The sequence below is a fragment of the Carex rostrata genome, chromosome 26, assembly GCF_964058835.1.
Source record: "Carex rostrata chromosome 26, lpCarRost1.2, whole genome shotgun sequence".
Taxonomy (NCBI): Eukaryota; Viridiplantae; Streptophyta; class Magnoliopsida; order Poales; family Cyperaceae; genus Carex; species Carex rostrata.
Genome location: NC_135943.1, coordinates 3929270 through 4001358, shown reverse-complemented (window position 1 = coordinate 4001358; position 72089 = coordinate 3929270). Strand labels below are relative to the sequence as shown.

The 72089-nt window shown below is 31.5% G+C and overlaps 4 protein-coding genes and 1 pseudogene across 4 annotated transcripts; 1 reads left to right on the top strand and 4 right to left on the bottom strand.

The window, feature by feature from the left end:
• Positions 1-3181: 3181 nt before the first annotated feature.
• LOC144544445 (hydroxyproline O-arabinosyltransferase RDN2-like) lies at positions 3182-7847 on the bottom strand. Its single transcript, XM_078292955.1, has 8 exons — positions 7302-7847; positions 6389-6456; positions 5546-5747; positions 4618-4715; positions 4266-4335; positions 4088-4159; positions 3728-3841; positions 3182-3538 (listed from the first exon to the last, which is right to left on the bottom strand). Exons 1-8 carry the CDS (start codon positions 7728-7730, stop codon positions 3473-3475), a joined length of 1119 nt encoding a protein of 372 aa, XP_078149081.1. The 5' UTR covers positions 7731-7847; the 3' UTR covers positions 3182-3472.
• A 10180-nt stretch (positions 7848-18027) lies between these two features.
• Positions 18028-20384, bottom strand: LOC144544103 (hydroxyproline O-arabinosyltransferase 3 pseudogene; annotated as a pseudogene).
• Positions 20385-22105: 1721 nt separating this feature from the next.
• LOC144544503 (HAD-superfamily hydrolase, subfamily IG, 5'-nucleotidase) lies at positions 22106-30757 on the top strand. Its single transcript, XM_078293023.1, has 17 exons — positions 22106-22495; positions 23532-23617; positions 24667-24786; positions 25905-25994; positions 26125-26240; positions 26317-26413; positions 26635-26706; positions 26790-26837; positions 26930-27007; positions 27102-27221; positions 28249-28354; positions 28599-28762; positions 29181-29315; positions 29410-29543; positions 29643-29702; positions 30009-30087; positions 30499-30757. The coding sequence occupies exons 1-17, from the start codon at positions 22180-22182 to the stop codon at positions 30541-30543; spliced, it is 1866 nt and encodes a 621-aa protein (XP_078149149.1). The 5' UTR covers positions 22106-22179; the 3' UTR covers positions 30544-30757.
• Positions 30758-30997: 240 nt separating this feature from the next.
• On the bottom strand, positions 30998-36750 carry LOC144544502 (acyl transferase 5-like). Its single transcript, XM_078293021.1, has 2 exons — positions 36258-36750; positions 30998-31969 (listed from the first exon to the last, which is right to left on the bottom strand). The coding sequence occupies exons 1-2, from the start codon at positions 36666-36668 to the stop codon at positions 31139-31141; spliced, it is 1242 nt and encodes a 413-aa protein (XP_078149147.1). The 5' UTR covers positions 36669-36750; the 3' UTR covers positions 30998-31138.
• Positions 36751-45282: 8532 nt separating this feature from the next.
• On the bottom strand, positions 45283-48713 carry LOC144544102 (protein FAR1-RELATED SEQUENCE 6-like). The gene is made up of 7 exons (XM_078292518.1): positions 47767-48713; positions 46600-47625; positions 46355-46479; positions 46100-46240; positions 45722-45757; positions 45554-45625; positions 45283-45467 (listed from the first exon to the last, which is right to left on the bottom strand). Exons 1-7 carry the CDS (start codon positions 48711-48713, stop codon positions 45283-45285), a joined length of 2532 nt encoding a protein of 843 aa, XP_078148644.1.
• Positions 48714-72089: the final 23376 nt, after the last annotated feature.

Below are 72089 nucleotides of genomic sequence, written 5' to 3'. Positions count from 1 at the left end.
AGGAAAACACCAAGCAAAAGGTGTTTTGTTTTTCCAGAACTTAATCATTTTTTTTTTTTTTAGATCTTTGAAATGACAAAGGAAGGAAAATAAAAAAAATAAGGTTATCTACATAGCATGTGGCCGAAAGCTTAGGAATTGGATTCCTTGCCAACTAGTACAGGTCTACAGGAATTCATTTATTTCTAATTTTCTTCTTTTAACTATCTATGCAAGTCAACTATTTGTCTGCATATTCCTATTTATGTCAAATTTTTCAATATTTTTTCAAGAGAGGGATGATCAAGGTGTTTGAAAAGAACTCAAAATTATATGTCAAATTGTCAATATTCTGTAAGTCAAATCATCATTTCTTTATATTCTATTTCAATTGAGTGGAGAATGTTGAATTAATGGTTAAGGGGTAATTTGTAGGGATCCGTATCCTCTCAGGTACCTGACTCGACACAATTGAAACGAACAGCCCAGATTATTATTTGTGCTTTGAGATTCGTGTCAAGTTAAAAAGAATAATTTTAGACCGTCCAATTCAATTGTACTCAGTCCGGTAACCTGAGGGGATGTGAATTCAATTTGTAGTGTGTCCTCCTATAATTCAAAAAAGCTTATAAAATTTATGTGTAAGTTTTGCTAATTTAGTAAAATTTTATAGTTTGTCCCTCTATTTATGAAGCATTTGTTTAATTTTGATGAATATTACATTATCAAATTTAGATCTGCTATAATAAATTTTTCATTTTGCCTTTGTTTTTTTTTACATTATCTCTAGTTCCTTTTATTGGTGATCAATCAAATAAATACTTGATAAATTCTAGAAATTCTAGGGCCGAAATTTTTAAATAACATAATAAAAAAATAAACCAAAACACCTCCGTTTTGGGGGAATTCCAACTTTACCCAAGCCGCAGATTAGCTCTGCAGTCCCATTTTGGAGGAACCGCATAGCTAATTTGTGGCCCCACTTCGCATGTTACAACAATAAAAAACACCCCCTGCGACCCGTTAAGTGGAGCTGCAAATTGACTCTGTGGTCCTCCCCAAAATGGAGTCGTAGATTGGCTCTGCACCTTAGATATCTAAGTTGGAATTATCTCAAAACGTAGGTGTTTTGATTTTTTATTTTTTTATTATGATATATAAAAAAAAAAAAATTCAGATTCTAGGAACTACAAGAATTTTTTGAAGGACCATCTTTTTATTTTACGAATTTTGGTAGAAGATAAAGTATCTTTTCCTGAACAACGGCGCATGAGCATTTTAAGGGTTTCCATTTTACTTTCTTGAATGAGAGATTATTCGATCATCAAAATCATACAAAGTTTGTACTTTATGGCCACCATAGACACTAGACGATAATTTAGGGACAATTTGGTCATTACCAAAACCTCACAAAGTTTGTTATCAAAATTGAATATAAATCTCCCTAACATTTTCTTTTTGTAATTCAGAAATGAGGATGAGGAGTGAAGTAATGTCCTTGTTTTTATTTTATTTTTATAATCACAGTTATGTTAACTTTGGTTCCAGAGGTCTAAAGAATTACATAAATCAAATAATTTACCGTACAATTCCACATAAATGTTAAATGAGACGGATTCAAATACCTACATATTTGTGTCCATTATATCTTCATATTTAAAACTTTTAATGAAATATATTTTAAAGCTCAAATGTTAAAATAAAGGAGTCTGATAATTGTACCCCAAACAAAATCTCTGAGCTCATCCCTCAAGTAGTTTAATAGAAAAAACTTCCAATGTTATCTAATTTTCATTTTTAGCGCTAATATTCAAACATTTAAAGCTTTGTTTATAACATTTTACAATGCTACTCGCAAGTATTTAAACATCTATCTGGAAGCATTAAAATTCTAAATCTGTATAGTTTAAACTACTAACTACTTTTGTTTTCAATCAAAAAACATAAAGATTCATTTCACCCACTTTTTTTTATTTTTTCTCTGATCATTCTCATTCATTTTTAAACAATCCGTGATAAATTTTGCAAATCTAAAAATATGAATGTTTTTTTATCTAATTTTCTCTTTCAAATGAGATCCATAAAGAATAACTTTCGAGTTATATTTGTGTCATAATTTTTTTTTACCACTTTAAATCTATGTGACTTTCATTATTTTATTTTTTTGCTTCAAAATAATTTAAACCTTTGTTTACAAGCATATAAGCATCATGTACAAGCATATAAACCTCATTAATAACACTTTAAATCTCTAGAATAAAACATATAAACCTCATTTACAAAGAATTTAAACCTCAACAATAACACTCCAAAGCATATAAACCTCAACAATAACACTGCATTTACAAAGCTCATGTACAAAGCATATAAATCTCATGTACAAAACCTTAAAAATTTTAATGGTGACAGACTGAGATTTAAAAACTTGAAAATTTAAAGTGCTAATGAGTTTTACTTTAAAAAAACAAATAATTTTAAAATTACTCAAAAATATTTCTTCATGGATCTTATTTGAAAGATAAAATTGAATAGAAAACGTTCATATTTTTAGATTCGTAAAATTCATCACGGATCGTTGGAAAAATAAATTATAATTATTAGAGAAAAAAAAAAGTGGGTGAAAATAATATTTCCTTTTTTGGCTTGAAGACAAAAATAGTTGAGAGTTAAAACTATCTATAAATATTTTCAGACAGAGGTTTATATGCTTGCAAGTAATATTTTAAAATGTTATAAACATAGTTTTAAATGTTTGGATATTAGTGTTAGAAATAAAAGTTAAACAATATTGGAAAGTTTTTTTCTATTAAACTACTTGGGGAATGCGCTCGAGTATGATGACTCGAGGGACCAGAACATTTCTCTAAAATAAAACCATTAGATATTACTTATATTATTTTTTTCTATCCATTTTAAAAGATTACAATATTGTCTTATATTATTTTTTCTATCCATTTTAAAAGATTACAATATTGTAACTTTGTTTTAATTGGTATCAAGATCTTACAAAAATACATTGATGTGGATAATTTTTAGACATTATTTTTTCAAATTACTCATTTAAACAAAACCGAAAAATGATAACTTGTTATGTGCATGGAAAATAACATAAATCAAATCTAACGATTTTATTTTTACATATGAGTTTCTGAAATTTTGTTATCAGAAAAATAAAGTTGAATCATGACGGAAACACCAAAAATTGAAGACAATTGAACCCTCTCCTAAATGAGAAATACAAATATTCTAAACTTTCACTCTAAAAATAAATTGAAATATAAATTAAGAAAATAAAATAAGATGATTTTACTACCTAATTATACAACACCGGCACCACATACACAACTCCTCTCAACCAATTCACCAAGAAAGCAAATCAAGATGCTTTCTGTATTGTTAGCAAAAAAGTAATATAACCTATCTTTTTTCTCTGCAAGTGATTCCTTCTCTCTTGCTCTGTATGTAAAAGAAGCTTATCGATGTTGTTTAATTTTCATCTGCCATCATCCCACCCTGGTATATTTCCTGTAGCCTCATTTACCATTTTCACCAACGTCACCTAGTATAATATATAGTAAACTACAGTTAGTAAAAAGGTTAGACTACCTAAGTACAACATAGATGTTAAAGATCTTTCATCCTTTCATCTTTGCTTCTTTTTTTTTTCTTTTTGAACTTTGGTTTTAACTTGGTCAAAACAGACATAAAAAATGAAGCCAACAAAATGTGAAGTTGCACAGGTACACACCACACTTTCTGGTACACCAGGAGGCGGCAACGTAAGATTTTTTGGCGGAGGCCCACTTAAGTATGATCTCTTGTCAAAGCGCCACTCCCCAATTTTACCATATGTTAGTTCACCCTGAAAAACAGTATATACTTTTGTCAGAAAGATTACATAGGTAATAATTTCAGGATAAATAGCACCCTATAGACAGTACATATATTTTTGTACTGCAATGGTCTGATCTAGTATTATCATACCAGATCATTTTTTTTTTTTTTGAGAACCGCGTCAGGAGCTGCACGTATCATACCAGATATTAGGTAGACTATACTAGCTTGTTCCTAGTAAGATTCAAAATTAAACATACTGGTGAATTCATACCTTCATACTGTAGTCGCATCCATAAGTATAGTGAATCAAATATGAATTACCAAGCTTCAAGTCCCAGGGAGGCTGCATTTCCCATGATCATCAAGTTAATAATATAAAATATGCTGACATCATCATAACTTAAATACTATTAATAAGAACATTACTAAATTTTCTTTCATGTATGCACCTGAATCATAAAATCTTTACGAAGAATATGGTGCACACCATGCAATGCACTAGCAATAGCATAAGCATACCTGAAACAAAAGGTGCCATTAGCAAATGTAACGGTTAGAATACTGGTACATACCAGTCTGCTGCAGACCATTGCTAGTTTTTCACTTTTACTATTTGTTTTCTTTTCCGGTCCATCTCATCTAAGACAATAATTTGAGGCCTCATCAAGGCAGATGAGGCTCAAAAAACAGTAATGATCAGTCTATTACTGGTGTAGACTTGTATAATTAAGGAAATCCTTAGCACACAATTCAAAAAACTGTAAAATCATAATATCTAAAAATAGGGATGTCGTTCATTACATCTCTAAGACCCAACCAAAGGCCTTGTCAGTTTCATTGTCTTCTTTCATTTTTATTGATATATTCATCCATGTTGGAGCTATCTTCTCCAGTATTGACTGTAAAAGAGAGAATGAGAAAGAGAGAGCAATAAATTCCTAATTAATGCACATAATTACCCAAAGCAGTTAATGCACATTGATTTGAAATATTGATTTTAATGCCCGCCAACTTTGCTTTTTTCTGGTCCAACCCCACTTATAATAACAAACTGTCAAATATAAACAACTCATGCCAGAACAATTAGTGTATTGACCATTGTGGTTTCAACATATGAGAGATACAGGCGTACTTTTGCAATTTATATTGGGCAAAGCGCATTTGAAATTATTTTGCAGTAGGGATAAACAGAAAAACATTTTGATTTTGACACCACAAGATCAGTTGAGTAAAACCTATACAAAACTCAATCTTTTTTGCTTTGAGGTTTTAGAGATGCTTGCATGAAAACTATCCAATATTTCTAACCAAGAAAAAGACTTGAGGACCAATATATTATTTTACAAGCATAAGTACACAGAACTTGCCTAGGTGAATGATTTTTCTCCTCTGATAGAGAGGCAACCCAAAAAAAAGGGAAAAAAAAATTGCATCAGGTAGAATTTGTGTGTAACCCTGTACTACCTAAAAGTAAAACATATATACCCCCGCAAGACGTGAATTTTGAAGGATTCCCCTAACAATCAACAAAAATATCACATATTTACCAATACTCTTATCATTACTTTCCCATGGTTATAGCGTATGCAACCAAGGTACTTGTGGTACTTCTGTGACTTTGCAGGGCTATATGTGACATAGTGGTTTTACAAGGGTACATATCCCCCAAATGAAAAAAAAAAATCAAACTGATATAAAAATAAAAAAAAATAAAAAAAAGTGAGACAACCTTTTTTATAATGACCGGAGAGTTGCCAATGGGGTCAATGTTTGACACCGGGCCTTTCTCCTCAGGATAAAATTTGCGAATTATCTTCTCATGCTGAGCTGGCGTGATGTAAAAAAAGGGAAAAGCTGCAGGATTGTCCCCTCGTGACAAATTCGGAAGAGGTTTAATATATACATGATCAGGTTCTGCCATTAGTATATAGCTGCATGTCATGGCATCATCGTAAATAACAATTTTGAATATATTATGAACCTCAAAAATCTGGTTCCCCAAATTGTTGTACCGTATATATCATCAATCCATTTTTCACTAGTCAGAGAGAGAGAGAGACAGAGGGGATTGCGCAATTTTCTGAAATAAATTAGGCAGGATGGGTACAAAGCACATTTGCTGTCTTTAGGCATATGGGGCCCATGTTCATATAGCAGTAGGGGTTTAAAATTAAATTTAATATATACATAATTGTTTTGTTTTAGAATGCACAACTAGATTCTTAGAGGCAAGGCACTGAATACATTAAATTGGAGAAGTTTTCTTTAAGGTAAAGCATCAGATTACCCTAACACCTACTTATTAGTTGCTTTAAAAAGAGAACAGAAAGGGAAAAAGATATCCCAACTAATGCATATCAGGGCTGTACTTACATCAGTCATTGGTATATGTCATTTATAGACTGGGTATCAGTGGGGTACCAGTAGTACCAGTTACTGTACCCTCAATAATAAACTTGGTAATTGTACTGTATCAATACTGATTTAAATCAGTATTGTTATTCTTGGAAATGCCCATGTTAACTCTCCAAAAAAACCATAACAAAAACAACATAAAAATGGAAGCACATACTCTTCTTCTATCTTTGCTTTTTGAAGCCACTGCACAAACGCCCAAGGTCTGTTCAGTACTATATATCCCTACAACCAAAATCAAATAGATAAATGAAATCAAGTAAGAACGGATAGCAGATAAACAACAAAAAGCAATAATGACATTAATATTTAACCTAAGACCAGAATTCAATTCAATCTACTACAGTAACTCCTTCATATTATTCTTTTTACTATGTAACAACTAGTGTTGTAATTAATGGTATGCGGTCGTCCGACGAGCAGGGTACTTCCAAACGATTAATCGTGAATAATCGGTCATAATCAGAAATAATCAGCTGATTAGTCGGGAAAATCTGTGACGGTTTGGTCACCGCCAACGACTAATCGACCAATTAATTGACCTAAACAGACATTTTTTACAACACTAGTAACAACAACAAAAAAAAATTGTGTGTTCTGTTTTGTTTACTACTTGATGATGTAAAATGTGATTTACTCCATGCAATTAAAATGTTTTCTCTTCTACAGAAACCAACAGGTCAATTTAAATTGTAAATAGACCCACAAAGCAAGTTTGATGCACTCAGAAATATCCAAAATAGAAGAGCTAAATTGTACTGAATGTAATTTTAGAATATTATAGCATTTCCAATGAGAGTAAGCAAGAAATAAGTCGTAAAACCCTGGTAAAGAAGTCTCAGAAATCAAACTTTGACCCTCTCTCAGACAGTAATATTGTGAGCATTTCTTATAACGGAGTTTCTAACTCAGTATTGAAAACCAAGGGGGACAAATTGCAGAATGTAATTCCCAGCCCTATGAAGTATCAAATTCAATAGGATCAAGGCATAGTGCTTTCTTGAACATTGGAAGAACTGAGTTTCTAACACAATTTAACCAATCAAACTTCAAAACGGAGAAATTCTTACCCGATCCTTCCCATCTGGTAGTGGGTCCACTACAAAAGTGGGGATCTCATCCATTAAGTTGTCAGGTTTACCCGAATGCAAGACCCGAGTAAACCCACCCATCTCGGATCCCTCCCTGTCTCTCATCTGCTTGTACCAATAGTGCATGATCCGACACTGCCATTTGCTGTACGGAGCGTCAGTGGCCGTGAGCGCCACGTGGAAGAGTCGCTTTTGACCTGACACATCGGATCCCTTCAATTCTCCCGGCATGGAGACTATAGGGTCCGCTGTGGATGGATCGCTGGAAACTATATCGGTGTCAGATTGCATGAAAGGGGAGAGTAGATTGTATGTGGCGACGCACGATATAATGGTAATGATGAGGAGGAGGAAAGGGGATAGCTTGCCCCCGCCTGTTCCTCCTACGCTCTTACGAGCAGGATTCATGGCGAAAGGCACGACTTTCAGGTCAGAAGGAGAGAAACAGAGAAGAGAGAGGAGGAGAGACGGAGAGATGGGATTCGAGAAATGACGGAGTTTGAAAGGAAAGAAATCAGTACGACAAGAATCTCTCCATTTCGTTCCAACCGCAGAGGACAATGAACAGACTTCCGTTCAGAACTTTAGATCAATTGTCGTTGACTTTCTAGCGGGAGAATTTATCTCTCTTGAAAACAATGACTGGACAACACCATTTATGTAACCACTGCTGCAGTGGAGTGCTAATATTCAAATTGATAATGGCAGACAAAATAAAAAATGGAGATAATATACAAATACACGCAAAGGTGTACATCAGTACATGTTATTGAATGATTGAGAAGCTTATGTCATAGAATTTATACATGTTCATAAATTTATGATTTTTGGTGGTTCTTTTTCAAAACAGACAGAGACCAACTAAGGAAATAACATTAATGGATCCAAGCTCATCTCCAAATACCTAGTAACTGGACCCGACAAAGGATAGCTTCAGTTGCGTCTAAAAGTTGTTTTGGTCGTTGAAGCAGTTGGTAAATGGAGGTTTGAATAATTGACTGGTTTGATCAATCCATTGGTGGATTATGATGGAGGTTTGAATAATTAATTGACTGGTTTGATCAATCCATTGGTGGATTGTGATGTACATCATGTAATCCACCCATGTTAATTTGGTCAGAAAGTAGTCAAAAGAACATAGGCGGTTGTAAATTTTGTATTATTTGTGGGATTATCTAATTAAATATGAATTTGAGAGAACTGGGTATGAGGTCATAAGTGAAAATGTTACGAGATAATTTGGGTTTAAATTGAACTAACTATTAAAAATATTATTAAAAAAAATAGAAAACACTACAGATAAAATGTTTACAATTTTGTAAAGTACGGTTGTCAAACTATTTTATCCAGATAAGAATAAATAATTACTGTACAATATTCAATATTACATTTAAAGTAGAGATAGAATTTCAGAACAAATTTGATATATTCTTATATTCAAAACATAGCTTATATACATTTAAAGTATATAGAACCCCTTTGCTAAGATGTATGTGTGATTAATAATATTTATAGGGGTTTAGGAAATTAGATTTGATAATACCGGTTCTTGATTGCCTATTTGCCTCCAAGATCAGACTCATACTAAGAAACTCGTAACCGCAGGATTCAGATCACGCGGATAAAACACGGCAAAAAAAAAAAAAGTACATATTGGGTGGAGTTTTTTTTATCCAAAGGGCGAGTCTGACTATTATAACATCATTGATATTTCATCCATATCAATACTGACTCCAAAATTCATTAAATGAACTTCAAACAACAATAAAAAAAACTCGTTCAGACTGATCTTATTTTAGTGCATTTATTATTTATTTACTGTTAATTTCATACAAAATAAATTTTAAAATTTTGCATTGTAAATGTATCACTCGTAAAGTGAACTGGTTGTAACGATTTGGATTCGTTATTTAAAGTTTATTTGATATATTTTTAAATCAATATCACTACAACTAAAATAACAATAATATTATAACATTCATGCTCTCAAAAAACTTTGAATTCGTTATTTAAAACTTATTTGATGAATTTTATAATTAACATCACTACAGGGGCGGATCTACATTTACTCGTACGGATGCTAAGGCACTCAATAATTTGAAAATTTTAGTTATGTATTTTGATATTTAATTAAATTATATTTTTTCCGAATGTTTTATATAGCCTAATCTCTCTTATAAAATATCACATCTCTACATGTAGCATAGTGGTCAAAGTTTATTTTCTTATTGTAAAGAACTTGAATTCAATTTCTACCAGAGGAGGATTCAAATGCACCCAAATGCACTCTATCTTTCAAATCATTTTTCTCTGTTTTCAAAGTCCTAATAGTCAATCCGAACCGTTAGATGCGATCTATATATTAAGATGTGCTTGGAGACCAAATTTTACATTTTTTGGAATTTTTTTTACTATTTATTAAACCACTTTGAAAATCGCTGATCCAATGGTCCAGAAAATGTAAAATCAGCGATTTTCAAAGTGACTTAATAAATAGTAAAAAAATTCAAAAAATGTAAAATTTGGTCTCCAAGCACATCTTAATATATAGATCGCATCTAACGGTTCGGATTGACTATTCGGACTTTGAAAACAGAGAAAAAGAATTTGAAAAATAGAATACATTTGAATACACAAAAATTTGGGTGCATTTGAACCCTCCTCTTTCTACCAACAATATCGTTTCATTAATTTTAACTTTATCACTCTTTATTATGAATTTCTAGTTCCGTCCCTGTATTACGACTAAAGAAACACTTATGTTATAATAGCCTTGACTCTAAAAAATTATTGGACAAAGACTTATCCAAATACGAATCTCAATCATCAAATCTGTCAAAATCCCGAGGGATGGTTTTTATTCGCACGAATTCTAATGCATATCGATTGTCTTGGATATGATCGTTCAATTCATAACCTTCGGACAAAACTCGGTCAATGAAGGTTACGAATTTTACGATCCTGATTGGTCGATCTTTGTAGACAGGAGTACGCTGTACGCTGCATGTATTCCCCAGGCGCACATGGGTGCGGGCCCCACTAGTGTTATGTTTGTAGCGTCTAGATCGTGCAAACTTTAATGTAGCAAGAAATTAATGCGCTCAACAAGCCTTTTGCACAACGAAAAGGAGAAAGAGCGACACAGAAAATCAGTAAATCGGACATGGCTTATAGACGTGTGATCATTCGAGTCCGGATTTTTAGGCTATGTTCAAGTATTTTAGGAAAAATTCTTAAAGAAAAGGGAACTGGACGACGGAGGTAACAATCTTTCAAACAGTAAAATTTAGAGTAGAACTAGGGTGCTCTAAGCTCACCAAAGTTTTGATAAGCTTAACTCTAAAACTCATCAAATCGATTTCAAATGACGAATCTGAATCGTTGAAATCCGTCTACCTTACGTGTGATGCATGTACATGTGAAATTTTTAAACATTCGAATTAATTTAGTATTAAGTCAAGCGGTCAAAATTAGAAGGTTAATAAATTAATTTTAGTGCATTCATTTTTGAACGTTTTTTGACCGCTTGACTTTATACTAAATTAATTCGAATGTTTAAAAATTTCACATGTACATGCATCACACGTAAGGTAGGCGGGCTTCAACGGTTCAGATTCGTCATTTGAAATCGATTTGATGAGTTTTAGAGTTAAGCTCACCAAAACTTTGGTGAGCTTAAGAGCACCCTAGTTCTACTCTAAATTTTACATTTTAAATCAGGAGCGGTAGATTTTGTTAAAATTTTCTTGTTGCTCTCCTAATGCAATTTCGGTCCCGGATCTCAACTCCGTTAGTGACGGATCTCGAACTCGGTTTAGTGAAATAGTAACAAAGATATGCTAAATAGCAAAATGCGAGTATAAAACTCTCTCAAAAAAAAAATATATTGATCAAAAGTTGTCTTTTTCTTACAAAATAGTTTCCTTTTATAGCCATAAGGAGGGATTGATTTGTAAGTTGTAACTTAAGAATTAAGAAAACATAAATGACAACTTAGGAAATATAAATTTAGGAAATGTAAATAAATATTAAGAGATATCTAGGAAATGTAAACAACCATTAATATTTCTAGAAAATATGGTTGGTAAATCCTCAAAATATGATCTCTTAAATAACTGCTGCACGCTTCTCAAAATGAGTCTGAACCCGAATCCAAGTCTAACTCGGGTTGGTCCTCGTCATCTCCTCTGAAGAGTGTGTGTTCTCTTTTGTTTCTCTTCGTTCTCTTTCTGATTCTCCTCTTCTATAGCAAGTGAGTTCATCTGGTTAGTTCAAATTTTGCGAGTTCTCATCTCTGCACATAGAATTTGTCGTTCTCTCCTTCCGCATACCCCTGTCTGGAGCTGAGCCTTAGGTAACTCAAATTTAGAGTTTGGATCCGAATTGTTTGATCAGAATCCGGACCAATCCGGTTCGACATGAAATACACGAAATTCATTAAAATTCGTGCCAAAGCAGATCGTATGGTCGTATATTTAATATGTACATTTATAGTATAAAATAATTAGATTTGCTCATGTACGGATGTATTTTGTTATTTTAGACAACTAAAATAATCGAATATGATCTGAATCTTATTTGAAATCCACTGCAATAAATGATAAGAATATGAATCTTGTTTAAATTATACTAGAAGTAGGTCTGAATTTGATCTATTGATACTTGATAGTTCCACATCCACAGTGTCAAGTTTTTTTTTAGGAAAGAAAAATAAAAGGACAGATAGTCCCATTGGGAGGAAGTGAGCAACTGATGTAAGGGTGTGCTCCAATCGGGGAAGAAATCACTCATTAAAGGGAAGGGAGGGGACACGTTTTCAGACCGGAGCTGTCCGCCTCGTTTACTCACTTCAAAAATGAGAAAATCGGAGAGGAGAGGAAGGGAAACGGCACTGTGGCAGGGGGAAATCAGCGTACAAAGCGGTGAAATTCGTCCCCTCTAATTCGAGGTGTAGAGGGAGTAACACGCGCTCCAACTTCTTTCCTTCGCCTCCCGTCCCCTTCCTTTGCGCGACCGGTTTCTGGAGCACGCCCTTAAGTCAAGTCCAGTCAGGAGCAGATTGAAGATGAAAGAATAAAGATCAATTGAGTCCTTTTTTTGTATTTATATATGATTTTTAGAGTAAAATGTCATAATATTTTTTTTTAGAAAAAAATAGAGATTAAACCTTCAAGTTTCATTAATAAACATCATTGGTGTTATGATTTTACAAAAATGTCATAGTATTATTAAATGAGGAGGGATCGGATGACACCGTTTTTTGGTGACATCGGATGACACCGTCCATTTTCAAAGTCCAAACAGTCGATCCAAATCATTCAACTTGATGGATATGTTAAAATGTGCTTGCAGATCAAATTTTACATTTTTCTGAATTTTTTTTGGGTTTATTCAGATGGGTACAAAAATTCAATGGTTTGAATATAGCGATTTTGTTAAATACTTAATAAATAGTAAAAAAATTCAAAAAAATTTAAAATTTGATCTGCAAGTAGATTTTAATATATCCATCATATTGAATGGTTTGGATCGACTATTTGGACTTTAAAACTTCGAAAATGGACATTGTCATCCGATGTCACCAACAAACAGTGTTATCCGATCCCTCCTCTTATTAAATTAATCTATATTTTTTCGCTGATTTTTTTTTATATAATTAGTTTCATATATATTTGATCCTCATAATTCGAGAATCTAACTCCGTTCCGATCCCAGCCACATATCTATTTTTTTTAATATAGCCACATATCCATTTTGTTTTTTGGGTTATTTGCGTCGAAATTTGTCTATAAGAAAATATAGCAACTCACTATACATCAATGGTTTAAATAGCGTTTATCGCGAAATAGCGTACGGGTTAAAAAAATCGCGCTATGCTCAAATAGCGGCGCTATAGCGCGGAATAGCGCGCTATAGCGGCGCTATTTGGGCATAGCGCCATAGCTTTTTTGGTCGGAAAACGCTATAGCGGCGCTATAGCGCGCTATTTAAAACACTGCTATACATAGACCCAATCTAAAGGAAACAGTAACCCATCACGCAGATTTCAGAATAAGGTGGAAAAACGAATTCGTAACCATTGCATTAACTCAAAAAATAATCTTTTGAATTAATACATCTGAATCGTCTAATTCATTTTAAAATCTGTACATATTAGATTCATACTAGTAATAAAGAACTTCATGCATTATAGACCAAGAACGAATTGACATTGTTTAAAATCAGACAATTAAGATGCATTAACTCAAAAATATTATTTTAAGTTACTACAAACGATGCAGACTCGTGAAAGAACCGAATAAGATATCTTACCAACAAGCTTCCACTCTATTCTAATTTTTGTAATGTTTTTTTGGTACAACTTTGAACGATGAAAGTATTGATTCTATACGGAAACTTATTTTAATTTTTTACAATATCTAATAAATATTATAATATACTTAAATTAAGTATTATTATTATTTGAGTGAGTCTATGGTTCTATGTATAGTACGGACTAGTCTGTAATATATATCAATGTTTTTATTTTGAAAATTTTAACAGTTGATTCAAACCGTTCAACATGATTCTCTTATGAATATGTACTTACAAACCGAATTTTATATTTTTTTATAATTTGTTTACTATTTTTTAAGATAGATAACACTGTTTTTGAATGGTTCATAATTTTTCAGATCAAGTGAATTTCTACCTATCTTAAAATAGAGTAAAAAAATTCTAAAAATATAAAATTCGATAAGCAAGTACATATTTATATGGGAATCATGTTGAACGGTTCAAATCGACTGTTAGAATTTTGAAACTAAAAATATTAATCCGTATTACAGACCAATCCGTACTATGCATAGTACCATAGACTCACTCTTATAATTTTCTATAAGTATGCGAAAAAAATAAAAATTTAGAAGCAATATAATGATAATGATGATATTAATGAGTAGAACTAAGGTGTTTTTAAGTTCACCAAGTCTCTTGATAAACTCAAGTTTAAAATCCATCAAATCGGCTTTAAATGACGAATCCGAACCGTTACATGTGAAAATTTTAAACATTCCAATTAATTTAGTATAAAGTCAAGCGGTTAAAAAATGTTCAAAAAATGAATGCATTAAAATTAATTTATTAACCTTTTTTAACTTTATACTAAATTAATTCGAATGTTTAAAATTTTCATATTTAGACACATTACTCGTAATGTAGACAGTTTTCAATGATTCAGATTCGTCATTTGAAACCGATTATACGAGTTTTAGTCTTGAGTTCATCAAGAGACTTAGTGAACTTAAGAACACCCTAGTTCTACTCGATATTAATAATATAATAGTAATGTCATAATGATAAAGATAAGTATAAGGACAATGATATTGATAGTATAAAAACTAAAAAGTAATAATATATCATAACATATTAGTGTTACTGAGAATGCTAAAGATAATAAGAAGTAATAATGCGTTGGTGAGCCATGGCTCACTAACTTTTATAAAAAAAAAGTAATAATGATGATGATGATGTTCATACCAATGATGATGCAAATAATAATAATAAAAGAAATATTTCAATATTATATTGTTAATATTAAAAATGTATTAATGACAGTGACAATAAAAAACAACAACAATAATAATAATGATGATTATGTTATGAATGGGAGTATTGTACTTTGCAAAGTGCAGAATGGTCCGTGCTATTGATCTATATCTCAGTTTACAAAGCTCAAACAATCGATCAAAATTGTTTAACATGATCTTCATATAAAAATATATTAGGTTACATTTTTTTTTTCAAATTTCTTTTACTAATATTTTAGATAGGTAGAAAATCACCTTATCTAAAAATTTTGAACTATTTGAAAGTAGTGAATTTTTTGTCTATTTAAACAAAATAGTAAAATAAATTCTTAAATATATAAAATTTGGTCTCCAAGTGCATTTTCACATGAAATTTATGTTAAGCGATTCAAATCAACTATTTAAACTTTGAAAACATAAATATAGTTTCATATAGCACAGACCAATTTGCACTTTACAAAATATTGTACCCTCACGATAATGTTATTATTATCATTGATCTCTAGTCATAAAATAATAATCAAAGACTAATAAAAAAATGCATAGTACTGTAATGTAAGGCGGAAGAAAAAAAATTCTTCTATATAATCTATTCTTCCACCTAAGAGATTGAATAAAATTTTCCATCTTTTATTCCCCATCTGCTTCTCTATTCCACTAAATTTTGACTTTTTTATTTATATTTTTTAGAAAGATCCCTTTTTCCATCTAATTCCAAAAGAAAATTGGAATGCCAAACACCTCTATATATAAAGTGAGGGTGCTAGAGTGCTTAGAATAAATTAGAAACAAACAAAATAAATTATCAAAAGGCCAGACCAACAATCAGGAAAAGGAAGGTGATCACCTCACTATTTTTTGCATGTCTAATTATCTAATCCTCTCTTGGACTAAAGTGGAGTACGCATGGAAAACTTCTATCTTGATTGACCCGGATAATTAATCTTGTTAATGGTTGTCACTATGAGATTCCACTTTTAGGGTCTTTTCAGCAAAATACTGTGTGCGTGCGAAAAAAGAAATTCATTTTGAGTTCATTTTTTTTTCTCCACGCACACAACATTTTAACAGCTCAATTTTTTTCAATCTCATTTCCGTTCTTATTCCCTTTTTGACACCGAACATACCCTTAATTAAATTTTACTTTCAACGAGTGGCAGGTAATCGTTGAGTGCGATTATCACTGCAGGGGCGAAGAATAATGAGGAAAAAGAGGGCTAAGCTCTCTATAAATTGAAATTTTATAATTTTATTTATTACATTTTATAATTTTTACATGCATTAATATTTTGCCGTCTTCTTTATAAAACAAAATTACACTACATTATAATTATATTATTCAGCTTTCCAATCTTTTTTTTTATTCTGTTCTCCCAAATTTTATTTTTACCATCTTAAAAAAAAAATAAACCCATTAAACCCTTTTTCGTCAGAATTCAAAAACAAATGATGACTCGATAAATGGTTCGCCATTTGAAATGGCGACCTTTTTTCCTTTTTCTCAGCACGATTTCAAATTTTCTTGTGGACTCCATTACTTTTTATATTTCAAACGACATCAAGTCAATTGATCAATTATGTACAATAAGTAATTAGTGGGCTTCACTACTTGTAAATGTTTTATTGGTTGCGTGAAGGGAAAGTGATTGTTTATTGGTTTACTAAACATAATTGATCAAATGGGTCCCACTAATTTGAGTCATTCAAGTTTTTTTATTGAATATATTGGGCCCTACTACTAATTTAATAGACTGAGTCCTAAAAAAAGTATATAAAGGGTATGGTTAAAAATAAGACAAAGACCCAATAACGACCCACCAGTTATATGGGTCGTTTTTTTTAGTTACCACCCAATAAATTAGAATTAAATGAATACCACCCGAATTACTAAATTTAAGATTTCGCCACGTTCGCACTATGAATCTGCGGACGGATCGCCACCCGTTTGCGTAATGGATTTGCGGACTAACCCGTTCCCGACCTGACCCACTCCCCACCTAACCCGCTCCCGATGACCCGTTCGCACCATGGATCTGCGCACGTGGTCGCGTAATGGATTTGCGGACTAACACATTCCTGACCTGCTCAACTGACCCGCTCCCAACCTGACCCGCTCCCGATGACCTGTTCGGATATCCATGGTGCGAACGGGTCGGTGCGCATATCCATGGTGCGAACGGGTCAGTCCGCAGATCCATTTCGCGAACGGGTTAGCGATCTGTCCGCAGATCCATGGTGCGAACGTGGCGGAATCTGAAATCTGATTATTCGGGTGGTATTCATTTAATTCTAAATTATTTGGCTGGTAACTAAAAAAAACGGCCAATTATGGGTCGCTGTTTCAAACAACGACTATGGTATTTCTGAAATTCTCACAAAAAAAGGGTTAATGGGTTTATTTTTTTTCTTTAAGATGGTAGAAATATAAATTTCGGCTATTTCTATATATATATATATATATATATTAGTAAAGTTGGAGGTGAATCCAACTATTTTAATATCAACAAAAAATTCTACATCTGAATTTCAAATCTACAATATCTCACACGGAAAGCATTGTCTTTATCACTATATTAGTTCTTCTATATTAAAACACCAACGAGTAGGGGGTGTTTAAATGGTTCGGTTTATTCGGTTTTCAATTGAACCAAAAAAATTCAGTTTAAATGGTCAGTTTTTTGGTTTAAATTTAGACTTTTTAAAATCGACTAAACCGAACCGACCAAATTTCAAGTATGATCTGATTTGGATCAGAGATGTTTAAAAATCTGGCATTCGAATTAAGGCTTTTTAAAATTTAGACTTTTTAAAATCTACATGTGAAATTTTTAAAAATCTGATTTTACTAAACTAAATTTTTAAAAAGTCTAAATTTCACATGTAGATTTTAAAAAGTCTAAATTTTTAAACCGAACCGACCAATCTTACGTGAACAATTGGCACACTTACACCTTCAGCCAGGGATCAGAGATGATCTGATTTGGAGATGGAACACAACAGGGCACTTCACAGTAAAATCTGCATATCTGCAACTCAAGGGGGGCCCAAAGATACTCAAAAGAATTTCAGAAATTTGGAAGATCAAGGCTCCACCGAGGATGATAATTTTTGGTTGGTTAGCAGCACAGAACAAAATTTTAACACATGACAATCTCCAAAAGAGAGGCTGGGTAATGGCAAGTAGGTGTGTTTTCTGCAAAAGGAAGAGAGAAACGGTCAAACATATCTTCCAGGATTGCCCCTATATCATAAAATTGTATGGGGATCTCAAACTGAAGAAGCCATGTCAGAGATGGCCACCGCTGCAAGCGAAGTTCATTACTGCTGATACAATTCAGACAATGACCTCAACACATAAATCAGCAACAGTGATCATGCAATTCGTAGTTTGGCGAGAAAGATGCAACAGATGTTTCACAGACTCACAGAAGCCTACGGAAGAATTAATGGAAGAAATTGTCACTAACCTTAACTTTTATGAGAAACCGGTACGACTGGTACAGAGAGAGCAGCAAGGCGAGGAATAAGCGAGAAATGAAGTCACAGGAACAAAAAGAAAGAGAACCAGCAAAGCGGGCTCAGTAGGCTAAACTGGTACCGAACTGGTACAGTCAGTCTGGAACTTACAAAAAGTTGAACTGGAGGAACTAGTTACGCAATTCATTAGCAATTTACATTTATGTTTTCTACTTTATTTTCTTTATCTTTATTTTCTGCATCTTCATTTTCTGTCATTTCGCGCTCAACTGTATTGAGCATTTTTTGTGTTTTATCATGGGATACAATCTCTGTAACCGTTTTTTACAATCAATCAAATATGGGCATATGACCCCTATTTCTCCTAAAAAAAAAAAAAAAAGTTCAAAAATTGAATGCACTAAAATAAATTTATTAACCTTTTAATTTTGACCAATTGACTTTATACTAAACTAATTCGAATGTTTAAAAATTTTACATGTAGACACATCACACGTAAGATAGATGAATTCCAACGGTTCAAATTCATCATTTGAAACTGATTTGATGAATTTTGGAGTTAAGCTCGCCAAACACCGTGATGAGCTTAACAACATTATAGTTCTACTCTATGTTGGAATTTGAAATTAAGGAGATAGAAATTGTCACCGAATCACCATAACAAAGCCCATTTACGACCCAACCAACCTTCACAAATCACAATACCCAATACACAATCAATTGTGCTATTGGAACTTAAAAAATTTCATAACACAGCCCGTTTGAGGCCTATGCTTGACAGTACCAACCGGAGTTTTAATATTCGGTTTACACGGAAAACCACTGCATACCGTATATGCGGTATGCAATTGCATATGCAGATTTTTATGCAGACTTATATGTGCAGATTTTAAATGAGAATTTATATATATATAAATAAGTATATGATAATATATGGTATAAACTACTGTTAATATACTCTAAACCGGTAATATGTAGTATAAACCACTATTAATATATTCTAAACCGGTAATATGTAGTATAAACCACTATTAATATATTCTAAACCAGTACTTTATCACTGTTAATATGTTCTAAACCGCATATTCGGACCGAATATGAATTTTCTATTTTAATTGCAACCGAATATGAATATTCGACCGAATTGACCGAATATTACTACACTGGTACTAACTGTGCTTTTAAATGAAACTTGAAAATTATTTCCTGGTACTGGTGTGCAGATATAAATACTAAATAGTTGCATCAATTTTCTTTAGATTCTGCGAATTAATTAGTGGCAACAAACTTTAACAATTAGCACACATTCAATATTTCATTTTGTGAACCTTCTCTTTTGCTCTGGTACAGAAGACTAATTAGATTATACGCTTAACTGTATTGCTCAAGTAAATCTGAAGAGAGACAAAGGGGCCTGAGAAATTTTTGAATTTTAGATTGTATACCAGATTATCATGAATAACAAAAAGAGTTGTACTAGTTAACTGTTATGAGGCAAAATTTCATGTTTATCTTATTCCATTAATTATGTATTTTGATCAAAGTGGAAGTAAGGTGGAAGAAATACATATCAAATAAATAAAAATGTAGCTAATTATTCCAAGTAGAGAGAGAGAATGCTTACCCGGTCCACGCCGGGCGGTAGCGGGTCCACAACAAAAGTGGGTATTTCATCCATCAACCTGTCGGGTTTTCCTGTGTGAAGAACACGCGTAAACCCGCCCATTTCAGCCGACCCATCGGGCTGCGCCTTTATCGCTTTGTACCAGTAATACATTATACGGGACTGCCACCTACTGTACGGGTCGGCTGTTGCTGTCAAGGCCACGTGGAATGGTCTCAGTGGGGCCATTGCCAAGCTCTTGACCTCGTCCGGCATCGAGACTACCGGATCAATATAGTTGATGTAGGAGGATTCGGGTGCGATTGTGGGTCCGGGTAAAGTTGTTAGGAGAATGTAGGTTGCAATGCATGAGCCTATGGTCACAAGGAATACAATGAAGAAACCTGTCTTCATTTTTAATAATCCAAGGACTAGTTTTGAAACAATTTTTAGTTGTGTTGGTATTTCATGGAAATAGGGGGGGAAGATGATTTGGGACAAGGGAGAGAGAGGGAGAGGAAATTTGCTGGAAATCAAGATGTTGACCGCATTAAAAATATAAAAAATCAATAAGTTGACCTCGAATAGGATGTCACTGGATCAGGTTGGGGTTCATTTTGGGGTTACGAGATGCAATTATGGTGTAAAATTTAAGATTTTCTATGCATAATTTATACTATTTGGGAAACTTTCATAAGGGATCCTTTCTATTGAATTTTTTTTTTATAATCATAATTAGAAAAAAGTGTTTTATGAAACTAACATGATTATTTTTTTTTTTTTATAAAAACTATAAGAATCGAAATGTCATTTTAGTCTCTCTCTTTTTTTTTTTTTGGACCGAAATGACATTTCGGTCCCAACCGTTTTCACAAATTTCGAGAAAAAAATATGTTGAAAAATTGTAAAAGTATCTGGGACCGAATTATCATTTCGGTCCTAAAAAAAAGATTTTTCGGAACCGAAATGACATTTTAGTTCTTATGGTTTTTGTAAAAAAACAAATCACGTTGGTTTCATAAAAATCTTTTTTTCTAATTATGGTTTATAAAAAAAAATTCCAATTATGGTGTAAATTTACGATTTTCTATGCATAATTTATTCTATTTGGGAAACTTTTTGAATAAGGGTTCCTTTCTATTGGGATAATAAATGTGAGAATCAAGTAAAAAGATTGTGTCATTCAGTGTATCTGGCCGAATTTTACTTTTTAATTGCTATTATGTCAAGATTTGCTGCTTTTGTGGTAAGTTTTGGGTTATTTACTAATATAATGTTGCTACTTTTAGTATCGATTTTGTTAAAATTGAGGATTACTTGGACAACAAATTTTCTTCATAATTTTGATAATTAATGATCATATGTAACATTTTAAATTTGAAATCTAACATTATAATTAACGTATATGATGAGTTTTAATGTATATTTTATTGCCCGTCAAATAATTTTAATTATTTAAATACTATCAAATTAAGAAAATATATCATGTTGTATAAAAAATATATACTAAGATTGTTAAAAAAATATCGTCAAAATCACGTTTAAATTGCTACTTAAACTTGCAAAAAATGTATTTATAACTTTACTTTTTTAAATTTTATTTAAGTCTTTTGATTTTTTTTATTAATTATTATGATTGTGAAAATAAATTTGTTGGTCTCAACTTGATTCTGGCTAAACAAATTGTCAGGGGTAAAAATTGTAACAGAGCAATTTTGGCTTTATGCAGCATACGGACTATAACATTAAAGCAGCGCTGCATATGGTTCATACGCTGCATGAAGTTAAACTGCTCCCTTAAACTATTACCCATTGTCCAGTACGGGTGGAGGTTTTGTCCAAACTGCTTTGGACAAAATCTCATCCAAAGCCGGACCTAAACCGTCCAATCTGCATCAAAAATCGTTTGCACAAATCTCAATGCAAATCTCAATATAAATCAGACTTAATTTAAATTTATTAATTTTAAAATCTCATTCAAGAATTAATTTAAATTTATTAATTTTAAAATATGTTTGCACAAATCTCAATGCAAATCAGACTTTTAAGCTTAGCTTTGGACAATACCCAATCTCGTCCAGTACGACAAAACTGGAGAGAACTCAAAACTAAACCCTTATTACGCACCGAATAATTCTTCATTCCCTGTCTTATTCTCTCACGACCACGAGCTGAATTCTCACTCCTCTCCAGCACTTCTCCACCAAAAATGGCGGATTTAATCGAATTTTTCATAAAACATCCCCTCTCGGAACCTAAATTTATCATTTCAAAACCAAATCTCTCCACCATACGACCATTCAAACGATCATTCTCAATTCCTATTGCTATTGGAAAAGAGAGACAAAGATATTGTTCTCTCTGTTGCTCAGTAATCGATGCGAAGAAGGCGGGTGGGCCCGGGGTGTCGGTGGAAGGAGGGGATGTGTTCTCCGTTACGTCATCGGCCAAGTCTGACGTGGATTATTTAGGAGAGAGCACCAAGGGGGACTTGAATGTGAAAAGAGAGCACCTCCAGGCCTTCGGTGAGTTTTCGGAATAAGAGATATTGAAGTAATAAAGTGGAATAAATGCTAGAGATAAGGTCGGGGATTGGGTTACACTTACTTTATGAATCCGTACTCGTTATTTGTTAGTCAATATGAAGAAAGAGTTTGTTTGAGGCATTGTTGAATTTGGAACATCCAAGTGGGAATAAGAAGTTTTGGTTTAGGAGATTACCTAATAGGTATTTGCTTTAGAGCAGTGTTATAAAAAACGTCCGTTTAGGCATGGATTTTTCCGATTAATCGGCCGATTATTTCCAATTATGGCCGATTATTTCCGATTATTCCTGATTAATCGCTTGGTGGTACCCTGTCCGTCCGATAGCCACATACCGTTATTTACAACACTGCTTTAGAGTGGTCTGGATTTAGATGATAAGGTAGGGCCTTTTTGTGTATTTTTTTTTTCTTTTTTGTAATTTTTGGTCAACAAGAGAGGTGATTCCCTTGAAGGTCTTTAGTACTTTGGAATAATTAAAACTGATTGAGGACTGAGGAGTTTACTAGGTATAGCCAGCAATAACTCCTTGAAGTGAGTTATGGTAATTAAGTTGTGCAATTACTAAACTAGATGAAAAGTATCCTGACTACTGAGATAACAAAAGCATAGCATGATGTTTTAAAATACAGAGGAAATAAAATTGGAAAAACAAAGAGAGAAAGAAACAAGTTTAAGTATCATAAGAAATGAGAGCCCTGAAATGAACTGAATGCGCTGAGATACACTACTAAGAGTTTCTAATTTATGAGAACAACACTTATTTTTGGACTATCCAGAATTTTGGTTATACTGTTTACCTAAGATAGCTATAGCGCAGCCTACTTTTTTTTTTTTTTTTTTGTATTTGGATTTTTGAAGGTCTGGTATGCCCCCTCCAATCTTTGATCTTTTCTCAGGGGCTTTGTGAGGTAAATCTTGTTTTTCAGGGTGTAAATAGGAATTTTTGGTCTTGTAGAGGGCTTGCACATGATAATATTCAATTTGTCCATTTGAGCTTTTTATTTTGTCATTTAGTTGATAAAATAGGAGGACCAATTGAAGAGATAGCCATGAAAGAAGCTAAAGAGGCCGAGGCCTTGCTTCACCACTTGAGAATTGCTGTACAAACTCTCTCATTTTCTTCCATTTACTGTAATTTTTGTTGTTATTTTTATGAGGAATACCTAAAATATGCCCAAAGTGTTTGCGTTGTTCGATCATGCCCTGAATCTATGGTATTCGTTATACTGGACATTCTGTTACTTATGTTAGAAATGTTGTATAACATAGTCATCAAAGTGCTCATTAATTAAGTCTCTACACTTTACTAATGACCCCACTCATGGTACTGCAGCACGTATAACAACAGCACTAATTTAAATACAAAATTGAACACTATACTTAGATCTCTGATTACATGGTTTGTGGTCCAAATTTAGTAAATTTAGATGAATTAATAAGATCTGGACTTTGTAATTTTAACATTGATTTAAAGTAGAATAAAATGTTTGAGGAGTTAAATAGAATGAGAAATTTTTTATGGGTCTACATTAAACAAAGTGCAAAGCTCTAGAGGCCAATTCCATGTGTTGTCTAATTTTGTTTAAGCTTCAGCAACATTTCATATTTTCTTTCTTTATATAAGGTCTTTCCAAAAAATGAAAACCATTGTTCATCATCATTTCCTCTATTGCAGAAAAAATATCCCATGAATTTGACAGTAAAAGGGGATTCTATTAGAATGCTTTTTGTCATGTCTAGATTTTATTATTCTTACAAGCCTGCCTTCTCCATCATCCTCTTTCCTTAATGGAGAGGCGGTTAAAAGTTGCAGGTTCACTGAAATTATAAATAGTACAAGGAAGAGAAGGCATTATAAGGAAAGGATGAATTTGGTGGAGAAAATCATTTTAAATGGCCACAATATAATCTAATTGAACTGAAGTCATGTTGGGATGATCAAATTAAGGGCAGAATAATCATTTTAATTTTCTTTTTTCCTAGTCCCTGTGGGTGCTTCAAATCACTGGACTATTTTGCTTGTGGAGCTTTCACAAAAGTCTCTATCTCACCTTTTTTTTGCTTGATGCATAAGATTGCCAGGTTTTTTATATTGTTTATCTTTTTTGTCTTTTGAGTTGTTACTTATTGGATGGCATCTCTGATGTAGGATCCACTGGCTGTGAGGCAATCACCTAGGGGAATATTTTGTACCAGGACCCTAAATCTAAGGTCAATTGGTGCCATTGGCTATGACATGGATTATACACTCGTCCATTATAATGTCATGGTACTAAAAAAATGCTCCATCTTTGATTTTGAATATATAGTTACCTTACCGCCTGTTGTTTTACCAGTACTAATGTTTTAACTTCATTTGATCTTCAATCAAAATCCTCTGCACAATGTTTATGAAAAAAGAAGAAGATAAATATGAAGAATATGGATGGAGGGAATATATGTCAATTGGAATTTTTAGGGTCTATCTCGTGTTTTAAATGAATAACCAGTTTATCCCGGTTTTCAAAATTTTAAGAATATGTTCGAAATGCATGAATTCAGTAGTTCTGATTTTAGATAGCTTAAAAAACACAAATATATATATATATATATATATATATATATATATATATATATATATATTTGTAAGTACAAGAAGAACGAGCAAATCTGACCACATGCATCCAGATCTGACTGAACTGCTTGCCTGCGGAATTGATTGAATGCAGGTGTTCAGGTTGAACAGTGAATACACTTTGTCTTGTACTTAGAAAAATTCCATTTTTTCTGAACACATGCATCAAAAACTAGGCTCATTTAAAACTGCAGGATAGACAACAAAACATATGTCAATTGTGTTCCTACAGAGAAATTACAGTATCCTTTATGCCTTTGCAGCAATAACCAAACCTTTTAACATGCCCATTTGAGATGCCGGCATTTTTAATATATTCTACACCAAAATCGTTCCTATTCTCTCTCATTTATGCGAAGAACAGTAGTAAGGAAAATTAGTTTTGTAGTGATGGGGAAGGAAGGGATACAGAGGATAAAGTTATTTTTTTCAGGGGCAGATTGGATATATTTCATATTCTTTAGGGTATACATCTTTTCTACTTTTGCAGGGGTATACATTCAGGGCTATACATTTCTACTTTTAACTCTTACCTTGCAAGTTTATTGCCAGCATTTTGAACACAGATATAAGGTTCTCTGTAGGATAATTCCCAGTTGTAGTAGGGATCTATGAATGGCAGGGTTCTAAATAGCGTGCTATAGCGTTTTCGGACCATAAAAGCTATCGGCGCAATATGGACATAGCACCCTTTTTTTTAGCTGTTCCGCTATGACATGATAAACGCTATTTAAAGCTTTGATTAATGGTGTTATTTTAATGTATCAATGTAGGCTTGGGAAGGCCGAGCATATGACTATGGAATGGCTAATCTAAAGAGTATGGGTTTTCCTGTAGACAATCTTCAATTTGATCCTGACTTGGTATGTTTTCTATTTGTTTTCATTTGATTGTTATTTTTTTATTTTATTTTTATTTTTACTTACAACTCAAACTACCTATTGTCAGCAGTCTGTATGCTTTGGTTTTGATATACTCCCTTTTTTTTAAAAGGTCATAAGAGGCTTGGTTATTGATAAAGAAAAGGGAAACTTGGTCAAGGCCGATAGGTTCGGCTATGTTAAAAGGGCCATGCATGGCACCAAAATGCTATCCACTCAGGCTGTCAGGTATATTTGTACCTTTGATATTAATATATTATGTATATATGTTTAAATGTTGATGTACTTTTTTCATTCTAATTAGTGAAATATATGGGCGAGAGCTGGTTGATTTGAAACAGAGCCGATGGGAGTTTCTTAATACCCTTTTCTCTGTTTCAGAAGCTGTAATGTTTATGCAGGTTGAGTTTTATTTTTATCCACCATTCTTTGTAATTATTATATGATATGCTTTTTATTTTTTTGTAGCATAATAATAATGTGGAGAATTTATGCACTTTGTTTTCTCTAATGCTGTTAAAATTAGCATTTTGGGCAAGAATTAGCATATTTTCTGAAATTCAACATGGAATACATAATCTTAGTTACTTTTGAATAAGTTGATTTCTTTCCTTTTTGACAGCTGGTTGATAAGTTTGATCAAGGGGATGTACGAGCTGAACTGGGACCGCTTGATTATAAGGGGCTTTATAAGGCAATAAAAAATATTTCTTTCACAATTGCTAAATTTGTATCAATTTAAAAACTTGGACTTATTTATTTTTACAAATTATTTAGGCTGTTGAAAAAGCACTATTTAGAGCACATGTCGAAGGTCAACTAAAGGTGAGTATTTATTACCATTCAACAAGCAGTAGATACCCATCTCTTAAGGCCTGACCAAATTTTAGTTTATTTCGACTCTGTTTAATTTGTAGAGTGAGATAATGGCTGCACCTGAGAGATTTGTAGAACCCGATCCAGAGCTGCCTCTGGCTCTGTTAGATCAAAAAGAGGTTGGTTTGAATTACAAACTCAGTTCTTGACTTTTCCTTATTTCGTAGTTATTGTCATTTATTATAATATTTATTATAAGCTTCTTTTTCTCAGGCTGGTAAAAGGTTGCTTTTAATAACAAACTCCGATTATCACTACACAAATAAAATGATGCATCATGCCTTCAATAAGTTCCTTCCTAATGACATGGTTTGGAGAGATCTCTTTGACATGGTATGTTTTTGTCAAGCATTTCTCTGCATTTTATTTCACTGTTGTTGAATTTGTTGCTGATTGACACTCTATGCCTGTACTATATGTAATATTACTTTTCTTTTTATAACTGCAATGTCAATTCTTGTGTGGGCCAGGTTAAATAGGGTCAGGTTTCTTCTTCTTCTTGTCTAGGGTCTTATGTCATTAAGGTTGGTTACATTTGAGTCCTTGGCTGTTCTGGTTTTGGTCAGGTTGTATCCAGGTCAAGTCAATTGGGCATTGCAATTGATTCATTTCATGTTATGATTATAACAAAAAAAAAAATTGTGTCTGGTTTCAGGTAGATTTTATTAGTTTTGTCATTTCCGGCAGATTCAGCTTGGTTGAATTTCCAGTCTACTACAGTTAGAGGCTGTTGGGCTCCAGTCAGGTTCTCATTATGATCTGGCAGCTTCATGTCAGGTCATATAATGTCCTGATTTTTTTGAGCTGGGGTGCTTTTCTGTGATTGACAATTTGCACAAATTTTAATTGGGGCGGAGTGTTTAGACTTGGACAGTTTGGATGGCTTTTCAGTTGGATCTGATTTTGGGGAGATCTACAATTACCAAAAAAAACACAATCTTTTATCATTCTGGAAATAGCGCCTTGTAAGAATCACGTAACTCATAGCTTAGTTTGACATTGTAGGCATTTTCCATTGAATATTGACTACTTTACTCTTTAGCACTTCTAAGCCTTTTTATTTTTTCTTTTTCGTTTACACTGAGCACAAACTGACCGAACTGTGGGTTCTAAATTTACACAGACTTATCAATAGTTTTAATGAGGTAAATGCAAAAAATCTGAAGTAATCTAATCAATTTTTTGTTCAACTTGAGAACTTCATTTTACTAATGGTTGGATAATGATTTCTCTATAACCAAATTATGGTGGGTGTTAATGTGGGGTTTTATTTGCAAATATGCTGCTACTTTGGTTCAATTCACAAAAAACCTGACACTGTCTTACACTTTTGTTCTTTATATATATTTTTTATATCTAGGTAATAGTGTCAGCTAGGAAACCCGAGTTTTTTCAAATGTCAAATCCATTGTATGAAGTCGTGACGGATGATGGTTTGATGCGACCTTGCTTTAAAGCAAGTTCAGGTGATATATATTTTTTAATATTTCCACATTGAGATCTAAAAAGATAACGATTAGGCCAAGCTGCACTAGCAATTTCTTGGGTGGATTTTACCCAATAAAGCTAGGTTGATGTATGCAACCTCGGTAGTAACAAACCTAGAATGAAAATACTGACAACATTATAATATAATTGTTTTATAATTTTACATGAATGAATAAAATGAAATTTATTTAGATAACAATAATATTGTTTTATGTTCTGAAGGGGGATTGTATTCTGGTGGTAGTGCTCAGATGATAGAGAAATCACTAGATGTGCAAGGAGATGAAATATTATATGTTGGTGACCATATATTTACTGATGTTAGCCAATCTAAGGTTCACCTAAGATGGCGCACTGCTTTGATTTGTCGAGAATTAGAAGACGAGGTAGGATCTTGAGCTTAGCTCTACTTTAAGAATAAAACAGATCTAATAAGATTTGAACTACAGAAACATAGTTTGCCGAAATCCAGCCAGCAATTAGTTCAGGCATGTACCATACAGCTGTGTCTATATTATCACTTCTTATTGTATTAGTTTGTGTTCAGCAAATCCTTGCACATTTTTCACTGAACAATTTACTTGTACTAAATTTGTTTATCTGAAGTAAAATGATTAATGACCAATGTGATATCTGTTGCCTACCAACATTTTAAAGAAACGGCCTAATATGTCGCTCTTTGTATTTCTTATTGACCATCCTGCTCTGTTTAGTTTATTTATTTTCTTGAATATCTCTCTCTCTCTTTTTTTTTTTTTTTTTGAGGAAATTCTTTTCTTAGATCTTGAACTTGTTTATTTACAGTTTAATGCAATAATAAAAAGCCATGGTCATAAGTCAGCTTTATTGAAACTCATACAACAAAAGGAAATTGTTGGAGATTTGTTTAATCAACTTCGTCTAGCTTCACAAAGGCGAGAAAATTGTCGACCTTCTCAGGTAAATATTATTTTTATCATGAAAGTTAAACATGCAGGGCCCTTTGTCATGCATGTTTTTTATCATAAAGATTTTTTACCTATGTATTTTTTAGTCAATAGAGGCTACAAATATGGATGATTTTGAATTGACCGAGAGCATGCAAAAGCTACTAATTGTCATGCAAAGATTGGATGAAAAAATCGCACCATTGTTGGAGGCTGATGGTGAGCTCTTCAACAAGAGGTATAACATTAGAACTCAATAATGAATCAATATTTCCTAAGGTATGGTACTAATATGTGAAATACTTTTTGATTCATTATTTTACTTTTCCTACTCATATTTCGGTTACTTGTCCCGTGCAGGCCTTTGGGATAAAAGCCACTTTACAAGACAAATTGAGAAGTTAGTGATTCTTGCTTGTTTCATTTTTTCCTTGATTTTTTCTTTTCAGGGGAAAAAGCAGTTCCTTTTTGTCCTTTTTTTTTTCTGAATAAATCCCAAGTACGAATGCCTAGATTCAGTATCAATCTTTTAGTTGGTACAATTACATGCAATGAAGTTAATAGAACCATAAGAGAAGCAAATGAAGGGATAATTATTTCAAAAGACGATCCTATTCATAGAATCCTGTAGATTTACTACCCAGTAGTCCTTGATAGATGGGAATCATGGGATCACATTTACTTATTTTGATATTATGTTAAACAGGTATGCTGATATATATACATCAAGGGTTTCAAATTTCCTACAGTACACCCCGTTTATGTACTTCCGTTCACAGGAGCAGGTGACAAAAGCACTTCTTTTTACTGGTTTTTTGTGCATATTGGTCCATAGGAATTTCTATTGGTGTTTGTCATTGAAAATTTTGTCCATGTTAAAAAGGCACTAGTTTTAGTTTTAAAACCCATAATACACATCAGTTGAACTATAAAGCACCAAAATGATAATTGGTAAATCATGACATTTGTCTATATTGAACAATACTTGTTTACTCCAAATCATGACATTTGTCTATATGCGGCTGTATAAACCGAATTTTGTTACACTGCTAATAACCATTAATATGTGCCCATGATGTTTTAATTTTTAAGGATATCTTAGTAACCCACCACTAATGATGCTAAGCCATTTACTTCTTCGACTCATTTATGCTTATTTTAAGTATTTTCTTTTTTGACTTGTGATTGATTGGCAGACTCTTGCACATGATCCGCGTTCATATTCTTTTGTGGACACTTAAGGAGTGTACTTGGTCAGGGGTGATAAGACCACCAATTGCCTTCAATTGTATTTTTTTGTTGAGAATAGTATCATAAGGAAACTCAATCGTTCACTTAATGGTATATATTTAATCCAGTATATTTGGTGATAATTTGTTGTGTGAGGCCGTAAAATTTCTCACCATATACACTGTTCGTTTTAATAGCGCTACCATTTCGTACTAATCAGCAACAAAGTTTTCTAATTGCTCGTTTTTTTGTAACACTGATTGAGCAATACATTTGCTAACAGGCAACGTATTGTGAAATATGGCTTCAGCATGCTTATAGCCTTCTGTTAAAGCAATTGTGAAAAATGGCTTCTCGGGGGTTCTTGCTGTAAAATCCATCTAGCGATAAATTCACATTGCCTTTTGTCTTGTTTGGTTTCAGTCTTTCAAAGTACATAAATTAAGGTGCAAAACGGTAATGATATTTGAGAAAACCAAATTTCATTCGTTATTCGATGGTAACAGTACCAGCGTTGATTTTACATTGCATATTGTAATTACACAATACTTCTAAAATTCTTAACTATGATACACACATCACATTGCATTTTTGCCATTCCAAATCTCAGAAGAAAGACTTCATTTCATTTTGAAACGCCGACAAATGCTCCTTTTCCACGCACTGCGTCATTATCCTGGTTCCCTTTTTGGGTGCCGGTGGCGGAGCCAAAATAGCCACTGCCATGAAATGCACATATTGAAAAGGTACCACATGGCTAGGAGTACCCCAACCATAGTCCACCTCGAGAAATCCTAACCTGGTCCAATCTGACACGAATAGAGAATTGTACTCAAATGTCAATTCATACGGGTCCTTTTTGAAATCCCCGACTGCCCATCTGGCGAAGTCTCCCGACAGTTTCACCTTTGCATCACGAATCATCTTAACCACCTCTATCAGCTTTGCAGAGGTGACAGCACCACTAGTGGCAGTAGCAGTAACAGGGTAGAAGCAGTTGCCATAGTACCCATCTGGTAGGCTTTTCAGCAAATGTCTGGTGCTTGCAAAAAAGCAAACATGAACTGGGGTTTCTTGGCTTAGCCCGATGGACCGGGTCCGGGCCTGCCAGGCCTTGGCAATGCACACATCAAAGGTTGAGCAGAAGTGGCCTATGGAATCCATGTATTGGGCCTTGACATAGGCCACATCGGTTGAGTCGACATCCGAGACATGTTGTTGGAGGTTGAAGGAGGGGAAGACTGGTGGTGGGCCTGGTGGCAATGTGGGCGGGTTAGGGATTAGTTCCCGGCCCCACACCGGCTTTACAGTGGGCTCAGGCAGGCCTTGGGCCAGGTCAGCAATGGTATTGAGGAATTGGGCTGCACCGAGCCCGTCCGCCAGGGTGTGAACCGCAATTAAGCCGATAACGAAACCACCGCATGTAAACTCAGTCACCTAATTAATTTAAAACAAGATTAATAATAGTTAATTGGTGATTTTGGTTGGGTTGTGGGTGTTAGAAGCAAGTCAACCACTATACTTCACTGTGTTTTATAATGAATTTATCATTGATGCTTTATTTCTCTCGTAGATAGATTATAGGTGGTAGAGATGGAATAGTTTGGTTGTAATTTGAGGATAAGGTAAGCAAGTCTATGTGCTCATGTCAACATATTAGTTGAACTACTACCTGATGACACCATAATGCATGCATGTATGGGACAATTTATGAGAATAAAAAAGGAGAAAAAAAAAAGAAAATTGAAGAGTTGCAAATATTTGCTTCAACACTGTAATTATGCCAACAAATTGAGTTTATTATGCATGATGTGTTTGCCTACTTATTTCCTAGTGGTTTATGGTAATTTTTTTATAATGCTTTAGATAACTTCATTATATCTAGGCTTCTAGAGGCTAAAGCAGTACTATATTTCAGCATGGCCTAGTGGCCATATTTCACAAATTTTGGGAAAATTCCAAACCATGTTATATTTTTTATTATACTAAAAAAAAAGAATATATGTATATGTCAAGGTTTACATTATAATTAGCTTATTGATTTCTTTACTAAAAAAAATTAGCTTATGGTCCATTAAGATTTCATTATCAATCCTCGCCTTTTTAATAAATCATATAAAACCTCTGAAACATAGTTTAATTAACAGTTATTTTAATAAATTGTCATCTAATTTGGCTGAATATATATAAAGGCTTGTTGAACCAATTGCATGTAGGAACAAAGTTAGTTGAAATTTGACCTCCATTTGGGTTGAAATCCCACAAGTAATATATTTTTTTGTTTTTACTTTTTGACGCATAATTTGGCATGCCATGAGAAATTTAGTGATTTAAAAGATTATATAACAAAGTACCACAGAAGAACTAGAGTATTAGTTGGATACCAAAAGTAGAAGCACTTCAACAGCTAAAGAAAGCATTCTAAAAGTGTCTTGCCACTAGATTAAAACTATTTATTTATTTTTAAAAACCTTTAAACTATTTAATATCTATAAAAACTATTTTATATTTTTTTAACGCCAAATTATTAAACTAATTAATATTTATAAGAACTTTTATATTTAGGTTTCGAGTTTGTGACTTATCACATGAAAGACACTGTCTTTGCCACTAGATTAAAAACTGATTTTTACCATATCTGAAGTTTTGAGTTTTTGACAATCAATAGTTGTGGCACCATATAATTAAAAATTATAGGAATAATTTCGAATGTTCATTTCAAATCAAGCACGATGAATTCTGCCCCTAACTAGGATGATTGAGATATACTATATATTGAAGCAAAAAAAAAAAAGAGATATACTATATATAGGATTATGTAGATTAAGGTAATTAAGTAGCACTTAATTTTCTTCTAGACTTGACACTAGCTTGACACGCCAATATGCCACATAACTTAGCCTTATTTAAAAAAAAATATATATATATATATACCACAGAACTAACTAATACATCCTTTTCTCACTGATTAGGGGACTAGGTAAGAAAGTTTATTTTATTTTTATTTTTTATTATTATCAAAGATGAAGGTAACATGTATTATTAGTACAAAAAAAAAGTATACACATCAATTTTTGTTGCATGATTGATAGATATCTTGTTGACTTGATACATTATAAATTATTATTTCTCTCAAGTAAACAAGAAGTCTATTTATGTCTTATAAATTATTGCTATTTATTTTATTTGCTACTTTTAAAGAACCAATAACGACAGTGACTGGATCCCTGCTTGTATTTCTGAAGGTTTGATTATGTCATATAATTTATTGGAGAATTTCTCTTTTGTTCCATTAAGAGAGACAAGTTATATAAACCTTCCAAGTGTTAAGTTTTGATGAAAGTTATATATATGAATTTGACACTTGACATTGAAACCCATCAAGACCTATACTAAATGGTGCTTTTCTTCTCTTTTCTTTTTATTTTTCTTTTTCCATGTTATGACTCAGTAGGCCAGTAGCCTTTTTCTTAATCAATGAAAATGTCAGTTTCCACTGACCTTCAAGAAAAAAAAAAAAAAAAAAGGTCAGTAGGCCAGTATGAGCAATGTATATTTACTTCTAAGAAGAAAACAAATTAACTTACAACTGCAATTATATAATTTGTATAATTAAGTATAGTAATAGGACAAACGGAGGATAATATTAAAAATACTATATTGATTTGACAACTATACGTCAACCCCAATCAATTGAGGAAGTTTGGTCAGGATGATTACCTACCAAAAACTAAATTTAAATGATTAAATTTTGGTTGTTATTTCTGTAAAATATGAATATTTATTATAATTTTTTAAAGATGGTGTCACATTTTATTAGCCTTTCTAAGCTCATGATCAAAGCAAGGAATTTGCTAGAAGGGGTTAATTACTTTTCCATATATTAGTTGAATAATTAATTGCCTTTTGACTATTCCCTTTTTCTTTTTCTTTTTTTTGAGAACTCTTTTGACTGTTCCTACTGCCACTTATAGCCTATAGGTTGTTAGATATGTACCACTTAAGAGCATCAGATTTGTTAGACTTTATAAGTTCATTTTTTCCTCTTTTGTTAGACTTTTGACTTTGTAGTGCTGTTAGAAATTTAAGATATTGTCTACAACACTTTTTTTTATTTTTGATTGTGATAGCTAATTAAACATTTATTAACTATTTCACTTCATGTCAAGCATATTGTTGAAAGAAAAAAAAAATTGCCACACAAAAAGTAAGAAAGCCACCATGCATACAATAAGCACTTCTTTTCTTTTCTTTCAGATTGTCTTCTAATGATGATATCTTTATATATCATAACCTCTCTTTTTATCAAAAAAATATTATAACCTCTCAGATATAGATAGTATTTAGATTTATCTAGAAATAGTGTTTTATCAACAATTAAAAAAGTTGAATATCTCCATTTTTTTTTTTCTGTTTCTCCTCACTATCATAATAATATCTTACATCATACTGTCACTTTATTCCAGACCTGTCTAAACTTGAGGTCACATCTTAACTTCCAGCTTATAGCAAAGACATCATATAAGACATTAATTAATTTTGCACCATCTGATTTAATATTATAAGTGGACTCCACCATGAAACATTTTATAATCAGTTATTTCTTTTAGTGAGATCCAGTGATTGCTATGCATCACCTAGATTAGTAGAAAAATTAATGTCCATGCTCAAATTAAGATGAGCTGGTTTAGTTATCAGAACCTTTTCAGTTTTCACTATATTTGTATTATTAATTTATTGTTATTGGGTACTATATTTATGTTGGAGAGGTTTCTTCTAAGGAAACATTTTGCAAAATTTCACTACAGAGTTTGCTTGGTTGCTCATTTTTTTTTTGTCAGGTGATGATTGTAGTGTACATATGCAGAAGTTGCAGTTATATCTTAGCATAATTTAATGACTAAAATATAAAATTGAATGATATAATATTTTTAATAAATACTATATATTTCGTCAATTTACATATTACAAAACAGAGAGAATTTTTTTTTGTATTGAATGTACAGATTAATAGAAAAACACTTATTAAAAAAATAGATTAATTAATGAGATTGTGATCAATGCATAATTTATTAATTGAGTTATACTTCTATCTTATAAAAATCAATGACTTTGATTTAGAAAATTGTACGTCATGCGGTCTTATAGTGGAGAAGATAACTAGTACCTAAAGTGACTAAATTAATTTCTACGAAAGGTAAATAGTTTAATTTAAAGTTGGTGGGACTACCTTGCAAGAAAAATATACTTAGAAATATTACCAATTTTTCACAAGCAGGTTGACTACAAGTTACTTCAAAAGGAAAATAAACTATTTTTTTGGGCCTAGATAAAATTAATCAAACAATTAAACTTCTTGTAAACTTAACTATCATGAATATTCATCTTGAAAATACCCTGACCATATATAATTCAACTAATTGTACATTGGACTATAAATCACCGGATGCAAAGTCCAAATAATCGATCCAAACCGTTCATTTTGTTCTCCATATTAATATGTGTTTGGAGACCAAATTTTATATTTTTTTTATAAATTTTTTACTATTATCTTAGATTTATTGAAAATCGCTGTTTTTGCAAATTCAACTAATATGTAGTTAATGCACTTTCAAGTAAATGGAATTAATCTACTATAACACTCACTGCCTTAATTACATAAATATATAAAATAGATAAATTCATATATATATATATATATATATATATATATATATATTCATACCTGCATCATCACAGGCATAGACAAGGGATCCATGTCAGGTCCAGGTTGAGGCAGCAACTCATCCTCACTTATCACAAGAGGATGATCAAGCTTATTCACATCACCCAGTGTGAACCCAGCTTCGGCTTCGACAAACCAGACGCCCTCCCTGGTGCATGCCACATGCACATCGCCATCCGGTATCGACCCCACAAAGCGTCCAGCAAATGGATAGTACCATACAAGTGCCTTTGACAATGCATCTCTAATAACTTTAGCCGGTTCCTGCCCGTATTCAAATACGTGCAGGGACCTGACGGTGTGCCTGAGACCAGGCACACGGTCAATACATGATAAGGATTTGGATTCGATCGGTGTTGGCTCAGCTGGACGAACAAGTGACTGTGCGATTCGGTTTACAGAGAACCCCATTTGTGCAGGATTTAGAGTTTGTAAATGTTAAGCACAAAAAGGGAGAAAATTAATAAGAGACTACTTGAGCTCTTGAAATGCTCTCAGTGTGGTGTCTGTGTATATATAGGAGATGATGTGAGAGCATGCAATTCCTTTTTGAAAGGTCGTTTAAACTCTATTTTTCAACCAATTGCAAAATGATGCAATTTTACAAGTTTGTGCTGGTATTGACAACTGCACAAGCTTCAACATCTTCCTTTAATCTAGTTGATTTAAAAAGTGAGGTTATGATAAATGTGTAGATTAAGCTATATTATGGTTTATGAATTCATATTTTTAGTTTTAAAATCTAAACAGTGGATTTAAATCATTCAACATGATCTCTATGTGAAAGTATATTTGAGAACCTAATTTTATATTTTTACTGAATTTTCTTTACTATTTTTTTTTATAGATAGATAAAAACTCACTACTTTTGAACAGTCCAATTTTGTACCAATCTAAAACAGTAAAAAAAATCTAAAAATTATAAATTTATGAGTTGTATTTTAAATAAAATATTATTTCTAATGCACTGAATATCAAAATTCCTGTTTGAGAATTGTGCCTTGGCATGTCATATTTGTAATTAAGCTACAGACAAAATTGAAAAGTCTCTCTGCTTCCTTCTTAATTTGAAGGAAATATTTTATATTTTTTGTCATCAAGGAGTAGGTAAGCTGAGTTTATATGGTCAGGATTAAGATAAGAAAACTGGGAAAAAGAAATCAACAACCTATCCACCACTGGATTTGCAAGCCAGATTCCCTGTGTTGCTTTCAACACACCACACTGTGTGTCTGATACAAGAAGAAAATTATATCAAGGAATTTAGAATTTACAAAATAAGGGTATTGTGAATGAGTCTGGGTTAGATCACAACAGATAAGGTGAGTTGTGATTCCATGAAGAACATTCTAATTTAATCCAGATTGTATAATACATAATATGCTCTTGTCAATGAGTCTGGGTTCGATCACAACAGATAAGGTGAATTGTGATTCTATGAAGAACATTCTAATTTAATTCAGATTGTATAATACATAATATGTTCTGAAGAGGAGGGATTTAATTACATTTTTTTTGGTGACACTGGATAATTACAGTCTATATTTTTGAAGTCCAAACAGTTGATCCAAACCGTTCAACATGATGGGTACAAATTTTTTTTATATTTTATATTTTTTTTGAATTTTTTTTACTATTTATTAAGATGGGTACAAAAATTCAATGGTCTGAATATAGCGATTTTATTAAATACTTAATAAATAGTAAAAAATTCTAAAAAATGTAAAATTTTATCTGCGAGCACTTTTTAATATATCCATTATGTTGAATGATTTGGATCGACTATTTGAACTTTAAAAACTTAGAAAATCGAGAGTGTAATTCGATGTCATAAAAAAAAGGTGTAATTGGATCCCTCCTCTGTTTTGAATTAGTATGATATATATATATATATATATATATATATATAGGGTCTGTCTAAATTGCTGCTGGCAGCATTTCAGCAGAGGTGCTGCCGGGGCTATATTTAGCCGTGTGATGTCCAAACAACAAATCCAAACCGTTAGATGTTTAATCTATATTATAATCTACTTGGAGACCAAATTTTACATTTTTTGGAATTTTTTTACTATATATTAAGCTGGTTTGAAAACCGCTGATTTCAGTAAATTTCTGCAGCATTGAAATCAGCGGTTTTCAAACCAGCTTAATATATAGTAAAAAAATTCCAAAAAATGTAAAATTTTGTCTCCAAGTAGATTATAATATAGATTAAACATCTAACGGTTTGGATTTGTTGTTTGGACATCACAAAACAGAAAAATGGGTGGCAGCACTGCCGGCAGCAAATTAGCCACAGCCTATATATATATATATATATATGAAATTCATATGATTTTAAAAGTTAGTATTTTGATCAAAAAGTTTTTTTAAATGAAGGAGTGTTTGGCGCAAAAGCTTTTTTAGCTTAACATAACTAACAAAGTTCTTGAGCTTAACCTCAAAACCATTAAATTAGTTTTAGTTTTAATGACAAATATTAGTTGTAGTTTTTGAAATAAAGATGATTAACCTTAATTTTTGATATATTTATATATATTAAACTCGTATTAAATAAATACGTGTTTTATTGTAATTTAGTAGGACAAATATGTTATCATAAATTTTATAAAGGAAATACATAATTTTGTAATAATATATCTAAAATTCTACCGAAAAGTTTTAAAAATTAAATATGATTGTTGACGTGTCAAGTACAAGACCAACTTTTCAAATTATTTGAAGTTTACATTAGTTTAAATTTCATCATTGAAATTTATTTTATTTTTTTCAATTCAAATGAACTAATAATATGCAAGATAATTAATTAAAATAGATTAAATTGAATAAGTATATCATGATCATCCGATCCCATTAATCATTAGATATAGTTCAAGTCTGGTGAGAAATTGCTATCCTACATCAAAAGAAACTTTTGTTTATGTATAGGAGATTACTTGTATGAGCTACTTAATTAGAGTTACAACTTACAAGTCACCAAGTCAGAGCGCACGCTCGACAGAAACAGAACATTAATATAATTCAGGCTCTTGTTTTGCTTTATGTTTTTAGGTGGCACTTTGCACTAGCTTTTGTACTTTCATTTGTATGTTTATTGGATTTTAGTTAAATAGAATTATTTTTAAATTTTTTAACAGAACAAGCACTGTTTGTGGTAAAATTATAAAAAAAGATTCCACCGATCCTAGGATTGGTGGAGCCATTTTCGGACCACTGATAGTGCTGATTTTAGATAAATATGAAGTTTTTGCTCTACCGATCTTAGAAATCAGTTAAAAAATGTTTTTTTTTTCCTCAGATCGGTGGAATCTTTTTTTTAGCTTCGCTGTGTATAGTGCTTGTTATGTTTAATTTTTAAAAAACAATTCTATTTTGAAAAAAAAAAGGAAGCAGCTAATAGTCCCCGGACATCAGTCCCCCAAAAATCCCCGGACCTTTAATACTAATCCTGTAAACAAGTATATTAGCTTCGGTAATATGATGCAAATAATTCTGTAAACAACTTCAAATGATGTTAGACATATGAAACCGCGTGCGTCCAAAGCAAAACGCGTGAAATCAGTCCAAACCGCGTGGTCAACTAAGAAAGTACAATCAAAGTACAGCTAGCAGTTATAATGGGGACCACCTTCTAGAAGTTGTAACCGGTACCAGATTTTATAATTTTTTAACGGGGACCAGATTTTATAATTAGTGAACAATTTATGTGAATTAAAAATTTAAGAAAAAAATTATTAAAAAAAATTATAAAAAAATTTCATTTTTCAAAATAATTTTTTTTTTAAAATAAAATAAATTAAATTAAATTTACGTTTCTACAAAAAATTTGATAACTTAAACAATATAAAGTAAAATAGTAAAAATTCTATAAACATTATCAGTAAAGTCTGTAAACATATATGAATTATTCTATTAGCAATTTAAATTGATTCAACAGTACTAAATCATATAAACATATATACTAAATCCTATAAACATATATAATAAAGTCTATAAACATATATACTAAATCCTATAAACATATATGAATTATTCTATTAGCAATTTAAATTTCTTCATCATTTTTCGAAACATATACAACATAACACTGAAAGAAAAAAAAAATTACAACAATTTTACATCATACAAATCACTATTTGCATACTCTTTAAAAATTATTCTGCAAGTGTCCAAACTGTAATCACAATAGTAACCAAATACTGTAACTATATGAAAGTAATCCTGTAAACAAAACGATATAATCCTATAACTATGTAATCCTATAAACAACTAGAATCTGTCTATGAATTTTGTGAAAACACCAAAATTTGGTGAAAGACATCTCCCTTTTTCTATTTACGTATTCGCTGAAATATATTCTGTGAATGAGACAGAAGTCTCATCGCAAGAACAACCCTCTCTCCAGTTATGTCCACCTGCAAAAACATATAGGTTTCGAGAAATTGAAATTACAATAAGAAAACAAATACAAATAGAAAATAAAATTTACCTGAGTAAAATTCATTGGAGTATCTGTTATAAGGCAGTATATGTAACGCAACATGAATATTGCACAGTCATGAGAACGGTTTTGTTTCGGACATGCCTGACAGTCATAAAGACGTGTCTTCCATGAAGGGTCACCTGGAAAAGATCAAAAACCCTAATAAGTCTATAAACATTAATAACAACAGTCCATTAATCCAATAATTTTTGATCCATAGAAATATTAAATAATAAGCACTCACGGAGACGCCATGCAACAAAAGAATCAATCCACATGGTTGTATGCCATGCACAATTGATGTATGCTCCATTAGTTTCCCCGGCAGAAGTGAAGTAAAGAACTTGCTTCCGTTTCAATTCATAAGCAAAAAGTACCCAGTGGTTCTTTGCACACACTGGGACAAAAAGCCACCTCACCTTCTCAAATTGGTCGGAGAAAAGTTGGGGAATATTTTTCAGAGCAGTCTCGTGATCATACATATGCATGATATTCTGCATTATAACATACAAAAAAAAAACAATAGTAATTATAACAGGGCTATAAAAACTTATCTGACAATTTCAATAAAGATATGTAAACCTATAATAACATAAATATAATTCTATAAACATAAGCTATAAATTCTGCAAACTAACACTGAAAGATATGCAAACCTGTAACAATATAAAGATAATTCTATAAACACAATATATAAATTCTGCAAATAGTCCCTGAGTTTTGAAACATAAACGTTGAAACTGACATAATATAAATCTGCAAACCTATGCAATTAAGTTCTGTATCTGGAAAAAAAAAACATACAGCAATATATGGTGATATGAAGAACCATGGTTCTCTGACCGGAGTATCCATTTGCATGACGCTTAACACAACGTCAACAACCTTCATATAATATAAAAGAATATTTGAACTAAGAAGATTCAAATTAACATTTAAAATGAACAAGTATAAAACAATTCAAAAATAACAAAATACCTCGCTCGAGAGATCTGTCTCAGGCATCAACAAATCCTTTAAGAATTGAACACGACAATAAACGTGCTGGGCCATCCGGTGCTCAAAAGCTGTTTCATTGTCTGTCAGCTTTTTTTGTTTTATTTCAACCCACCAATCATCCAAAATGCTTGTAACATCATAGGACATCTTCTCCCTGTGTTGGTACATGTACCGTTTGGGAAGTGGGGGTTTCTGAATGTGTTGGTCACCTCGATCACAAAACAACGAGTTTGAAAAATTCCAATCAGCTTCGAATTTTCTGAACCAAAACGGTCCAACCTTTCTTGGGCTAACATACTGATCTTTAAATTGTAACCATCGCAACTTTGGACGAGGTGGTGTGTAGTGTTCTGATACTACAATATTACAATATTCAGCTGGTAGTCCATTGTCACGAACATCATTTCCCTTTGCCTGATTCTTTCTTTCAATAACTGTTGTTACCTTCTTTTTCCGCACTGCCTTTTTCTCACCCTTTTCAAACACATCCTTGCCCTGAAAAAAATGAATTACATTATGCAAACACATCCTAACATTGCCATATGGATTGAAGACAGTAAGATCATCAACATTTGGTGAATTTAAAAGAAACCACCTGACAATATCATGTTGATAAGGAAATTCTGACCAAGTTGTTTCCATGCTCCAATCCTTAAGTTCAAAATACAATTTTTTCAAATTTGGAAAACATGCAACCTTTTCCAACTCCTCCTTCACATCAATCTACATACACAATTAAAAAATACAAACTAAACATGAGGATTATTATATCATATAAAACATAATTATAGTGTTAAAGATTGAAAAACATACCGGTTCTCGAGGGGCATAAAAGTCAAGAACTTCAACACCGGATAAGAGCATAGATAAAGAATATACGGAACTCAAATCCAGTTCATATTCCATTGAAGAATGGCCAATGATTTTCAAAAAACTATCGTCATCATTAGGAACGAGGCCAATGAAGTAGGGATCAAATTCGGTGATAGAATGAAATGTCGCCTCAATAAAAACAACAGATTTTAAGGTGAAGCTGTTTCTTCTAATGGTTGCCCTTTCAACTTTCCAGAAATCTTGGCGACCCTCAGTAGTTGCAAATACACACCTTTTAAGCGAAACATATTTCAACTTGTTCATAATGACAGGAGAAAACGTACCATGACAATTTTCAAACGAGACATCTTCTAGGAGGGGAGAACCTTTTAAAATTTTCTGGATGCTAGAATCATCAACAAAACAATAACGTAAACTGAACTTTCGAATAAAAGGGAGGCTTACAACATCTGGTATAACATCTATCAAACTCAGTGTACATTCAAATAGACATAAAGAAATGACTCTCTGTTTGAAAACTGATGAAAAATCTCCACAGCAATTAACAAGAGTAAGATCTTCAAGGAAATGACACTTGTTGAAAATATCACTAATAGTTTTCTTATCAAAATGAGCATAACTCAGATACAACTTCCTTAATTGAGGGAGGTTTATCTTAACATAATCAAAATCAAAATACTGACCAGGGCTATCATGAATACAAACAGATAACTCATGTACTGACGGACAATCAAACAACATCCCAATGTAAAAAGAAAAGGCCATTGTTGTTTCAAAGGATAAAACTGTAGGTTTAAGATTCCTAATATGAGGAATCCATCTTTCAACAAGATGGTATGAATTAAAACTGCCAAGTTCAATATGAAATAAATCAATTGAAGACAGCAAAAACTTCTCAAACACATGGTCACCAAAATTCTGGAAATCTTGATCATCTTCATTATCATTCCCATAATAAAACTCACTCTGGTCAAAGATCAGACGAGGCACCCTCTTCCATACTGATAGCCAACGCTTTGATATCAGACATTTCTGAACAGCTTCTTTGGTTGTTAAAAAAGATGAAATTTTTTCAAGAATTTCAAGAGGCAACCGTTGGGTCGGGTCAGTTCCAAAATCCATCGGAATTGCAAATTTGTTGATTCTGTAATAAATAAATGGAAAATAACATGATTATATAAATTAAAAAAAAATGGAAATAATATAGTAGATTTCTGATAAATTAAACAAATTTAATTTTTACTGTTTCAATAAATCATTAATTCTATAGAAAAGTAAGATAAATTCTATAAACAACTACTAAACTAATAAATTACATTGAACAAAATGTAGATGAAGCAGATTAGAACCTTCTGATCAATAACAATGGATTAAACAGCGTAAAATCTATTTGAGAAAGCCGAAAATTATTAGAGAATAGTAATAATATGACACAAACAACAAATTTATGATATCAGTAAAAAAGATCAAAAGATTCTAGAAAGTAATGATGGATATTCTATAAACAAAAAAAAAATTATTTCAAAACTTACTGAAAGAGTTGTCTGTGCGGAGAAGAAGGATATCGCGGAAAAAAACCTAGGTGAGAGAAAGGGGACGACGTCTCGATAAATATATTCAATTTTATAAAGAGAAAAGACAGGAGAGTACAAATTTAATTTTTGAAAAATTAAATATATTCAATTTTAATCCTTTCGAACGAAGTCGAAACGACGCTTAGTCTGTTTTTCAATTTTCCGAATTTCGTAATTTGTAATTTAATAATTAATATGTTAAAAACTGTAAGTTAATGCGATAAATCATGTTAACATATAAAAATTATCCGTTGAACTTATTAAAAAAAAAATTAAAATCTCTTCACGTAAAATTTCACATATAAAATTTCAAAATTATTTTACGTAATCCAGATATAAAAAAACTATAATAACATGTGTTAAATTCTATAAACAAATTGTCTTAATCCTGTAAACATTTAGATATAATCCTGTGAACATTCACACAAAATCCTACAATTATCCGTTGAACTTAGATATTATACTTGAAATTTTATTTTTAATATTTAATATGTTAAAAAACTGTAAGTTAATTAGTATATATCATTGATTTTGAATAGTTGTGATGCACATATAAAAAACACAAATAACATGTGTTAAATTCTATAAACATATTATCCTAATCCTGTGAACACTTACATATAATCCTACAATTATTCGTTGAACTTACTTATTATACTTGAAATATTAATTTAAATATTTATTATATTAAAAAAATGTAAGTTAATATGTTGAATCCTGTTAAAATACAAAAATTATCCGTTGAGCATACATATTATATTTGAAATTATATTTTTTTACTTCGTCCTTATTTGGTCATTATTTTTTTACATCTTTTTATTACAATAAAATATAATTCCTACAAATATATATTTCTATTTGGTCATTATTTTTTTATTTGGTCATTACTTTCCAAATGTAGTGATTTTATAAAATTCATTAACAAAAAAAAAATTCCTAGAATTATATATATGTAACGTGGTAAATAAATAAAAAAACAAATAAACATATAAAAATCTATGAGAACATTTATTAAATTCTATAAACATAAGATATAAATTCTGCAATAGTACATATCTTATTTGCTAAGATAAACTCCAAATACAACAACATGTTTTAAAGAATTGATGTTATTTTAACCAAACAAATAATGGCTTTACTTCTTCTTGTCCATGGGATTCTTATAAGCTGATTGCCGTGGCCGACCCTTCGAAATGGATGCAAGTGGAGGAAGAATTTTTTTGTTTGGTGCAGAATTCAAAACTTCATTCTCACTACTTGAGGAATATTGGTTCTCATTCTGCGTTGCTTTGGACTTCCGTTTTTTAACAGCTTCATCGACTGTTAAGATCAGCAAAACAAAATAATTTTAAAAAAATAAACAAAAACAACTTTACAAAAAAATGCAAATAACATGGAGGAGTTACCTCCTGCTGTACGTGTAGTCAACATGGCTACTGTTCGAAAAATGGCATCCCAATCACAATTTAATGTGTCACCTATTATATCATATGGAAAATAGCATCATAAATATCATTCTTTAAGAAAAAATTATCTAAGGGTACAAATATATTACAAGTGACTGTTATACATACTTGATATTTTGCCTGTAGAATTATTAACAGCCTTACCTACAAAAATTTTGGCACAAGTTAGGTAAAGAATATAAACAAATGAACTAAATAGAAGAAAGTTATTACTGTATTACCCTTTCCTCTTCCTGTAGGTTTTTTCCTTTGAATTGTTGAACAATGTTCTTCTATAATGCCACTAGCACTACCTGTTGTAGTAACCATAGCTTCCGTATTTTTTTCATCAATCAATTGCTCAACTAATATAAGAAAAAACACCAGTGCTAATTAAGCATACATACCCAAGTGATTCTGTAATTTATATTAGTTGAAACTACAAACTATTTCACAAAAATATGAAAATTGCTTGATATTAGTTGTGCAAATTAAGTAATATATTACCTTTTACTTTACGTCCGGACATTTTCTTTGGATTAGTGGAACTACCCTTCAATCTACAAACACTTCTTTGAGAGCCAACATTATTATTCCTGTTAGTTGCATTCACAACCTTTTCATCTCCAGACCCAGAAACAATATTTCCTGATATTAATTGTAAAAAATTATAAAAAAAATACACTAATACACAGAAACAACTTTACCAAATCTTCACATTACTAAAATAAAATAGTATTAATTAAAAACAAAAAGAAAAACCTCTTAATAGGTTTCTAAAAGCTTCCAACCCATTGAAAACAATATTCTGCTGCTCATCACTGGCACACCCAAAGCTTATCAGGTCATCAATTATTGGATTAATTGACCTTGTCAAATCATACCTCCTACAAACAATATAAAGTAAACAAATGAAAATAAATGTCTCATAATAACTGGTAACCACAATATATTAATTCCATATAAAAAATAACATACAAAATTAGTAAAAAATAAGGGAAAAATACCTGTTATTCTCAACACTGTTAGTAGTGTCACATCCAGCCAAAATCAAACCTAATCGATTCTTGTCTTTCCTCCAACGATCAAGTATGTACTTATCATTAATACAATTTTGCTTTTCATGCTTTAAAACCATCAAAGCATGTGAACAAACTATACCAGAAGCCTCAAACAATTTGCAAATGCAAGAAAATTCTTTATACTCCTTGTTGTAACGCACCTCAAAAATATGACCCCTAATATCTTCAACTTCATAAATGTTCGTAGAGTCAGGTAGTTCCAATTTAAATACACAAGTCATATTAACAGAGTTTCTCAACTCATGTTGAAACCTGTAGAATATGGTAAGAGTATAAACCTTGGCAAACTGCTTCTCGAAAAGTAACTCTGAGTACATGGCAGTTGTTTTTGTCTTTGATTCGAAATCCTTGTCATTTTCTTTCTGCCATATTCTGTTCAAAGCACTATCAAAACTACCAACAAATTCAGCTAGAGTAGCCTTAGCTCTGAGATATTTGTCAAGAAAATGATTCATACCCTCCACACGTTGGGTAGTATTCATTCCAGCCCAGAATCGATCATTTAAATAAATTGGAACCCATTTATGCCTCTGTGCAAACATACTTATAAACCACGGTGCATTTTCGTAACCAATTTCTGACATTAATGTTAACCAAGATTCTTCAAATTGTATAGGTGTTTTCGCATTGTATACAACATCTTTAACAAGCAGAATTATACCATCCTTGTTATCAGCACCACCCAATTTTTCAGGCAATTTGCGTAAAATGTGCCATGCACAATACCTATGCACTGTCTCATCACCAAAAACATGACTAATCCCTGATGCAATACTCGGGCACTGATCTGTCAAAATGCCACCTGGCTTAACACCTTTCATACAAGCTAGAAACTTCTTCATACACCATTTATAGTCGGCCTCAGTTTCTCTTGAGAGAAGAGCACAAGCAAAAATCACTGATTGCCAATGATGGTTCACACCAACAAAAAGTACAAGTGGCATATGATACCTATAAGTTATAACAGTAAGATAAATCAGTAAAATTAATCTGTAAGTTCAACTTCCTAATTCTGCAAAAAAAAATAACCTGAATTAAGAATATGAACCATGTTACATAAATATAATTTGTAAAGTAACACAAAAATATTACCTATTTGTAAGGTACGTCGCATCCATGACAACAACATCATGAAAATATCTGTAGGCAGCACGGCCACGACCATCAGCCCAGAAAATATTACACAAATGCCCTTCCTTGCTATGCTTATATGTGTACCAGAAATCCAAATCATACTTCTTCCTTTCATCAAAATAGTCAGAGAGTAACTCAGCATCATGTCCACCTAATGACCTCAATTTACTTCTCTTGTACTGATCTAAATGGTTTTTAGCATCTTTTCGTGTAAAAGTACACTTCAAATAACCACCAGCTATCTGTGTTACAATATCTATATTATCAGCTGCTTTCATTCCTTGGTCTGCATTATATTCCATCATTGCCTTATATCTCAGTGGAATAAACCGATAACAAGGGATAAGGAAAGATGACTCCGGATTGAGATCATGGTTATGAGTTAGCTCCATGTCACTCACTTCCCATCTATCAGTAATAGTGGAATACATAATCCTCATATACACCGGGCATTTTGTATGTACTAAAGGTCTTCGTCTCTTAGGAAAAGGTGCAATATCAGGAATACATTCCTTTATATCCTTGAATTTATTGCATGCAAATTTATAATCCACAAAAATATCACCATTCTTGTGAAATGTTCTATTGTTTACTCCAAAACCAGTTTGGTACCCATACATTTGCCAGTATAAGTAAGCTTCTGCAATAGAGTCCAACTTATCACCTATTGCAGGTGGAGCGATGAATCGGATCTCATCAGGATCAGCTTCACTTTCTATCTGATGGCCAACATTAACAACTTCTTCCCCCTCATTCTCAGCCCTATTCTGATTTTCACCAAGATTCACATTCTCAGTAGGCTTCTCATGAGAAAATTCAGAAGGATCCTTGTTCAGATCCCATTCATGAATAGATGATCGGGAAACTGTATCATCCACACATTCTTCATTCGGGTCAACATCCATTATATCAACCTGCCTTTACACAAACCCAAACAAACCTATAAGGACATATGTTAAATTCTATAAATACAACATATAATTCTATAAACATAACATAATAGATATCATATGGAAACAATCAGTCCTATTACCAAATAATCACAATTTATCAATTTATACTTCATCAACCAATGCATAATAAAGTTTCAAACTTCAGTTTATGTATACAGAACACATACAAATCACAATGTAAGCTAATGTATTAATTCCGTTCTACTAGAAAACTACCAGACTGAATATGTAATTGAAACATAAAAATGACAATCTAATGTAATCAATCCTATTAACACAAAAATTGAATCCTGCAAACAACAATGATCTACAAAGGAATATTAAATGAGAAAAATGACCTGTAATTTTCAAAACTTCAATGCTGTTCGTCAATGCTTAATTCAAACAACTATAGAAATCGCTACTCTTCGATTTCTGAGATTCAATACTTGATTGAAACAAAGAAGAAAAGGAAAAAAATCATATCAGAAAAGGAATGAAGTTTCAAAATTATACGAAATTGAAAAATTACATCAATACCAGAATATAACGAAGAAAATGTAGCTCTCAAAAAATCGATGCTATTCGTCAATGCTGATGCTCCTCGATTCTGGCACTAAATAATCGATTGAAACAAAGAAAGGAAAGGAAAAATCAGATCAGGAAGGTTCAAAATCAGATAAGGAAGGTTCAAAAAAACAATTCAATTTTCAAAAAAAAGGAAAGCGATACAAGAGGAATGCCTTAAATAGGGAAAATGTCGGCGGAATTAGTGGGGACCGCGTCGCTGCCGGTTATGGAAGTTGAAAACGCGTGCGCAAATTGTACTTCTTCCGTTATTGGAGGTTGAAAGCGCGTCCGAACGACGCTAAAACGGGAAGGATTTATTAAGCGGGGATTATCCGGGGACTGAACGTCGGGGGACGTTACCTTTTCTCAAAAAAAAATCTGTTTATTGCCTCCTCCGGTCCATGCAGCGCGCATAGACTATTCCCAATTTTTTATTTTTGGAAATTAAAAATTTTAATTATGGAAACATTATTCATTGTTTATTTTGTTTGATAGATAAATTGATAAAAACTAATCATTAATTCAATCTCACTAAATATATGTTAACGAGACTGAACTAATGGTTCAAGTCTTATTAATTTTCATAATTTACCACATTAATGGTCACACAATGTGGAAAATCAACGGAACCTAATTATTAGTTCGGTTTCATTGCTCTTTCTCAATGGAGATTCTTAAGGAAGAGAGGATATGGTCTGCAGATTAATTCACAGCTGCTATTGGGACTGAATCAATAGTACAGTTCTAGTAGTTTTCGAATTTTTTATGGAAAAGACACGCTACAACTTATAAAAATACTTGAATGAAACCATTGATTCGATCTTAGAATATCCTGATGAGACATTTATAATTATTAGTTCGGTCTCATTTATAGGATTGAAAAAAAAAAGTAAACAATTTTGTTTAAGATAATATGATTTTTTAATTTCTAAAAGTAAAAAAGTTGTAATATTCCGAACTCTTGTATTTTGCGTATTGCGTGTTTTTATAAGTATAACACTAATATTATGTCTACTTTGTAAGTATGTGCATGCGTTGTTCAATCATTAGTCTTAACTCTTATGTATCAAGGAAAACAAAAAAAAAGTAGCACAGTTAGTTAGAAAAAAGTCCTAGCACTATTAGTTACTCAAAGATCGAGAGTTCATTTTCTCTTCACGACTTCACAGTCTTTGCGAAAGTTTTCAAAAAGAACTCTTATGTATCAAAATAGGGAACAAGATTTGATTGTATGCATGTATTATCTCAACCGATGTGTTTAGGTTGAACGTTTAAATGTGCACAACATGATGTATGCATCTTGCTTTATGTCATTAGGTGGCACTTTGCACTAGCTTTTGTACTATCATTTGTATGTTATTGCCTCATCTCCGGTCCCTGCACCATATAATATTTCCATTTTTTTCATTTTTATAAATTAAAAAAGTTAAGTTATGGGAAACATGATTGATTGATTGATTATTTCCTCTGATATATAGATGAAACTGAATCATTAGTTCGGATTCATTGAAGACATACTAATAATTAATGGAACTGAACTAATAGATCACTCCTGATTTTCATAATTTATCACACCAACAGTCACACGATGTGAAAAATCAACGGAACCAAATCATTCGTTCGGTTTCATTGCCCTCTTTACAATGGATGGTTAGATGAACGAGAGAGGACAGGGTTCGCATATTCACAACTCCTAATGTGACCGAATAAAAATGGTTTGGTTCTAGTAGTTCTCGAGTTTTTTGTGATGAAGACACACTGCAATTTATATATAAAACTACTGAAACCAAATCATTGATTTGGTCTCAAAAAATACTTGGGATGAGATTGAATTATTAGTTCAGTTCCATCTATAAAATAAAAAATAAACAATTTTGTTTCCGATAATATGAAGTTTTAATTTCTAAAAATAAAAAAATTAGAATATTCCAAACTCTTTCTATTTACCTATTGCTAAGTATAACACTAATATTATGTCTACTTTGAAAGTACATACGTGCATTGATCGGATTCAAAATCCGAGATCATCAACAGTAATTCTGAAATTTCTGAAATTTTGAATTCAACCGTTGAAATGTTTCGAGATATGTACACAGAAAAATTAGCTGTTCTGAGATGCGTGCACAGAAAAAATTGGATGGCTGGATTCGAGATTTCATGAATTTCAGAGATACCATTCATGAATCTTGGATTTTAGATGATTTGAATCCGCGTTGATCAAACATTAATAAAAAGATTTATGCCTCGAAATAAGGAAGATCCGATTGTATCTATATCTTGTATTATCTGAACCGAGATGGACATATTAATTTTTGGAACAATGCAAATTATCAAAATAGAAGAGATTTAATTAGATTCACATATGTTAAAGATAATTAAGTATGGTTTTGAATTTTTGATATATCTTGGATTATGTATATGTATTTGAGATTCATAATTAAGAGAAAAGAGGTTGCTGAAGTTTGGTGTACCCATCAAAATTACTTTAAATATAGTTAGTTTTACAGTATTATAGATCACCTATTCTTGTTAATAAAAATTGAAGTTGTTGTCACTATAAACTTTTTTTTCTTCTCCTTTTTTCCAACTTAACAACTAATTAGAGAGTTCAAAGTTAGGTTGCTGTATAGCTTTCAATCAATTTGTATTTTTCCTTTTAAAAATTGTTGGATGTTTAAAGAGGGAGCAAACTGTTGAATAATGCAACTTCTTTTGTCTTAGCAATTTTTGATTGATTCTTGGTCTTACACTTGACCCATCACCCATGCTTGCTAATATCTAACAGTTTTTTTTTACTAATATCTAACATGCAATTTTTGATTGATTCTTGGGCATTTTTATCATATCTACTACCCTTTTTTTTTTGCTAATATCTAACATTAAATAAAAATTAATAAAAATGTCCACAATTTTATGAAAATTATAAAAATGCTCCGACTACTGAGATTTTCGACGGTCCAGAAAAAAAATGAACCATCAAAATTCTCGACGGTTAGCTTATAATATATATATTTTCTTTTATTTGACATTGGAAACAATGAAGAAACATGCAGAATGTTTGGATTTGTATTTTTTATTTATTAAATTAGAAAATTTTATGATTATTTTTATTTTTTCTATTAAAATATTAAAAATATTTTTATATTTCTTTGAAAATAGATGGAATACTATATAATTGAATTTACTAGAAAGACTGCGACAAATAATCCGGATCAATATTTTTCACTCGAGATTTTTTGCAGCTGTAAAGATTAAAAAAAATTGAGTATTATTGAAAAAAATATATTTTAAATCTGAGTTATTGATCTCGATTCAAAAGTCACTTCTAGGTACATAAAAAAATTATAATTGTTCTTCTAGTGCATTCAAATTCTAAGGTACTCCATCTATTTTTCTAAAATCACTTCTAAAGAAATAGATGGAATAACTTAGAATTTGAATGCACTAGAAGAACAATTATAATTTTTTTATGTACCTAGAAGTGACTTTTGAATCGAGATCAATATTTTAATTGGAAAAATCTCAATTGAAAAATGTTGATTTGGTTTAATTGTCGTAGTCTTTCTAGTAAATTAAATTCTATAGTATTTCATCTATTTTCAAAGAAAATATAAAAATATTTTTTATATTTTAATAGAAAAAATAAAAAAAATCATAAAATTTTCTAATTAAATAAAAAAATTACAAATTCAAACATTCGGCCTTTTTCTTTAACATCCGGTAATTTTTATAAATTTTCAATTATTTTGGATTGGTTTACAATATATAAGAATTTAAAGGTTGTTTATATAAAAGCTTAAATTTTTTAAATGAAAAAAAATCCCATCGTGGCACTACGGCCACGCGGCCTGTGCATGTTGTTGCCACATTTTTCTACCACCGTTAAAACTCCAATATAAGGCGTTATTCTCTATTTTAATCGGATTAAGATAAAAAAAAAATACAAACTCAATAAAGAAGAGGAGAGAGAAAAATAGAGAAATAAAAGAAGTAATTTTTTTTATAAGCATTTTGATGTTGATTGTTCCAATTGGAGTTCCGACTACGTCATGTTGATTTTGAACAATCATTGTAATTCGATTTAAATTATTTGAAATGATTGCTATCAAATAATCAGACTTCTCTATAATATATATTTTCGAGTTGTGTGATTAAATTAGTTGTTTGAATTGAATTTTGAATTATGAGGGTATATTTAATGAAATAACGGGTTTGAGATTCAAATGATTGTGTGTTCTGAGAATGTGGAAATTATTTGTGGTAGACAATTCAAATGTGTGAATACTTTGTGACTTATTTTATTGTTATATAACTCAGACTCGAATGTTATTGCCTATTAAATAGAGAAAATGTTTTTGTTCACAGCCTTCTGTCCACCATTTGTCCACAGCGCTATCCACCCCGTGTTAATTTAACTAATTTTAACGGACACCGGTCCCCACTTCTAACCACTTACTCTGCCTATTTAACCTTCCTTCCGTGCCTCTATTCCCTTTTGAATCTCATTTTCAAAATATTTCTTCTCCGATCAACTGAGGCGATTTCTTTCCGATATTACTTTTTTACTTTACAGAGATAAAAATTTCTGAATCTAAAAATCGATATCTGAAAAAGGATTTCTTCTCCGATATCTTAAATTTTTGAGGCGATTTCTTCTCCGTAAAGCTGAGGCGATTTCTTTTCTGAGGCGATTTCAATTCTGAGGCAATTTCCTTTCTGAGGCGATTTCAATCGGTAACTTTTTTCTCCGATCTCTTATTCTTTACTCAAAAAAGGATTGGAACTAATATTTGCTCCGATTTTTCAATTTGTCCGCTTTCTTCAATTTGTAACTTTTTTCTTTTTCCTATAATAATCTGTAACTTTTTTATTTATTTTTTCTTATATAATCTGCTTATGACATTTTTCATCTTTGATCGGATCGGATCGGAAAAAAAATCTGGATCGGCCGCGACGGCAAGGAAATCGTAATTGTTGTTTTTTTGTATTTACCTTCTCTGATTCATTTTTCCTTTGCAATGTCGATTTTAATTGAGATTACTGACTCGATCTCGTTTTTTATACATGATCGCAATGGAACCTTCAATCGTGGAGCGCGATCGAATAGAAGTTGTTTTTGTTGAAGAGCACGGCAAAATTCAAATCTAGTAAGTTATTTCTGTTGAATTTGTTGTTTTCGTTGTATGCAGTAACAGATCTAGCATTTCAAATGAAATCTGGAGGAAAGAGATGATAGAGAGGCAATATGGAGTATTGATCTGTTAATTTTACTGTATTGCCCCGTTAATTTTACAGTATTCATCTTGCCATTTTACAGTATTCATCTTGTGGAAATCTGGAAGAAATAGATGATAGAGAGGCGATATGGAGTATTAATCTGTTAATTTTACAGTATTTATCTCGTAATTTTACAGTATTCATATTGTAATTTTACAGTATTCATCTTGTGAAAATCTGAAAGAAAAAAATGATAGAAATGCTTCTTACTCATCCGAACAATATTCAATTGAAAATTCTACTGTATACAAGATTCAATTTTACAGTTCTGCTGATTCAATTTTACAGTATACAAGATTCAATTGTAAATTTTACTGTATACATGATTTAATTTTACAGTATACAAGATTCAATTTTACAGTATACAATATTCAATTTTACAGTATACAATATTCAATTTTACTGTATACAATATTCAATTTTACAGTATACAAGATTCAACCCAGTGCTAATAACCGCTAATAACTAACTCTAACTGCCAATAACTTCCTATAACTGTAATTTCCGAAAGTACAGTTTGAAAGTACATTTATTTTGTTCTGTTGTGCAAGTTGCAATCTTTTTCTAACTATCATGGGACCACTTCAAATAGTTGCAGGATGTTTTGTGATTAAGTGATATATTTTATGTGATATATTATATAATTATACAGCATGTAGAAGTAATTTTACAGTATTCGCGCAAGTCAAAGCTGTGGACAAATGGTGGACAAAAGGCTGTGGACAATTAGACGCCTCCATTAAATATGCTGTAACATCCTAGTTTTTGAACAATTTGGAGAATTATCTAACTCTAAGTGAAGATTTCTTTTTATTAATTATTATTTTTTATTATTTTTGTTCTCTTTAAATAAATATCTAATATAAGAACTTTTATTAAAAAAAATGAAAGATTAATTAAGTCATTTAAAAGCCAAGTCTTATATTTATAGTAATAAGGGGCTTAGCGCAAATCTTCATCAATAAATAAATAGAATTAATAGTAACATGAATTCCTTTTAGTATCATAGTGACACCTGTTAACCACATGGGCATTTCATTTTGTAACACCTAATCCCTGTAATTTTTCAAAGCCGATTAATTGCTCTTATAGGCCGCTGTTGAGAGATTCTAAGTTCTTTTCTTTTTTTTAACCTTGGGGAATCCGCTCCTTAACATTTCAATTTCTCCTAATCTTCTTTCTTGAAATTATTCTCACCGTAGCACCTCTTTAACCACCTCTCATCCCCATCTATTCTCTACAAAGTTAACCTAAAAAGTATGGGAGATAACGGATGGAGAAATAAATGTCAAGTTTCCTTGACGGTGTGTACTTAACTAGAGGAAAGCAACATGCAAAGTGCCAAGCATGGTGAGTCAGAGTTGGTGCACCTCTACTGGTCACGCGTAACCTAATGGAGACAGCGGGAACAAGCAAGATTTTTCATGCGCTCGACATCACGTGCATCACAGCAATGCTCTAACCACATTGTCCCCAACAATGCTAAGGTGCGGGTTTCGAGTTATTCTTATATTCCTCTTAACTTATTTTATTGTTGTTGTTTGCTCGTCAATTTCTTTGCTTCTTGTTGTTACTTGCTTGTTTCTTTAGTTGCTAATTGGTTGTATTGTGGATGCTTGCTTTATTGCTTGATTGGTAATTAATTATAGTTAAACTCTTTAATGTTCTTTTGAATTGCATAGCATGAATGCATGAGTTGTCATAATGAGCATGAAAATATATTTACAATTGGATTGTGACAAACTTGGAGAGGTTAGTGGCAAAATAAGGCTATAGCATATGCTAGTGTTATATTTTTTTAGACTAAAGTATCAAGATGCATTATCATATATTTTTATAGCAAAAATATGAAATTAAAGTTTGAGGTTTATTTTAGAATTAGTTATGAAACATTACATATAGTTGATTATGGGTTATATTTCTTAAATAGCTTAAATTAAAAGGGTACATCACTACAAAAGACTGACACTTTTCGCGAGAGTAAAAAGTGACTTTTCGCGACAGAGTACCATCATAAACGTGTTTTTTCTATTAGTGACGATACTTTTTGCGACGGTGCACCATCATAAATCCGTTTTTTCTCTCGCGAAAAGTGCACAACATGATGTATGCATCTTGCTTTATGTCATTAGTGGCACTTTGCACTAGCTTTTGTACTATCATTTGTATGTTATTGCCTCATCTCCGGTCCTACCATATAATATTCCCATTTTTTCATTTTTATAAATTAAAAAAGTTAAGTTATGGGAAACATGCTTGATTGATTGATTATTTCCTCTGATATATAGATGAAACTGAATCATTAGTTCGGATTCATTGAAGACATACTAATAATGCAACTGAACTAATAGTTCACTCCTACTGATTTTCATAATTTAATTATCACGCTAACAGTCACATGATGTAAAAAAATAAATGGAACCGAATTATTTGTTCGGTTTCATTGCCCTATTTACAATGGATGGCCAGATGGACAAGAGAGGACAAGGCTCGCATATTCACAGCTCCTAATGTGACCGAATAAAAATGATTTGGTTCTAGTAGTTCTCGAGTTTTTTGTGACGAAGACACACTGCAATTTATATATAAAACTATTGAAACTAAATCCTTTATTTGGTCCCAAAAAATACTTGGGATGAGATTGAATTATTAGTTCAGTTCCATCTATAAAATAAAAAAATATACAATTTTGTTTCCGATAATGTGAAGTTTTAATTTCTAAAAATAAAAAATTGGAATATTCCAAACTCTTGTATTTACCTATTGCTAAGTATAACACTAATATTATGTGTACTTTGAAAGTATATACGTGCGTTGATCAAACATTAAAAATATTTATGCCTCGAAATAAGGAAGATGTGATTGTATGTATATATTGTATTATCTGAACCGAGATGGACATATTAATTTTTGGAACAATCCAAATTATCAAAATAAAAGAGATTTAATTACACATATGTTAAAGATAATTAAGTATGGTTTTGAATTTTTGATATATCTTGGATTATGTATGATAGCAGATAACAAACTAAAAATAACTTTATTAATCGAGTAGCAAGTAGTAGATAATTTTGGAGACTCACTCATCCAAGACCTGGGAACTCACTCACCCTAAACATAGCAATAAGGTAAGACAAATAAAACTCAAAAAACTAATTTGTCCTTAGAGTCTAAGGCTTATTTATAATAAAAAGGAAAACAAAAAACTAGCTGTTACAAATCGTTCAAAATATGGTAATAAAGTAGCATGATATTCTCTCCTTAATGAGCTAGAATATTATGCCTTTTAAATTGCATTTTTGGACGTTGACTCCTTGCCAAAATTGCTGCCATGCACATTTCCATTATTTGTAGAGTCTAGCTGCACCAATGTATATGTATTTGAGATTCATAATTAAGAGAAAAGAGGTTGCTGAAGTTTGGTCTACCCATCAAAATTACTTTAAATCTTGTTAGTTTTACAGTATTATAGATCACCTATTCTTGTTAATAAAAATTGAAGTTGTTGTCACTATAAACTTTTTTTTCTTCTCCTTTTTTCCAACTTAACAACTAATTAGAGAGTTCAAAGTTAGGTCAAAATGGGATAATTTCAGGGTGCCCTTTAATCATCTATAACTCCAGGGTTGGCTACTAGGAGCTAAATATATGGTCTATTATTCACACTTTGAAATTAGGCGTTTTTAATCAATTTGTATTATTTTTTCTTTTAAAAATTGTTGGATGTTTAAAGAGGGAGCAAACTGTTGAATAATGCAACTTCTTTTGTCTTAGCAATTTTTGATTGATTCTTGGTCTTACACTTGACCCATCACCCATGCTTGATCTAACAGTTTTTTACTAATATCTAACATGCAATTTTTGATTGATTCTTGGGAATTTTTATCATATCTACTACCCTTTTTTTTGGCAAATATCTAACATTAAATAAAAATTAATAAAAATGTCCACAATTTTATGAAAATTATAAAAATGCTCAGACTACTGAGATTTTCGGCGGTCCAAAAAATAAATAAACGAACCATCGAAATTCTCGACGGTTAGCTTATAATATATATATTTTTTTCTTTTATTTGACGTTGGAAACAATGAAGAAACAAGCAGAATGTTTGGATTTGTACTTTTTTTAATTAAATTAGAAAATTTTATGAGTTTTTATTTTTTCTATTAAAATATTAGAAATATTTTTATATTTCTTTGAAAATAGATGGAATACTATGTAATTGAATTTACTAGAAAGACTGCGACAAATAATTTGAATCAATGTTTTTCAATCGAGATTTTTTGCAGTTGTAAAAATTAAAATATTTTGTGTGTTATTGGAAAAAATATTTTAAATCTGAGTTATTGATTTCATTTCAAAAGTCACTTCTAGGTACATAAAAAAATTATAGTTGTCCTTTCAGTTCATTCAAATTCTAAGGTACTCCATGATGTGAATTATTACAATACAAATAATAAATCCTAATTTACGCTCAATTCAGTTGCAAGTGTACAACCTTGTCGAGTAGTACTTAGGGATCGTCTCCACAGGGACAAGTTGGAATATTAAATATAACCTAACAATTTAATTTTAACACAAATGAAATCAAAAGAATAAAAGAGTTCCAAAGGAAAGAAAGTAATAAAATCGGTTGATCAATGATGATATCTTCTTCATTCTTCTCTCTTCTTGCTTTTCCTTGCTTTTCCTTGTTCAAAACCAGAAATTTTCTCTCTATGTGTGGAGAGAGAGAATGAGTGGGAAGAGATCGAGAGATGAGAAAATGGATGGATGTCTTGAATGGAGAATTAACCCCCCTCTTTTATAGCCAAGGACCATGTCCAATTAAGAGGCTAGGAAGTGGAGTTAGTGGGTGCTATATTTGGATTGTTTCCCAGGATGCCTTTTCCATTTTTGACTGTAAAAACGTGTATTTCTGACTGTCTGCGAGTTTAATGCATCATACTGACTCCAAATTTCCTTTTTTAGTTTCTCATGTTGTAGATCTTCTTGCTAGCTTTTCAAAAAGTGGTCTCAATCCTAAATCGGAGTTACGAGTCAAAAGTTATGGCCGTTTTAAATTCAGACTCTATTTTTGGCTGACTGCTACAGTGCGTTCGCATTGGCATTGCTACAGTACCATCCGCACTGCGGCTGCATCGAGATCCGTGCGTTCGCATCGATATCTGTGCATCCGCACTGCGGCTGCATTGATGTATAGCTTATTATACCTTTTTAAAATTGGCGTGCGTCTAAAAATCCATCTAAGTACTTATTGCGGCCATATCGCAAACCGTGTGTCCACAGTGGGCATTTTTCTTCATTTTTTTTCATTTCCTGTAAGTTAAAACCAAGCAAACGCAGTAACTTGATCCTAAGTGTATTCTATTCACTTTATATTCAAAATACAAGATATTTGGTGTTATTTCGTGATAAAAATCAGATCGAATATGTATATAATTTAGGCCTATCACTCCATCTATTTTTCTAAAAGCTATTTTATATTTTAATTTTTTTCTTAAATCACTTCTAAAGAAATAGATGGAATAACTTAGAATTTAAATGTACTAGAAGGACCACGGTAATTTTTTTATTTATCTATATGTGACTTTTGAACCGGGATCAATATTTTAATTGAAAAAATCTCAATTGAAAAATGTTGATTTGGTTTATTTGTCATAGTCTTTCTAGTAAATTAAATTCTATAGTATTCCATCTATTTTCAAAGAAATATAATTTTTTTAATATTTTAATAGAAAAAATAAAAAAAAATCATAAAATTTTCTAATTAAATAAAAAATTACAAATTCAAACATTCGGCCTGTTTCTTTAACATCCGGTAATTTTTATAAATTTTCAATTATTTTGAGTTGATTTACAATATATAAGAATTTAAAGGTTGTTTATATAAAAGCTTCAATTTTTTAAATTAAATAAAATCCCATCGTGGCACTAAGGCCACGCGGGCTGTGCATATTGTTGCCACATTTTTCTACCACCGTTAAAACTCCAATATAAGGCGTTATTCTCTATTTTAATCGGATTAAGATAAAAAAAATACAAACTCAATAAAGAAGAGGAAAGAGAAAAATAGAGAAATAAAAGAAGTATTTTTTTATAAGCATTTTGATGTTGATTGTTCTGATTGGAGTTCCGACTATGTCACATTGATTATGAACAGTTATTGCAATTCGATTTAAATTATTTGAAATGATCGCTATCAGATAATCATACTTCTCTATAATATGTATTTACGATTTGTGTGATTAAATTGGTTGTTTGAATTTTGTTTTGAATTATGAGGATATATTTAACGGAATAACGGGTTGAGGTTCAAATGATTGCGAAATGATGAGATTGTGTGTTCCGAGAATGTGGGAATTGTTTGTGGCAAACAATCAAAATGTGTGAATATTGTGTGACTTATTTTATTGAAAACTCATACTCAAATGCTAACGCCTATGAAATATGTAGACATAATTTGATTTGAATTTGAATTATGAGGGTATATTTAACGGAATAATGGGTTTGAGGTTCAAATGATTGCGAAATGATGAGATTGTATGTTCCGAGAATACTGTGTGACTTATTTTATTGATAACTCAGACTCAAATGCTATCGCCTATTAAATATGCAGCCATAATTTGATTTGAAATTGTATGGAATAATCTAGTCTTTTTGAATGGTTGTTTAAATAAGTTAATTATAGAGAAGCGTCTCGTTAAATAACCGGTTACTGAGCTTTATAGTTGACTTCATATTATTATTTTTTTGTTATTTTTGTTGTGACGTAGGTTGACGGGACGAAGGATGGATGTGAGAGTGCCTCTCTTGTCGCAACTCCCGACTTGGCAGCGGGGTCATGACAATTTCCAATGTCAAATTAAAGAAAAAAAAATATTACGTGCTAACTGTCGAGAATTTTAGTGGTCCATTAATGAACTACTGAGAATCCTGATAGTCCAGAAAAAGATGGACCACTGATTTTCGACAGTCTGATTATTTTTATACCTCATGCCTTTCATACCTCATCATACCTCATATTTTATATTTTCATTTTCAAAGTCTAAATTGTTGATCCGAACTGTTAAATATGATATCCATAATAAAATATGTTTAGGGATGAAATTTTATAATTTTTGAAATATTTTTACCATTACAAAAACACTGTTTTTTTAACAGTCCGAAAACAGTGATTTTGTACATATCTTAAAAAATAGTAAAATTTTTAAAAAAATATAAAATTTCATCCCATAGATATTTTAGTTTAAATATTATGTTGAGTGGTTCACATCAATAGTTTGAACTTTGAAAATAAAGATATAAAATATGAAGTATAATGATAATATATAAAAAGTATGAGGTATTGTCAGGTACAATCAATGGAATAGTGACCCTCTCATGAAATAGTGACTCATTCAAAAAATTTGGTAACCTTGCATTAAAATTCTTTGACTAACAATCACAGGGCAATCTCAATCGGTTGATGCATGGCCAGGTGCAATCAATGGTCAGAGACAAATAAGGATTCTCTTTCTCATTCTAAATAAAGGAAGGAAATCAATTTTGCACCTACGTGTATATATATATATATTTGACTAGAGTTAGGTAAATAGTGTGATCATATATAGTGTCATGGTGAGAATGAGATGGTGCATGCGGTTCTATATATTTTGCTCTCATCTGTTACATCCTTTTCGATCGTTATCTCTCCACTCTGCAAGAATGCTTCTAATGTGAAAATTCTTCAAATCTTTTTTTTTCTTAATTATTTTATTATTATAGTTATGAAGAATAGTCAATACAATCCAAAAACAAGAAAATAAACACATCAACGTCTTATATGTAGGTCCACACATTATTTTGTAATTATTATGTTATTACTAGATATTTATCTCTAAGGTCCAATGCCAAAAACATGGGTTAGAGAGGGACACTTCATGTCTTCCTCTAAAAATAAATATATATATATATATATAGGAATATGCTAGCATGCTATGCATAGCATAGAGGGCCTCCATGCAACGGCTCAATATTCGATTTTTCAAAATTCTAACGGTCGATCCGAACCGTTTATCTTGTTCTCCATATTAATATGTGTTTGGAGATCAAATTTTACATTTTTTGGAATTTTTTTACTATTTTTTTAGATTTATTGAAAATCGCTGTTTTCAGCAAATCTGGACCATAACAAAAACAGCGATTTTCAATAAATCTAAAGAAATAGTAAAAAAAATCCAAAAAATGTAAAATTTGGTCTCCAAACACATATTAATATGGAGAACAAGATGAACGGTTCGGATCGACCGTTAGGATTTTGAAAACTCGAAATACGAACCGTTGCACGGAGGGGCTCTATGCTATGCATAGCATGCTAGCATATTCCTATATATATATATATATATATATAGAGGAGGGATCGGATTACACCTCTTTTTTGGTGACACTGGTTACACCCTATGTTTACAAAGTCCAAGCAGTCGATTCAAACCGCTCAACTTGTTGGATATGTTAAAATGTGCTTGCAGATCAAATTGTACATTTTTCTGAATTTTTTTACTATTTATTAAGATGGGTACAAAAATTCAACGGTCTGAATATAGCGATTTTGTTAAATACTTAATAAATAGTAAAAAAATTCCAAAAAATGTAAAATTTGATCTGCAAGTACATTTTAACATATCCAACAAGTTGAACGGTTTGGATTGACTTTTTGGACTTTGTAAACTTTGAAAATAGAAAGTGTAATTCAGTGTCACCAAAAAAGGGTGTAATCGGATCCCTCCTCATAAATATATATATTTAAATTTAAAAAATAAAAAAAAAATTCTATTTCTATTTCTTTTTTTCTCAGAAAAATATAAAAAATATAAAACAATACTTATACTTAAAAAACTACAAAGTTATGTCTCACTTTAATTTTTTTTCCATGTATGCTTCTATTACTGTGTTTTTCTTAAAAAAATGTAAAAAAAATACTTAATATTTAAAATAATTATAAAATTATGTGTCATTCTAAAATTTTGCTTCACTCTAAAAAAATGTTGGCTCCACCCCTGCTATTATTCTAAACAAGCATTTGATGGCATAAAACGAAATATTAACAGCTATATTATTTTTTGAAAAATAGGCATGAAATCCCTTCCATTATATTTAACAACTACATTATCATGCGTTTACAATTCAATTATTAGGTGTTCAAACTTAAATTATTATCTAATCGTGTGTTTATACTTGAAAAATCATGCATTCAAAATTTTCAATCGTTATGCTTATGCTGTCAATGCTTAATATGTATATTACTAGGTGTTGATAGGTTTATTTAAATTATGTATATTTGTAAGTTAGGTGTTCAATTTATTTTTTAGTTTTTACACATATATTGCCAATTATTAATATCCTCTATAACTATATATTTATTTCTTTATTAAACAAATATTAACACATGCAGAGTCATTGTTTATACTTCAATTTTTCGGTATTAAGATTTGTAAAGTTTGGTGTTTATACTATTTTATTAATATCTTTGTGCAAATATTCATATAGTAACTACATTTTATTAACAATAATTACAAATATAAAAAAGTAAGGTTTAAATTATGGGAGTTAAGAATTTTGTCAAAAGAGAAAGATGAAATGATGCAAAAAGTTATTTGCTGAAAAGAAAAAGGAGAAAGTAAGAATATTTACTAAAAAAAAGAAGAACAAAACCGTTAACATAAGCTTAAAAAATGAAGGGCCCAAGACCATAGTGACAAATGAATTATTCGGGTCTGGTTTGGCGATATCAAAAATTCGTGATTTGGGAATAATTGAGATATTATTTCAGGCAAGATTCGGAATTATCTGGATCAGAGATTTTAGTCCTACAAGAGAGCAAAAAAAAAATTCAGGGAAAAATTCATAAGATTGGGGAAAAATTGGGGTTTAATTTGGTCAAAGTTCGGTCAACCGAATAATTCGGCGTTCGGTTCGTCATTACCAAAAAAATAAATTATTCAAGTTTAATTCGGGTTTAATTTGCTAATACTGTGCCCAAGACAAATATTAGAGGACATTTTCGAAAGGAATATATGTTTGTTTTTAATTACAAAAGGATGGGAGTCCATTGAACAAAGTTTCAGTTCAAAAAAGTTAAATTAAGGAAAAATTTGTAGTGTGTGTCCATGTAAACTTCTAAAATAGCCAATATTCTAATAAAACATTATAATATTTAATATCTCTATTAAAACTTAACATTTTATCCAATATCCCCTTTTATTAGATTAAGAATTATACCTTCATTTCAAACTCTTCTCTGTCGCCTTTTGCTGGTGAGATAATGTTCCAAATGTTGAAATTAAACCTAATGGTAGCTAAAACCTAACGCTGGTTAGATGAAATATCCTTCCCTGAATTAGGAAGCAAATTTTATTATTCATAAATTCATTTTTTCAAGCCTACACCTTGAGAACAAGATTTTAAATAGCGATTATCATGTCACAGCGGAAAGTTTAAAAAAAAATCTATTGCGAATAGCGTAACTATAGTGAAAGCTCCTACATAGCATTTTTTGTTTTAAAAAATATATTTTATTTCTACTAATTATCAACATTATTTAAAATCTCATAGAGCAACAAATAACACAAAATTAATTAAAAAAAATTAAAATATTCATATTAAACCAGTTCAAAGTTCAATTTCTACTAATTCTGGACTATTTAAAAACAATGGTATTCTATCTAAAAGGATGTTAAAAATTCTAAAATATATATAATATTTGATTTATAAACATATTTTTAATATGAAGTTTATATTAAGCAGTTTAAATCAGTATTTTAAAATGCGGTTTTGTTCATGCATGCGGTAGGTCACTACATGCTGCATATGCAGATTTCTGTATGGAATTACATATGTGGTTTTACAATGCTTTCTTAAAGAAATATAAATAAAATAAAACTAATTTATATCTAAAGACTTGTTTAGTCTAGTAGTTTGTGCTCTTTACCATATTATAAAGGTTATAAATTCTAATCTCCTCCACCGTAAAATATTTTTTAGGTTATTTTCAAATCTGCATGGACTGTATATGTGTCTGTATATTCAAAACCGCATAAATTTGACTGCATGAAATAAGCGTATGCAGTCCATGCGGCCGCATTTTAAAACACTGGTTTAAACAAACAGTTTAAACTTTAACAATGAAAATATGAACTTGAAATCAAACGTGACCACTTAATAAAATACAATAGCACAACTCCAATTATAATTGACCTTCAAAAACTTCAATTATAATTATTTATCGGAAAATATAAAAGTGAATCTCTCCAACTAAACAACTTGAACATTGCTTTTTTCAAATTTTCCAGATCTCCCATTCTAGCTGTTCCCTGATTTTATTCCTCTGTTTTCCACCAACCCACAAATTGAAGAAAAATAGAAAAAATAATGTACTGGTCAAAAAGAGGCTCATATTTGTACTTTGCATGTATTTTCCATCCAATCTCTTATCTTTCTTTACTGTCCACCAGTGGAGATATTTCTCCGTCTCATCTTTGATTATTTTTACTAAAATACTAAGAGATAATATCTATTAAAGAATTGGGAAAATTTCCAGTGTGCTCATACAAACTTTTGAAAGAGTCAATTTTTCAATGAAAACACTCTAATATTCAATATCCCATCAAAAATTTTCATTCTTTCTTTTACCCCCTCTTAATAATTTAACCTTTAATCTAATTAATCTAAAAATAAACTGACCAATATGTAAACGTCAAATTTAAAAATAAATTAACAAAAAAAAATTTTCAAAATTTCAAAATTATATATCACAATGCAATCAATTAGCTGCATAAATACTTTTGGAATAATAAAAAAAATCATTTTAAAAGTTAAATATATAGTAACTTAGGCACAACAAATGCACTTTTAAATGAGGAAAGAGAAACAAGCTACATGAATTTTTTTTTTATCAAGATATATATATTTAAAAAAAGATCAAATGGTCAGTATTGAAAATCACGTGACATGATTAAAAAAAAAAATCTTAAAATCATCCAATTTTGTGGAGCATAGATTTTGTTTTTGTTAAATTACATATCAATTATTTTCTTTCATTGCACGCTTCCTTTTTCTTATTTATTGACTCAGACTTTTCATCATATTATGATCAAAGATAGAAAAAGCATTAAAATAAAGCACGTCTTATAAATCATGTACAGAAATTTATATATAATTACAACAGACAGGACCTACAGTTTGTTGTAAAGTCACTCTATCTTGACTTAATAACCACCTTAGCTTTCATGCTACATACCTACAGGATTTTAACTGTGAAATATTGTACGAAAGAAAATTACAAACTGGGGGGATGATTACAGGGGGATCAGAATTCTGATCAGGGGGGCCAAAAAAAATTATCGAATTGGATTTAAATTTTTTTTTTTTAAATTCAGGTAGCGACTACCAGGTGTACAAATAAAAATAGATGTGTTTACAACTTCAAAAATCTAAAATAAAATCTCCTTTTCTCTCAGAATTTTCTAACAGAACCTCTACAATATTTCAGAATCAGATTTAAATTCCTTAACTAATTGGATACTTGATAAATAAAAATATATTTTGACTTATATTTTCTAATACTCTAACTTATAATTTATGATGTTCTAACTTATAAATCTAATTACCAATTATAATTCAAGAAATTTATTTTGATTTTAACCACAAATTTAACCCGGATTACAAATTAAACATTTAGAGGGGCAAAATTTTTTTTAGAGGGGACAGTCGATCAGAACTGATAAATCACCACTAAAACTCAAAATCCAGAGGGCGACGGCTCCCCCCCTACCCTCCCACCCCCGCGGCTACTCATGGGTCTGCCCCTAGGGATGAAGTATGAGTAAAACTAGGGTGTTCTTAAGTTCACCAAACTCCTTGGTGAACTCAAGTCTAAACAACGATTTTTAATAAATCTAAAAAAAATAGTAAAAAAATTGATCTTCAAACACATATTAATATGGAGAACAAGATGAACGGTTTGGATCGGTCATTTGGACTTTGAAATCGGTGATCAGGGGTGTACAACGGACGGGTCGATGATATTTTATTAAAATTTGAACCCAACCCGATTACACTGGGTTAAAAAAATTCTTTACTTGACCCACCGATAACTCAACCCAACCCATCTATTTTTTTATATACGGGTTATGCGGGTTAGACGGGTTATTAATTCAAGCTATCATTATGGTATGTTCTCTCTTGCACAGGTCCCTTTAATACCACTTATTGCTATCATAATAGAGTGAACAAAGTTATTCTAAAAATTAGCCTGCTACTTTATTCTAAAATTTTGTATAAATATTTGGAGGAAGAATAGAACTAAAATAAATTTTCTCAAAAGAAGTTAGAAGAAGATGGATGATAAACTGTTTCTGAACCGGTATTATCTCTCTAGTACCAAATTATAGCTAAAGACAAGAACCAATATTAACCTAGGTATTAAGAAACATACCCTAAAGGGCCTAAACAAACTAACACACCAGTGCAGCTAATACAAAGAAGAAAAACAACATAGCAATCCTGATACAAAAGAGCAAATTATACAAAGTTGAAAAAATCCCAAACTGACAACTAAAGTATATGAAGCATAAAACCCCCTTGTAAACTTCAAAATCAGCAGTTCACCACCCACATGCCTTAAGCTTAAACATGTTCATCAGATATTGTCTCTAACTCTGTGGCGAGAAGGAGATAAGGAGATTTAATGCGGGATTAAAGAGTGCAGGTTCACAGGTCCGGGTATAAACGCGTTCCAAAACTCTAAATTCATGACCCAATCCAGAGTAACGGGTTTGTCAAAATTCAACTGTACCCGACCCAGTTACATCTCAACTCGGTAAAAAACAGGTCGGGTCGGACGGGTTAGACGGGTCGGGTGGGTCTCGGGTATTTTTATACACCCCTACCGGTGATTTATAGTCAAATACACAAAAATACCTATGCATTGCAATGTATGGTAGCCTTGCTCTATATATATATAGAGAGAGAGAGAGTGACTAATGTGCATTCGTATGCATATGGGCCGATATGCATACAGTCCAAATTTGAAATTTTAAAATCCAAAACATCGATCCGAACTGTTCATCTTGTTCTCCATATTAATATGTGCTTGGAGACAAATTTTATATTTTTCTGAATTTTTTTACTATTTATTAAGCCACTTTGAAAATTGCTGATCCAACGGTGGCTTAACAAATCAGTAAAATCAGCAGCCACCGTTGGATCAACAATTTTCAAAGTGGCTTAATAAATAGTAAAAAAATTCAGAAAAATATAAATTTTGGTCTCCCAGCACATTTTAATATGGAGAACAAGATGAACGATTCGGATCGACGTTTTGGATTTTGAAATTTCAAATTTGGACCGTATGCATATCGGCCCATATGTATACGAATGCACATTAGTCACTCACTCTCTCTCTATATATATATATATATATATATATGTAAAACTAGGGTGTTCTTAAGTTCACCAAATTCCTTGGTGAACTCAAGTCTAAACAACGATTTTCAATAAATCTAAAAAAATAGTAAAAAATTTTCAAAAAAATATAAAATTTGGTCTTCAAACACATATTAATATGGAGAACAAGATGAATGGTTTGGATCGGTCATTTGGACTTTGAAACCGATGATTTATTGTCAAATAAACAAAAATACCTATACATTGCAATGTATGGTAGCCTTGTTCTCTCTCTCTCTCTCTCTATATATATATATAGAGAGAGAGAGAGAGGTTGGCTAATATCAAATCGATTGTTCCTGAAGTCCCGTGCAATAAGTCGTTTTCAATTTTCAAAGTCCAAAAAGTCGATCCAAACCGTTAGATGTGATCTTTATATTAAAATGTGATTGGAGACCAAATTTACATTTTTCTGAATTTTTTACTATTTATTAAGCGACTTTGAAAACTGTTGATCTAACAGTGGCTTAACAAAACAGTAAAATCAGAAGCCACTCTTGGATCAGTGGTTTTCAAAGTGGCTTAATAAATAATAAAAAAATTCAGAAAAAAATAAAGTTGGTCTCCAAGCACATTTTAATATAAAAATCACATCTAACGGTTTGGATCGACTCTTTGAACTTTGAAAATTGAGAAACGACTTAGTTGCACGGAACCTCAGAAACAATCGATTTGATATTAGCCAACCTCTCTATATATATGTATATATATTGCAATCTCTATAACAATACAAATGTCATGCTTCATGACAAAGAATATGTTCGAAGTAAATGGGGATTTCAATGCCACAAAATGCCACAAATTTTTTTTTATTATATTTTATAATTTTAAAATTAAATGCGAATCTGAACGGTTGATTTATTTATTTTCATGACAGATGGATGTATGTAAAATTTTATAATTATTGGAGTTCAATTTGTATTCAATCAAGTGGTCAACAGGGAACGAACTTAGATTATTGATTTATTTTAATGCATTCTTATTTTCATGACGCACGCATATATATATCTATGTAAATTAATTATGTGATCTTGTACAGATCAATATCTTATATCTATCAATTAAAAAAAAAAAGGTTTAGCTGAACTAGCTACTTATTTAATTGTTTTCCATGAGGTAATCGCCGTACCATCACTGAACATATATATTAATTTCTTGGATAACGAATGGTTGAAATACCTAACATGATTCTCCAATTGCATGTTTTAATAATTAATTTGAAGATGTCTCCAAATATTATTTTTTTCATTGTGCTACCTAAATAATAGATAGGCAATCTTAATTTCTTAACTAATATGAGACCGCAACCTTAGAAAATCACTTTAGGTTCTCTTTTGTAATCTTGTTTTCGGTAGCAATATCCAGTGAACCTAATCTTACTGAGTACAAATTTTTTTTGAGGAGTTGGCAGAGGCTGCCAAATAAAAATTTATTATTCGAAAGTAAATAATTACAAACTGCACTAATGAAATTTAAAATTTGAGTTAATGATATGAATTCTCTTGATCTTGGGCCGAATTGATGAAGCAATTTTCATAAATTGAAGGCCCTAATCTAATCGGGTCTGGATCACCGGAAGCAACTCAGAATCCAAATCAATTAGCTGCACCTAAGAGATTAGAGATTTGAGATTAGATATTAATGTGTTCCAGAGATTAGATATTAAAATGTGCTTGGGGATCAAATTTTACATTCTTTGGAATTTTTTACTATTTATTAAGATGGTTTGAAAATCGTTGTTTTTAATAGTGCAAAAATTTAATAAAAACATCGATTTTCAAACCATCTTAATAAATAGTAAAAAAATTTCATAAAATGTAAAATTTGGTATGCGAGCACATTTTAATATAGATTAAACATCTAACGTTTTGAATTGACTATTTGGACTTTGAAAATTGAAAGATCGAGTCGTTTATTCCGGGAGCTAGAAAAAAACGTTTTGAACTTAGCTAACCTCTCTCTCTCTCTATATGTGTGCGTGTGTGTGTGTGTGTATTGGATAGCTTTTTTGTTCATATCGGTGAGGTAACGACATACTTTTTACATGGGAGGTGCTATTCTAAGGACAATATATAATTTTAATAATGAGAGCTGAGAAAAATCGAGTTGCTTCTATCAAAATGGAGCCAAGTTTGAGGTGAATCATTTTGCTTCTCTCATTGAACCGAGTCGAATTTGAGCTGAATCTCAATCATTAGCAGCCCTAGGTAGAATCCATTAGCAAATCTAGTTTAAATAACCCAATAGAAGCAAAAATAGTTATGTGGTAGTGTTTCAAATGTGAGGTCAATGTCGAAAAAAAAAAACAAAAAAAATTAAAAGATTTGTATATTAGGTCGATCCACGCAATTAGAATCACCTCAAGGAAGGCTATTCCTCTTGATAGTTGGCACCCTGATAACTTTCTGATGGTCATGTCAGAAGGAGATCAAGCTTAATTATGCAGATGGTCCAGCGAATCAGATTGTTTCCTTATGAAGATGATGGCAACTAAATGGAGAACCAGGGCTGCTAAACCAAATTTTGTGTAGATGAACTTGTTAGCTTTTGCTGTTATCTTTTGGTAGTACCAGTTGAGTTGCAGCTGATATGAACATTGCAGTAAGGATAATCTTATTTGTTTTATTTAATGAAATGGGCTTTAGCCTCTTTATCAAAAAAATAATAATTGAAATAAGATTCACCAACACTAGGAACCAGCAAGAAAATAAACATCCGGTGCATTAAATGAGCAAGGCTTCCATCGGCTGACAAGTGGGACAATTAAGAGGTTTTTTTTATGATTAATAACGGATCACTTCAGAAAATTGCATTCCTTACCATAACGAATAATTCAGTGACGACAATAATAATAATTACAATAACAACACTATTAAATAAATAAATCAATCAATAAAATTTGTGAGTGGAAGATAACTTGTCAAATGTTTTTTAGGGTTAGGGGCATAATACATAGAATGTATATTTTAACAAAAAATTACGTCAAACATGTCATTGACTAGTATACATTCCACAAT

What these genes read in the sequence shown, in the direction of transcription:
- LOC144544102 (XM_078292518.1), bottom strand. Translation starts at nt 48,713, where the DNA reads ATGGATGTTGACCCGAATGAAGAATGTGTGGATGATACAGTTTCCCGA. An exon ending in AACAGTGTTGAGAATAACAG is followed by an intron (nt 46,480 to 46,599) that starts GTATTTTTCCCT and finishes TATTGTTTGTAG; the next exon opens with GAGGTATGATTTGACAAGGT. An exon ending in GTCCGGACGTAAAGTAAAAG is followed by an intron (nt 45,758 to 46,099) that starts GTAATATATTAC and finishes AAATTTTTGTAG; the next exon opens with GTAAGGCTGTTAATAATTCT.
- LOC144544502 (XM_078293021.1), bottom strand. Translation starts at nt 36,668, where the DNA reads ATGGGGTTCTCTGTAAACCGAATCGCACAGTCACTTGTTCGTCCAGCT. An exon ending in CTATGCCTGTGATGATGCAG is followed by an intron (nt 31,970 to 36,257) that starts GTATGAATATAT and finishes TAAATTAATTAG; the next exon opens with GTGACTGAGTTTACATGCGG.
- LOC144544445 (XM_078292955.1), bottom strand. Translation starts at nt 7,730, where the DNA reads ATGAATCCTGCTCGTAAGAGCGTAGGAGGAACAGGCGGGGGCAAGCTA. An exon ending in CTCCGGTCATTATAAAAAAG is followed by an intron (nt 4,716 to 5,545) that starts GTTGTCTCACTT and finishes TCTCTTTTACAG; the next exon opens with TCAATACTGGAGAAGATAGC. An exon ending in TTTGGTTGGGTCTTAGAGAT is followed by an intron (nt 4,336 to 4,617) that starts GTAATGAACGAC and finishes CTTTTGTTTCAG; the next exon opens with GTATGCTTATGCTATTGCTA.
- LOC144544503 (XM_078293023.1), top strand. Translation starts at nt 22,180, where the DNA reads ATGGCGGATTTAATCGAATTTTTCATAAAACATCCCCTCTCGGAACCT. An exon ending in TTCACCACTTGAGAATTGCT is followed by an intron (nt 23,618 to 24,666) that starts GTACAAACTCTC and finishes TCTCTGATGTAG; the next exon opens with GATCCACTGGCTGTGAGGCA. An exon ending in TTCAATTTGATCCTGACTTG is followed by an intron (nt 25,995 to 26,124) that starts GTATGTTTTCTA and finishes TTTTTTTAAAAG; the next exon opens with GTCATAAGAGGCTTGGTTAT.